Source organism: Peromyscus maniculatus, chromosome X (genome assembly GCF_049852395.1).
Source record: "Peromyscus maniculatus bairdii isolate BWxNUB_F1_BW_parent chromosome X, HU_Pman_BW_mat_3.1, whole genome shotgun sequence".
Taxonomy (NCBI): domain Eukaryota; kingdom Metazoa; phylum Chordata; class Mammalia; order Rodentia; family Cricetidae; genus Peromyscus; species Peromyscus maniculatus.
Window position 1 is genome coordinate 144,753,345 of NC_134875.1, and position 72,089 is coordinate 144,825,433.

General features: G+C 40.6%; 2 protein-coding genes across 2 annotated transcripts; one reads left to right on the plus strand and one right to left on the minus strand.

Annotated features, from left to right (window-relative positions):
* Positions 1 to 12,281: 12,281 nt before the first annotated feature.
* LOC143271102 (uncharacterized) lies at positions 12,282 to 13,129 on the minus strand. Its single transcript, XM_076562970.1, has one exon. It carries the CDS (start codon positions 13,127 to 13,129, stop codon positions 12,386 to 12,388), a length of 744 nt encoding a protein of 247 aa, XP_076419085.1. The 3' UTR covers positions 12,282 to 12,385.
* Positions 13,130 to 30,358: 17,229 nt separating this feature from the next.
* LOC102913701 (uncharacterized) lies at positions 30,359 to 45,296 on the plus strand. Its single transcript, XM_076562295.1, has 2 exons — positions 30,359 to 30,470; positions 44,512 to 45,296. The coding sequence occupies exons 1-2, from the start codon at positions 30,442 to 30,444 to the stop codon at positions 45,182 to 45,184; spliced, it is 702 nt and encodes a 233-aa protein (XP_076418410.1). The 5' UTR covers positions 30,359 to 30,441; the 3' UTR covers positions 45,185 to 45,296.
* The last annotated feature ends 26,793 nt before the right edge of the window (positions 45,297 to 72,089 follow it).

Sequence of the window (72,089 nt, forward strand, 5' to 3'; positions counted from 1 at the left end):
CTATGGTGAACTTAGAATTTGATGCTGAAAAGGTGTTCAGTGCTAAGAGTTCAGTGTGCTGTTTTATGGGATCTTGGAAGACTATCATGGTAAGAGCAACACAGATAATGGAGACCTGGCCTTTGAAGTTTAGTCAGGAAGGAAAGATTCTAACAGGACAATTTGAAGAATTTTTGAGTTAACATTTTGTTTCTGCATGGCTGGGGTGGAGTAAACATCTGCTATTGAAAGAGATCAGCATTTCTGAAGGAAAATCTCGTGGGAAATGTTTTCTGAGGATAATCACACATGTGCTATGTTCAAGAGGGGGGCAATACTATACCTTGTGCTGACAAACAAACCTAAAAATATATACTATCCTCCTAGAATGTACTGGTTTTGAAAGCATGAATGGGACATGTATAGCATCAGAGGCTTAGGACTGTAAGGAGCATAAGAATCCTTTGTTGACAAAGGAATGGAAGCACAGGATCTATGAACCAAAGGCTGAGGGGCCCCCAACTGGATCAGGCCCTCTGAATAGGTGAGAGAGTTGATTGCCTTGATCTGTTTGGGAGACATCTAGGCAGTGGTACCAGGTCCTGGGCTCGTTGCATGAGTTAGCTGTTTGAAACCTGGGACTTATGCAGGGACGCTTGGCTCAATCTGGGAGGAGGGGACTGGTCCTGCCTGGAATGAGTCTATCAGGTCAATCCCAGTCCTGGGAGAGACCTGAATCTGGAGGAGGTGGGAATGGGGGGTGGCCTGGGGGGGGAGGGCAGGAGGCACGAAGGGAGAGAACAAGGGAATCTGTGGCTATTATGTAGTACTTAATAGTATTGTAAAATAAATAAAAGAAAAAAAAAGAATCCTTTGTTGAATGTGCAGCTTTAGTGGAGGTAAAAACTCCAGGATTCAACGGGTAACAAAAAGATTGCATCTAGACACAATCTGGCAGCATGAAAGTCTCTGAAAAGGGCACAAGAGAGGCTACTGGCAAAAGTGTAGCCCACTTGCATTGGAGACCTCAAATTATTGGACATGCCACTACCATGGTATGACCACCAAATATAAAAAAAGGTGTGCAGTAGAGCCACCTAAGCCTACGAGATATAAGGTGTATGTTATGGATTGCAAATCTGGAGAACAGGGAGTTACTAGGTCCTTTGGAGCCCAGGAGTTCCTGGAGGAATACCAGATGCAGGGCAATCAGCTATTTGTTTTGCTTTGATTTAATTGTAACTGTATCCTAATGCCCTCCATTTGGGAAAAGAATGTATTCAACTTGCTTTTATTTTTTTTAATTTTACAGAAACCCATAATTATCAGATACTGAATATTTTATAAAGATTTTGAACAAAGATTTTCATTGTTTTCTAGAGCCTTCTGATACTTAGAGCGAATCTGGTCTTTCCATATCAAGTGTCAACAATCATGAAATTCTAGCCTATCAGTGTCCATTGGAGGATCTTTATTATAGCCCTGACTTGCTTCCTGGGAACTTCAGTTCCAATTCTTCCACATGGTCAGCTTCTACGTGTATTATTTCACATGGATATTTTTCTCTCAGTGTATCTTGCTCTTCCACCCTCATAAGCAAGATCCACCATTTTAGATACTTGACTCATCTCTGGGACAAAAGTCATGACATAAGCAACTCAGCAAAGAAAGGTTTATTTTGGCTGTCAGTGTGAGGGAACATGCCATCATGCCCAAGAAGTCATGAGCATAAGAACACTAAGTTGCTTGTAGTAAGTAGTATATCAGTAGTTAGGAAGCAGTGAGCAATGACTGCTGGTGCTCAGCTTTCTTCTTTATATGCAGCCTGGGTTCATAGTCCATGGATTGATGACATCTACATTTAGGGCTGAGCTTCTCACACTGAATCTAGAAAATCTTTGACAATAACCAGAAGCTCTTATCCTCTTCTTGACTCTAGCTCTTGTCTTTTCATCATTCAGTATTAACCGTCTTAAACCCACTTCTTGCCAATTTCACTTCATAATATTACATTACTGCATTCATTTACTTGTGTGCAAGTGTTTGGAGTGTTTATGTGTTATTTTCTAACATGAAACCATGTGAAACTGCATACCTATGGAGGTCAAGAGTCAACTTTTAGGTGTGTTATATGGGTCTTGAATGAGGGCTCAAAGCTTGAAGGTATCATCCACTTTCATTGGGGTTAAGAACTTAGGTCCTGGAAAGAAAACTCAGAAAGTCAGGAAAGGGAAATAACAACTGAGTAGAGAAGGGTACTAGACCAAGCAGGACGATTCCAGACCTAAGGTAGGAAAAGCATGCAGTAGCTGCCTGCCGAAAGTGACACTGACAGAGATGTGAAGGCTTCTGATGGAAAATAAAAGGTATGGATCTGAGAAAGACACAAAAACAACTCCCCACAGGAGTGAACAATTGTGAGAGTCCCTAACAGTTGCAAATTGACAGAGAAACAGATAGTCTCTGGGCATAGGGAACGAAAAAGAAGCAATACTGCACAAACTTTATTAACACTGTCAAACAGTATCCTCTAGACTAGTGGTTCTCAACCTTTCTAATGCTGCACCCCTCTAATAGAGTTCCTCCTGTTGTAGTTACTCCTAACCATTTTTTATGGCTACTTCATCACTGTAATATTGTTAATTTAAAGAATTGTATTGTCAATATTTTTGGAGATAGAGGGTTGTCAAAGGGGTCTCAAACCACAGGTTGTGAACTAGTGCACAAGGCAATGGGAGGTGCACTCTAGTTGGGAATCTGCTCTGAAGCTGAAGCCAGATTGTTTTGATAGGCAATGCCACCTCCAGAGTCCCTCTCCTTCATGATTGGTCCTAAGCAAGTGTTCCTTGAAAAGTTTCTGTTGCCTCTGCTTCCTGCCTGTTAGCAGATTTTATCAGTTCCAATCTCCTAGTTGATGTTAGAAATGAGCATCCTTTCTTAAAGGAGACAGGCATAATTTTTTAGAATAAACAATTTCCCTCAAATTCCCTCCATTGCCCTTTCTCAGAGATTAACATTGGATGGCACCAGACTGTGTGCAAATGGAGTTCTGGCTAATTCTTGCTGAGAAGACATGATGTTTCCCGTTATTGACCAGAAAGAAGGGAGCCCTTGGTTGGAAAGCAGATTCTTCATGCCAGTCAAGAAGGCTGCATTAGGACACATTTGTCTGTGTATATATAGGATCTGGAACAGCCAATTGATAACTGTGTCGTGATGGTGAGGTACCATCTACCATAGAGTGAATCTTTGAAAACAATTACAACCCCAAGTGATCATGTGATTTAGGAAAAGTCACAAAATGCCACATTGTGACAGTTTTGATCTTTGTACTTATGAGAGGAGGAATACAGGCAAGAAACACCCCAAACCCCTCTGCAGGCCTTAGAGTAGCCATAAGTGAGGGTAAGGAGTACCTTACAGCTTTTCTCTAGGGCAGCCTCCGTGTGCTGACCACAGAGAGGTACATCCCCAGGTGGGTGAATCTCAGGTGTGTGGCTAGAGTTTTCCTGCCTTGCCAACTGTGAGGACAAAATTTTGTCACCTGCCAGTCCCACAGCTGCTCAGACCCAACCAAGTAAACACAGAGACTTATTTTGCTTACAAACTTTATGGCCATGGCAGGCTTCTTGCTAACTGTTCTTATAGCTTAAACTAATCCATTTCCATAAATCTATACCTTGCCACATGGCTCATAGCTTACTGGCATCTTCACATGCAGCTTGTCATCATGACTCCTGGCAGTGTATCTGACTCAGCCTTCCACTTCCCAGAATTCTTCTCCTCCTTGTCCCGCCTTTATACCTCCTCCTGCCTGACTACTGGGCCATCAGTGTTTTATTTGCTAACCAATCGGAGCAACACATTTGCAATACAGAACATCCCACAGCACAGCTGCCAAGGACTTTTCAAACAGGTTTCAATTAGGGCTCTCTGTTTTCAAATGACTGTGGTTTTAGTCCAAATTGTTGATTTTCTTTGTATTATAAACCTATGTAAGAGTCCTTATCATTTCCTGTGCCACAACCTGAAGGTGATCCTGCTTTGTAATGTCCTCCACAAGACAAATTATTCTACAAATTTAAGTTCAGCCATATTCAGGCTTTCAGGACACAGATACAATGCAGCCAGCTCTGTGCCAGCAGAGAACATGAATGACCACTGGCCCCTTTCACCTTACAGTCCTTGATCCTCTTTGAATACTCATAGCAGCTCCCACCTCTCCACATCCTTCTAGAATTGCACATTCCCCGTGTAATGGCCAATTAAACACTTTTTTTAGAACATTTGAGTGCATTTCTAAGGCATAGGTCCAAATATTTCCACATTACACAAGTACTGATTTCAAAAGTTTAATTAGTTCATGGTTAGGTTAATAACATTAACTTGATAGCCTGCCCCCGACTTCCCTTCTGGACCAGAGGTGAGTACCTGGGTCCAATCCGGACCCCATCCCTGGGCACCAACCACTGGGGAAGACCTGCCCAACTTGGCACCAGGTTCTGGCCACTGGGCAGCTCCCCTTCTAGCCCCACCGGGAGGGATCCCCTTTTCCAAGCTCCCCGGCAGCCCCTGCAATCTCCGCGCCCTGCCCCCAAGCCCATCTGCCCGAGACCCCAGCTACTTCCTGAGACTTAGAGACTGGTCCCCAGGTCCCAGCCTGCCCCCGACTTCCCTTCTGGACCAGAGGCGAGTACCTGGGTCCAACCCAGACCCCATCCCTGGGCACCAGCCACTCCGGGAAGACCTGCCCAACTTGGCGCCAGGTTCTGGCCACGGCCAGCTCCCCTTCTAGCCCCACCGGGAGGGATCCCCTTTTCCAACCCCCCCGGCAGCCCCTGCAATCTCCGCTCCCTGCCCCCATGCCCATCTGCCCGAGAACCAAGCCACTTCCTGAGACTTAGAGACTGGCCCCCAGCTCCCAGGGTGTCCCTGACTGCCATTCTGGACCAGAGCCTGCCCCTGACTTCCCTTCTGGACCAGAGAGTTGGACAAGAGAACTCCCTTTTGGACAAGAGAGAGAGTCTTCCTGAATCTGTCAGCTCTTTCTGAAACAAGTACACTGATAAGACCAAGAAGGAACCACAAGGAGATGGGCAGACGTCAAGGCAGAAGTACATACAACAAAATGAAGAGCAATACAGCATCACCAGAACCTAGCCTGCCTCCAACATCTAGACCTGAACACCAAAAATTGGAAGAAGCAGAAGAACGTAGCCTTATGAGTAACTTCATGAAGAAGGTAAAGGCTTGTGTAGAGGAAAAGACAAGAAAATTGGAAGAACGCTGTAAACAACTAGAGGAAAGGGCAAACAAATTAGAAGAAAACAATAAAGTCCTGGAAGAAAACAATAAAGCACTGAAAGAAAATCATGAAAAAGCAATGAAACAAACAATGGAAACAGTCCAAGAACTGAAAAGGGAAATTGAAAAAATAAAGAAGACACAAACAGAGGGAATGCTGGAAATAGAAAACCTGAGTAAAAGATCAGGAATTTCAGATGCAAGTACAACCAACAGAATGCAAGAGGTGGAAGAGAGGATCTCAGGCATTGAAGATACAGTCGAAGAAATAGTTTCATCAGTCGAAGGAAACACTAAAGCCAACAAAGTCATGAACCAAAATGTCCAAGAAATCTGGGACACCATGAAAAGACCAAACCTACGAGTTATAGGGATAGAAGAAGGTGAAGAATACCAACTCAAAGGCACAGAAAATATATTCAACAAAATTATAGAAGAAAACTTTCCCAACTTAAAGAAGGAAATGCCTATGAAGATACAAGAAACCTATAGAACACCAAACAGACTAGACCCCCAAAAAAAGTCCCCTCGACACATAATAATTAAACAACTAAATGTACAAAATAAAGAAAGAATATTAAGAGCAGCCAAGGAAAAAGGCAAAGTGACCTATAAAGGTAAGCCCATCAGAATAACACCCGATTTCTCAATGGAGACTTTGAAAGCTAGAGGGACCTGGTCAGATGTAGTGCAGACACTAAGAGACCATGGATGTCAGCCCAGACTAATATACCCAGCAAAATTTTCAATCATCATAGACGGAAGGAACAAGACATTCGAAGACAAAGCCAGATTTAAACAATACCTATCCACAAACCCAGCCCTACAGAAAGCACTAGAAGGAAAATTCCAACTGAAGGAAGTCAGATACACACTTGAAAACACAGGCAATAGATAAAGCCACAACAGTAAACCCCAAAGAAGGGAAGTACACACACACTACCACCAAAAATAACAGGGATGAACAATCACTGGTCATTAATATCCCTTAATATCAACGGACTTAATTCACCTATAAAAAGACATAGACTTACAGAATGGATACGAAAGCAGAACCCAACTTTCTGCTGCATACAAGAAACACGTCTCAAATTCAAAGACAGACACTACCTAAGAATAAAAGGCTGGGAAAAGACTTTCCAATCAAATGGTCTTAAGAAACAAGGGGGGTAGCCATCCTGATATCCAACAAAATAGACTTCAAACTAAAATCAATCAAAAGAGATAAAGAAGGACATTACATACTCATCACAGGAAAGATCCACCAAGATGAAGTTTCAATTCTGAACATTTATGCCCCAAACACAAGGGCACCCACATATGGAATAGAAACATTACTAAAGCTTAAACCACATATAAAACCCCACACATTAATAGTGGGAGATCTCAACACCCGACTTTCACCACTGGACAGATCTCCCAAATCGAAACTTAACAGAGGAATAAAGGACTTAACTGATGTCATGACCCAATTGGAACTAATAGATATCTACAGAACATTCCATCCTAACAAGAAAGAATATACATTCTTCTCAGCACCCCATGGAACTTTCTCTAAAATCGACCACATACTTGGCCACAAAGCAAATCTCAACAGATACAAAACAATTAGAATAACCTCCTGTGTTCTATCAGACCACCATGGTTTAAAGTTAGATTTCAACAACAACAAAAACTACAGAAAACCTACAATCTCATAAAAAATGAATAATGCTCAACTGAATCACCAAAGGGTTAAGGAAGAAATAAAGAAAGAAATTAAAGACTTCCTAGAGGTCAATGAAAATGAAGACACCACATACCCAAACTTATGGGACACTATGAAAGCAGTGCTAAGAGGGACATTCAAAGCACTAAATGCCCACATAAAGATGTTGGAGAAATCTCACACTAGTGACTTAACAGCACACCTGAAACCTCTAGAACAAGAAGAAGCAAAGTCCCCCAGGAAGAATAGACGCCAGGAAATTATCAAAGTGAGAGGTGAAATTAATAAATCAGAAACTAAGAGAATAATACAAAAAATTAATGAAACAAAGAGTTGGTTCTTTGAGAAAATCAACAAGATAGACAAGCCCTTATCCAAACTAACCAAAATACAGAGAGGGAGAATCCAAATCAACAAAATCAGAAATGAAAAGGGGGACATAACAACAGACATTGAGGAAATCCAGAGAATTATAAGGTCATATTTTGAAAACCTCTACTCCACAAAACTGGAAAACCTAAAAGGAATGGACATTTTTCTGGATAATTACCACATACCTAACTTAAATCAAGACGAGATAAACTATTTAAATAGCCCAATAACCCCTAAGGAAATAGAAACAGTCATTAAAATCTCCCAAGCAAGAAAAGCCCAGGAACAGACGTTTTCGGTGCAGAATTCTGCCAGATCTTCAAAGAAGAGTTAATTCTAATACTCCCTAAATTGTTCCACATAATAGAAAAAGAAGGAACATTACCAAACTCCTCTATAAGGCTACAATTACCCTGATTTCTAAACGAAACAAGGATACAACAAAGAAAGAGAATTAGAGACCAATCTCCCTCGTGAACATTGATGCAAGAATACTCAATAAAATACTGGCAAACAGATTCCAAGAACATATCAAAACATTTATCTAACATGATCAATTAGGCTTCATCCCAATGATGCAAGGGTGGATCAACATATGAAAGTCCATCAATGTAATACAACATATAAACAAACTGAAAGAAAAAAAAACACATGATCATCTCACTTAATGCAGAAATGGCATTTGACAAAAACCAACACCCCTTCATGATAAAGGTCTTGGAGCGATCAGGAATACAGGGAACATACCTAAATATAATAAAGGCAATTTATCGCAAGCCAACAGCCAACATCAAATTAAATGGAGAGAAACTCAGAGCAATTCCACTAAAATTAGGAACAAGGCAAAGCTGTGTGCTCGCCCTATTTTTATTCAATATAGTTACTTGAAGTTCTAGCCAGAACAATAAGAAAATATAAGGAAATTAAGGACATACAAATTGGAAAGGAAGAAGTCAATCTTTCCCTATTTGCAGATGACATGATAGTATACTTGAGTGCCCAAAGGTTCATCCAAGAAAATGAGACAGCTTATAAACACCATCAGGAATGTAGCAGGATACAAGATCAACTCAAAAATATCAGTAGCCCTCCTATATACAATTGACAAACAGGCTGAGAACGAAATGAGAGATACCTCACCTTTTAAAATAGTCACAAATGTTATAAAATACCTTGGGGGTAAGACTAACCAAGCAAGTGAAGGTCCTATATGACAAGAATTTTAAGTCCTGGAAAAAGAAATTGAAGAAGATGTCAGAAAATGGAGAGATCTCCCATGCTCATGGATAGGCAGGACTAACAGAGTAAAAATGGCAATTTTACCAAAGGAAATCTACAGATTCAATGCAATCCCCATCAAAATACTAACACAATTCTTCACAGACCTGGAAAGACTACTACTCAACTTCATATGGAAAAACAAAAAACCAAGGAGAGCGAAAAGAATCCTGTACAATAAAACAATCTCTGGAGGCATCACGATCCCTGAATTCAAGCTCTACTATAGAGCTACAGTAATAAAAACAGCTTGGCACTGGCATAAATACCAACATGTGCACCAAAGGAATAAAACTGAAGACTCTGGCATTAATCTGCACACCTATGAACATATAAATTTTGACAAAGAAGCCAAGAGTGTCCAATGGAAAAAAGAAAGCATCTTCAACAAATGGTGCTGGCATAACTGGATATCAATGTGTAGAAGGCTGCAAATAGATCCATATCTATCATTGTGCACAAAATCTAAGTTCAAGTGGATCAAAGACCTCAACATAAATCCAGCTACTCTGAACCTGCTAGAAGAGAAAGTAGGAAGTAGTCTTGAACACATTGGCACCAGAGATCACTTCCTAAATATAATAACAGTAGCTCAGACACTGAGAGAAACAATCAATGAATGGGACCTCTTGAAACTGAGAAGCTTTTGTAGAGCAAAGGATATGGTCAACAAGGCAAAGCAACAGCCTACAGAATGGGAAAAGATCTTCACCAACTCCACATCTGACAGAGGACTGATATCCAGAATATATAAGGAACTCAAGAAATTAAACATCAAAATGCCCAACAGTCCAATTAAAAAATGGGCTATAGAACTAAATAGAGAATTCTCAACAGAGGAAACTCAAATGGCTGAAAAACATTTAAGTAATTGCTCAACATCCCTAATCATCAGGGAAGTGCTAATCCAAACAACTCTGAGATATCACCTTATGCCTGTCAGAATGTCTAAGATCAAAAACACTGAACATACCTTATGATGGAGAGGATGTGGAGCTAGGGGAACACTACTCCACTGCTGGTGGGAATGCAAACTTGTACACCCACTTTTGAAATCAATATGGCACTTTCTTAGAAAATTGGGAATTAATCTCCCCCAAGATCCAGCTATACAACTCTGAGGCATATTCCCAAGAAATGCTCAATCATACCACAAGGGCACTTGCTCAGCAATGTTCATATCAGCATTGTTTGTGATAGCCAGAAACAGAAAACAACCTAGATGCCCTTAAACTGAAGAATGGATAAATAAAATGTGGTATATATACACAATGTAATACTACTCAGCATAGAAAAAACAATCACATCCTAAGGTGTGCAGGCAAATGAATTGATCTAGAAAAAATCATCCTGGGTGAGGTAACCCAAACTCACAAAGACAACCATGATATGCACTCACTCATAGGAGGATATTAGATGTGGAACAAGGATGACTGGCCTGCTACTCACAACACTAGGGAGAGTACCTGGAAAACAGAAGCCCAAGAAAGACACGGGAATTGCCCAATGTCAGGGAAATGGATGAGATCTACATGAACAGCTTGGACATGAGTGGGGGTAAAGAAGGGCGAGGGTCGAGGGAAAGAGAGCTTGGGGGAGCAGGAGATACCAGCTGGATCAGGAACAGAGAGGGATAACAAGGAATAGAAGACCATGGTGAATGAAGACCACATGAGAATAGGAAGAAGCAAAGTGCTAGAGAGGCCCACAGAAATCGACAAAGAAGCCCCAACAATAGACTGCTGGCAATGGTCAGAAGATAGCCCGAACTGACCTACTCTGGTGATAGGATGGCCAAACACACTAATTTTTGTGCTAGAAACCCCATCCAATGACTGAGGGAACTGGATGCAGAGATCCATGGCTAGGCCCTGGGTGGAGCTCTGGGATTCCAATAGCCAAGAAAGAGGAGGGATGATATGAGACAGAATTGTTGAAACCAAGGTTGAATAAAGCACAGGGACAAATAGCCAAACGAATGGAAACACATGAATTATGAACCAATGGCTCAGGGGCTCCCAACTGGCTCAGGCCCTCTGAAGAGTTGAGACAGTTGATTGGCTTGATCTGTTTGGGAGGCATCCAGGCAGTGGGACTGGGTCCTGTGCTCAGTGCATTAGTTGGCTGTGTGAAACCTGGGGCTTATAAAGGGATACTTTGCTCAGCCTGGGAGGAGAAGACTGGACCTGCCTGGACTGAGTCTACCAGGTCGATCCTGGTCCTTGGTGGAGGAACGGGAGCCGGGCAGGAGAAGGGAGAACATGGGAATCTGAGTCTGATATGTAGAATTAAATAATATTGTAAAATAAAATTAAATTAAATCTAAAAAATTGATATATTTGGACCATAAATTTTCAAGAAGAAAATTGGGAATGGTTAATATTGAATGTTGAGTGAACAGGATCTAAAATCAAGAAATACAGAAGCCTAAGGAAATGTCTCAAAGTGGTTAAGATGAGGTTAATTGGGCTGGGAAGAACCATCTGAAAGAGAGTAGCATCATTCCTTGGACTGAGGTTCCGGGCTGCTTAACCAGGAGAGAACTAGGTGAGCATCTGCAGTGCTCTAACTACTCTCCCTGCTCCCTAACTACCAATGCAATGTAGTAAGCAACTTGGGACTCTTGCCCCCATGATCTCTCAGTCATGATGTGTATTTCCTCAAATTAAGAGCCAGTATCAACTTTCCTTCCTTTACTTGTTCATGTTATATACTTTGTCAGAGAAATGAATCAGGTATGTGATATGGTGGGTGGTGGTGATGGAGATGGAAGATCTAGGTCAGTTATTCTCAAAATTCCTAATGCTGTGACACTCTAATACACTTCTCCCTGTTGCAGTGACCCCCTGCTATAAAGTTATTTTCATTACTACTACATAACTGCAATTTTCTATTGTTATTAATCATAATGTAAATATCAGTGTTTTGCAATGATCTTAGGCAATCCCTGTGAAAGGGTCATTCAACCCCGAAAAGGGGCCACAAACCACAGGTTTGAGAACCACTGATTTAGATTCACTCAGGGAAAGTATTCAGTCAGTGTAACACACACTCAGAAAGCTGACCTGATAAAGAATAGGGACTAAGGTTCCAGGGAGAAAAACAGGATTTTTTAGGGTCCTAAAGGATGGCTGATAGATTAGAATGGTCCTATGCTACCAACCACATGGACTATCAGAACACACTGGAAATGCCTGGGCATTTGTGGCATTTATTCATGACTGGGGAAATAGGAAATGGCTACTGCCTTCTAAGAGAGAGAAGACAGATGGCAATAGCATACTCAGTGAACAGCATTGCCTTCTTTCTCCAAGAGAGCATCCCACACTCCCAGCAGTGCCAAGGCTAAAACATCCTGTTCTACCTTTCAGAGATTTGAATACTTAAGTGTCTCCACACAAGAATGTGGTTTCTTTTATTGTGTTGAGGTGTCTGTTTACTTGCAAACCGTATTTCTCATGGGATTCACTAGGTTTACTTAGGAAACATGCCTTTATACTGTACTCTTTCTTGCTATTGCTTGTTCGCACTGTCGAATGGGATCACGACCTGCAGTTTAGTATGTGAAATCATTTAAAGAATGGAATGCGTTTGACAGCAAGGAAGGAATAAAAATTAGACACAATCCCAGAAATCAAGTTGATATTTTATATAGAATGAATTGGTGATTACACAGTACTGTGTACAAAGGGCAATTTCTTCAAGGATTCTCCTGGCAGATGTTAAAATGCTAGAGCCCTCAGTTCAGACCTTTTGCCCAGCCAGGTTGGAAGCGCACCGGGCCTTCACCTGACTCTGTACTGTCAAGGAGATCATCTCACAGAGAAACAAAATCACGCCAAAGAGTGACATCGTGGCTGTCAGGACACCCATTGGGAACACCTTTGTGCAGTGTTTCTTTATAATGTCTTCTTTCTTTACGGGAAAGTCGGGTGGAAAGTCAAGTGTGGTTTGCCCATAGATGTCTACTAGGTGGTTCAAGGTCACAGTAACAAGTGTGAAAAGGCTGCTCACAGCCAAAATTATGGCAGACATCTTGTAGCAAAACAGCTGGATATCAATGAATTGGTCTTCCATGCAGCTGATCTTAATGGCCACTGAAGTGAAAATCAGGACTAGGATTTTCATCAAAATGGCCCATGCTATCAGGACTTGTAAATACTGAAATTCTGATGACTCGTTCCAGGTTTCATTGATAGGGGTGTGAACCAACATCCTGGTCATAGACCCAGAGATGTTAAAGTCCTGAGTGTAATAAGCTTCCCAGAGTCCAATTGACACAAATTGCACAAGCTTGTTGTTAAATTCCCACAGGCGCCAGCATTGGCTGTCTGCAAGGATGATTTCAAATACCAAAGCTGATGTACTACAAATCAGGCCACTGAACTTGAAGATGTACTCCTTCATGTTGGCAAATCTGAAGAAGGCATCAAAGAAGAATAGAGTCAGTGAGAATACAAGGGAAGGCAGGAAAACAGAAGGAGTCATGGCTTAGAGAACACTGAGCTCTCATAACTTGTTCCTGTTGTCACATAAAGATGTTTCAGTGGTCCATGTACAGATTATTATTCTTCACAGAGTAGATAATAATATTTGTTGACTAGGAATTTCAATGCTTAGAACCGACAATGAGAAGAGAGTTTGCAATATCATATGCAATTCAATGCTTATTTTACCTGTATTTGCAATTTCTAAATATTTTAGTACCATAAAGTGAGGAAAAAGCAGAGAAATGCTCAAACTAATTGTCATTTCTAAAATGTAGTACTATATAATATTACATGACTACTACAAACTAAAGACATTAATGAAAGAACCAAAGATAAAGAAAAAAATCACATAGTAAACTCATTTATGTAAAAGTAATAACACACTTGATATAATTTGTGTATACATATATGTGTATACAAATTGATCTGTACATGATACACCTCATAAATGATAGTGTACAATGCTATTCCACCTTGTGAATTTTACAGAAATGTACCCTGCTCTAAAGAAAGCTATATGTATTTTATTGAAACCAGAAAGTGTATGCCCATCAACATCTATCTGTAATATAGCTGGGGATAGAGTTCAGTGGTAAAGTGATTATCTAACACACACAAAACCCTCAATTCTTCTTTAGTATCTGTAAACCAAATTCTATATGTAAAATTGTCCAGAGAGTGAGTCAGAGGAATAAGGAAATGGATAATTAACACATAAAATCATATAAATCCATAAAAGTGGATATTTCCAATTATAACACATCTCTTACTTGAAATTTCATCTTTAGATAATTAGTTTCATTTCAGTGAAACAAAAAGAATCCTGACATATTTTTGTGTGCATATATCTTCTTTCACAGACAATTTACACTCTGTATTGTAACTTTGAACTAACTTCTTTGCATCTTTTCTCAATTCCAGTCTTAGGATGAAGGAAGGAGGTGAGTCATTTACTCACTACGCATGGGGATAACATCACTGTCAACTGTGTATGCAGAAGGTTGAAGGGGCCTACACACTGGATCTCCTTGCCTGGAAACCTTCCCTAAACAGCTACCCCCTGCTCTAAAGTCTCTGTAGAATGTGTTTCCTGACTGAGTGAAGGCACTAGCTGTTCTACTCGGGAAGTTTCATCAGCAGGATGAGTTCACAATTCATGGTGGCTTGGATAACACCCTGCCCACATCATCATCCTTTCCAAGGCAGCCCCGATTCAATGGACTACAAGAATGGTGTGCTTTGATTAGTACTGAAAACACAATGAACATTGCTGTTATTCCAGAAAAAAAAATGAGCTAGTGTGGGAGTATCTGTTTCTTCTGGTGTTTGAAACACATGGAGTAGATGCATGTGATTCATAAAGACCATATTTGAAAGATGCCATATATAACATAAAGATTTTATACCTTTGTGTATTATGAATAAGAAGATTCATTTAGAAGGTGGCAGGATCACAGTCGTTCTTCTCAGTAACAATAAATACCCATATATGCAGTCAGAGAAAGAGTGGAAAAACCTTCAAAAAAAGAAATTCTATTAGACAGACATTTCAGCTCAGAGCAATGACTCCCCAACCCCTTGATTCCACAATCCTTACCATTCATTCCTGTCCTTGGCTTAAGAAGAACTTCATTTGAACACTTTGGGAGTATTCATACATCTGACTCTAAGGACACCCATCTAAACATTTCCCCCATTTTGTAAATAAGGAAACAACAGAGAGAGGTTAATTCATAAACTCAACATCAGGGACCTACACAACTAAAACCTGCAGGGCAGCTCAATGACTACCTGCAGTCTCACATGGGGCTTCTAGACACTTACGACATTCAACAGCATTTACACACACTTACCCACATGTCAATGGCCCTCTCTGGCATTCTTTGTCCTGTGAAATTGAATGTGATTAATAAAACCACCTGGGAATGTAAAATACTTGCCTCTTTTTCTCTTCTAGTAAGACCAAATGATAGTGACTGCCAGTTGACAGAGAATTAACTCACTTTAAAAATTCTTGTTTCCATGGCTACTAGAGCTGAATGGTGGATTATGAGCAAAGAAGACAACTTCATAGCCATATTTGGCCATAAAGGACGGACCAGTGTGCTTAATTTCCCTTTGTATGTGAATAGTCTTTAAAAGAGTAATTTCCATTTTGAAATTATGCATCAAATAAGTACTACAATGCCTAATGGGTATACCAGAGATAGTTATTTGAAAAAAAGAAAAAAATAAGCCTTCATCCCCCATTCCTTGCCCTCCAGTGCCTGTGTGGTGGAAGGATAGAAGTTTCACTTTAGGCAAAGTGTCTTTATTGGAGACTTTGAGACCAACTTACCTTGTAGAAACATCTTAGATAGAGACACAATGTATATATTGTCAGTAATAACAGATTATATGTATATAAATTCATGAGGTATTTTGTTTTGAATAGAAAAATATCCTCCTTTTTTCTTTCTGTGTTTTACTTCAAACTGTTACTTTGATGATACTAGTTAGGGTTTCTATTGCTGTGGTAAAAGCACCATTACCAAATTCAATTTGGAGAGGAAATGCTTCATGTAGCTCACATTGCCACATCATAGTGCATCATCTCAACAGATTAGGGCAGGCAGTCAAGGTAGAAACCAGACAGAAAATGAAACAAGCAGGAGCCATGGAAAAACACTGCTTACTGAGTTGCCCCCCATAGCTTCCTCAATGTGCATTTTTATATCATCTATTACCAAAGGCCCAGGTTTTCTACTGCTCACCTTCTGCCAGGAAATCCTACATAAGATACTAATCAAAAAAATTACTAACCAAGAAAATGTCCTATAGACTTGACTATAGGCAATTTGATCAATCTGATGGAGAGAATCCCTTAATTAAGCGTCTTCTTTCCAGGTAACTCTTAAGTTCTTACAAACTGATAAAAGCTATGTAAATTTACACAATGTTATTTCTTACTATGGTCACATCTTGAGAACATACCATACTGTAAGCATATACCTAAAAATATCCAAAGTATGTAAATGAATGGTAAAAAGAGAAGGAAATTTTGACTTCCTTTTAAACCTTATCTCTTTGTACTCCATAATGTATCTGTGGTATATTAAGCAATGAAGAAAACCTACACTTTCTGCTACAAGGCAGCTTCCAGAGCACACTGATATCAAAATCAGGGTGGATTTATTAGAGTGAGCTGTGGAGATCAATGGGAGGTGCATAAACAACTTGTTACAGAACCAAGTCTGCCAGAAGCACCTGCATGCTCCCAAACCTAGTTCTGGGTGTGCAGATAGCACACAGGTATTGACTGTTGAGCTCCCCAGAAACACACCCAGAAGAACTACCCCCTTATTCTAGTCCTAGTTAAAGACTTGGGTTACTTGCCTCCTGCTTGGGTTACCTTTGTGAGTTTCTCTGGAACCTGTAGAATCATGGACCCACATTCTTAGCTCTGTATGTCCTGGCTAGTCTGAAGAAACACCACAGAACATTGCAAGGCCTCCACATCAACACACTTCTAAGTCAAGCTTCTTCTGTCTCACAGTCATTGCAATGGATTTCCCTGAAAAGGATTCTGAGAATCAAGGCTGCCTGTGCCATTGTCACAGCATCTCCTGAAGTCCTGATTGCAGTTTTGCCTGGTATGCTCCTCACAGGTTTCATGCCAGTGCCTTATGCACACTCGGAGGCTTAGTACCCATAGCTGAGCTCCTGCATTAGCATTCCCTGGTCACTCGTGGAACCAAACCTGTCTATGCTATTAACACACCCCCAAGTTCTAGATGCACCAAACTTGCACTGATTTACATAGTGATGTTCTACAGAACCTTTCCTGCCTGGGCTATGCATATACACATTGGCCTTGTTCTGAAGGCCAGTTAAGACTGTTACTTCACTTGCTTTCTCTGCTGAGTACCCTGAGAACTGATCTGGTGCCTTGACCTCCATACTCTACACCATGCATAGGAGACTTGCCTGGTGAGATGCTCTGCTGTCAGCATATAAACTCCACTCTGGAATCAAGCTGTGTTCAAGTAGTATGTGCACTAACTTTACCTGGCAAGTGCCCCCAGAGAACCACCTATAGCTGTGCCCCTTTCAGCCCCAGGCCTTGTTCTGAATGCAGAGACCACACACTGGCTTTCCTACGAAATTCCAATGAAACTTGAAATCTGTCACAATTCTCTTCTCCCAGCCATTGCTCCCTTTCAAGGAGCCAATGGAGGAATTCTGAGGTGAGTTTTCCAAGAAGCAAAGCAATCTGCCCCATTCTACCTCATATGGCCTGGCTCTAGACATATACCTCTTGGACTGGGTTTTCCTAGTGAAATCTTCTAGACCCTGTTTTCCCTGTACCATCTTACACACTATCCAGCCCTGTTTTGAGTGTACAGAACATATACTGTAGTAGGCTTTTTTGCAATGCCAGCCCCAAATCATAACATAGAGACTTATTATTTTTTAATTATGAATGAGCAGTCAAAGCTTAGGCCTATTTAAAGCTAGCTTGTTTTCAAACTTAAATTACCATATTTCTATTAATCTATGTGCCACCCTGAGGCTCATTTATCTCATCTGTGTACTTTGAATCCTGGTTTCCTGCTTCTTCTGTATCTGATTGGCTGGGCACTGGCTGGCCCTGGTGTCTCATTTTCTTTCTTTCAACCAGCCCTGCCTATCCCTCCTCTGCTTAGCTAATGGCCATTAAGTTTTTTCTTTTTCTATTTTATATTTTATGTATTAATGTTTTTCAATTTTAATTTTTCTTTATCAAGAAATATTCTACTCACTCTACATAACACCCAGAGACCTCATCTCCTCCCTCCTCCAACCCCCCAGCCCTTCCTCACAAGCCACCCCATATCCCCACAACCCCCAAATCAAGGTCTCCCATGCAGAGTCAGCAGAGCCTGGCATACTGAGCCTAGGTAGGTCCAAGCCCCGCCCCACTGCATCAAGGCTGTGCAAGGAGTCACACCACAGACACTGGGCTCCCAGAAGCTTGCCCATGCACCAGGGACATTTCCCAATCCCCCCCTATGGGTAAACCCCAAACAGTTTGAGCCGAACATCTTCCATCTGTATCCAGAGGGCCTAGTTCCGTCCCATACGGGCTCCACAGCCACCAGTCTACAGTTCTTGGGCTTCCCCCAGTGTGGACATTCATCTTTGCATGTCTTCCCCTCATGATCTCAATGTCCTCTGCATGTAGAATCCCTCCTCTCTTATTGATTAGATTCCCAGGGCTTATCCATGTGCCTGTGCATGGATATCTGCATCTGCCTCCACCAGTCACTGGACAAATGCTCTATGATGACTGTTGGGGTATTCTCCAGAATGGACCAGTCCAGGCACCATCTAGACCACTGCCAGCCTGCCAGTAGGGTCATCCTTGTGGAATCCTCAGAGCCTCCTCAGCACACTGCCTCTTCCTATTACCATGATGTCCTCATCTATCATGGTATCTTCCTCCCTGCCCTCCCATTCTCTCCCTGTTTCAGCTTGACCCTCCCATTTCCCTATGTTCTCTTCCCCCACATCTTGACCTCTGGCACCCTCCCACCATCCAGTTCACTCATGTAGATCTCATCCACTTCTCCTTCACAGAATCATTGATGTGTCCCTCCTAGGGTCTTTTCCTGTTAGCTAGCCTCTCTGGATTTGTGGGTTGCAATCCCTTCTCTCCCATTTAGTATCTACTTATGAGTGAGTACATACTATGTTTGTCCTTCTGAGTCTGGGTTACCACACTCAAGGTGAAGTTTTCTAGATCTATCCATTTGCCTGCAAATTTCATGATATCATTGTTATTTACTGCTGAGTAGTACTACATTGTGTATATGTGCCATATTTTCTTTATTCATTCTTCAGTTGAAGGGCATCTAGGTTGTTTCTAGGTTCTTGCTGTTACGAATAATGCTGATAATGAACATAGTTGAGCATGTGTTCTTGTGGTAAGAGTGAGCATTTCTTGGATATATGACCAAGAGTGGTATATCTGGGTCTTTAGGAAGACTTATTCCCAATTTTCTGAGAAACCACCATACTGATGTCCAGAGTGGTTGTATAACCTAGCTGTCATCATAGAGTCTTTCTCTAGTGAATGATGGAGGCAGATACAGAGATCCACCTCCAGGCAACAGGCTGAGCCCCGAGAATCCAATTGTTGAGAGAGAGGAGAGATATTGAATGTGAGGGACATAGAGATCATGATGGGAGGATGTGCAGAGATGACTGGCCACACTTGTGGAAGCCCATGAACTGTGGACTGGTGTCTGTGGAGCACCCATGGCACTGGAAATGGAAGATGGTTGTTTGGTCAAACTGTCTGTGGGGCACCCAGGCAGGGGGATCACAATCTGTCCCTGGTCTATAGGCAGGCTTCTGGAACCAGGTCCTGTGGTGTGACACCTTGCACAGCCTTGGTGCAGTGGGAAGGGCCTGGACCTGCCTAGGCTCAGTGTGCTGGGCTATGCTGACTCCACAAGGGAGACCGCAATTTTGGGGATGTAGGGAAGCCAGTTGGCTTGGGCAAGAGGGCTGGGTGTGTGAGGAGAGAAGAGGAGGAATCTGTGGATAACATGTGGAGTGAGTAGAAAATTTCTTAATAAAGAAAAATGAAAGAAAAAAGACCATTTAATTGGAAAGACTTTTTCCACCCTTTTATTCTGAGGTAGTGTCTAAATTTGAAATTGAGGTGTGTTTCTTGTATGTAGCAGAAAGATGAGTCCTGCTTTCATATCAATTCTGTCAGCCTGTGTCTTTTTAGAGGTGAATTAAGTCCATTGATATTAAGGGATATTAATGACCAATGATTGTTAGTTCCTGTTATCTTTTGGTGGTAGTATGAGTGTGTACTTCTCTTCTTTGGGATTTACTACAGTGGCGTTATCTATTGCCTGTTTTTCATGGATGTATCTGACTTCCTTAGGTTGGAATTTTCCTTCTAGTGCTGTCTGTAGGGCTAGATTTGTAGATAGGTATGGTTTACATCTGGTTTTGTCTTGGAATATCTTGTTCACTCTGTCTATGATGATTGCAAGTTTTGCTGCGAATTTCAGTCTAGGCTGGCATCCATGGTCTCTTAGTGTCTGCATTACATCTGTCCAGGTCCTTCTGGCTTTCAATGTCTCCATTGAGAAAGTGGGTGTTATTCTGATGGGTTTGCCTTTATAAGTCACTTGGCTTTTTTCCTTTGCTGCTCTTATTCTTTCTTTATTCTGTAGGTTTAGTTGTTTAATTATTATATTGCCAGGGCATTTTTTTGGGGGTGGGCTATTCGGTTTGCTGTTCTATAGGCTTCTTGTATCTTCATATGTATTTCTTTCTTTAAGTTGGGAAAGTTTTGTTCTGTGATCTTGTTCAATATGTTTTCCGTGCCTTTGAGTTGGTATTCTTCTCCTTCCTCTGTCATTATTCTTAGGTTTGGTCTTTTCATTGTATCCCAGATTTCTTGGACATTTTGTGTTATGTGTTTTTGGCTTTGATATTTTCTTTGACTGACTAATCCATTTCCTCTATTCTATCTTTTACACCAGAGATCCTTGCTTCCATCTCTTGTATTCTGTTGGTTATGCTTGTGTCTGTGTTGCCTGTTTGTTTACTCAGATTTTCTATTTCCAGCTTTCCCTCTGTTTGTGTCTTCTTCTTTGTTTCTATTTCCCTTTTCTAGTCTTGAACTGTTTCCCTCACCTGTTTCATTGCCTCTTCAAAAACCTCTTCATGGTTTTTTAAAAGGGATTTATTGCTTTCTTCCAATTTTTATTTGTCTTTTCCTTTTATTCTTTATAGATTTCTTCCAATGTTTTTGTCTTTTTCTCAATTCCTTTATTGATTTCTTTCACTTTTTTGTATGCCTTTTCTCCAGTTACATTTTTTTCTTCAAATGCCCTTAGCATCTTCATGATGTTATTCTTAAGGTTGCTCTCTTCTGCTTCTTTTACATTGTGATATTCAGGTCCGGCTGTTGGAGGATGGCTAGGTTCTGGTGATGCTGTATTTTTCTTTATGTTGTTTTATGTACTTCTGCTTTGACGTCCGTCCTTCTCCTCCTCTAAAAGCTATAAGAGGTGCCTGTGTCGGAGCGAGTTGCTGTTGGTCCCCTCTGAGTTTGTTGTGTCTGTTTCTCAGGGGCCAATTCAGGGTCTAACCTTAGCTCTTGGTCTAATTGGAACAGGCAGATTCTGTGTGTTAGGGAACTGCTCTTGGCTTGACCCAACCTACTTGATTCTGTGACTCCTGGAACCATTCTTGGTCTTATCAGGGCTCTTGGTCCAATCAGAGCCAATAGATTCTGTCTTTTTGGAAGCCTCTTTTGGTCCAATGAGAGGTGGCAGATACTACTTCTCAGAAAGCCACTCTTGGTCTCATGAGGGCTAGCAGATTCCCTCTCTCCTGAGGTTACTCTTGGTCCAATGACAGCTCTTTGACTTTTGAGAGCTCTCTCCCTAAACTTGATGAGAGCTGGGGGTTGGTTTCTAAGGCTCAGGAAGTGGCTTGGATCCTGGGCAGATGGGTATGAGGGCAGAGTATTAGATTGCAGGGTCTGCTGATGGGTCTTGGTGAATTGGGAGCTTTCCCTCAGGAGCCCCTGGCTGTTAAAAGACCTTCACTAATCCTATGTAACACAAAATTGTGGGAGGGGCACTAGCACATTTGAAGTTTGTTATCTTTATTTTTCTATGCCAGACAGTTAGGATTGGAGACTCTGCTGCTCAGTTGGATGAATTAAATGTAATGGGTTTTGGACGCCAGAGTGGGACTAGGCAGCAGTACTGAATTGCCAAAGCAAAGTCATTATACATATTTTATTGGGCAGTATAGCCAAAGCAATGTTTTTAACGGCCTGAACCATAATTGTCAGGAAAGGAAAGGTATAGAATCAGAGGCTCAGGACTATGAGGAGCATAAGAATCCTTTGTTGAATGTGCAGCCTTGATGAAGGTTCAAACTCCAGGATTAAATGGGAATCAAGAAGATTGCATTCTAGGCACAATCTGGAAGCATACAAGTCTCTGAAAAGGTCACAAGACTGGCTATTGATAAAATACAGCCCACTTGTATTGGAGACCTCAAATTAGTGGACATGCCACTATCATGGTATGACCACCAAATACAAAAACAGGTGTGCAGTAGAACCAGCCTGAGCCTATGAGATATAATGGGCATGCTATGGATTGCAAATCTGGAGAACAGGAACTTACTATGTCCTTTGGAGCCCAGGAGATCCTGGATGAATACCAGATGCAGGGCAATCAGCTATTTGTTTTGCTTTGATTTAATTGTAACTGTATCTTAATCCCCTCCATTGGGAAAAGAATGTATTCAACTTGCTTTTATTCTTTTTAATTTTACAGAAACCCATATTTATGAGACATCGAATATTTTATAAAGATTTTGAACAAAGATTTTGGATGTTTTATAGAGCCTTTAATACTGTAATTCACTTTCTTTGTTGCATCTTTGTGTTTGGGTATCCTGGTAACTGTAGCCTCATAAAAAGAGTTTGATAATATTCCTTCTGTATCTATTGTGTGGGACAATTTGAAGAGTGTTGGAATTAGCTCTTCTTTGAAATTCTGGTAGATTTCTGCCCTGAAGCCATCTGTTCTTGGATTTTTCTGGTTGGGACACTTTTAGTGACTGTTTCTATTTCCTTAAGGGTTATTGGCCTATTTAAATAGTTTATGTGGTCTTGATTTAAATTTGGTATGTGGTACCTATCCAGAAAACTTTCCTTTTCTTTTAGAGTTTTCAATTTTGTGTAGTACAGGTTTTTTAGTAAGACCTGATGATTCTCTGGATTTCCTCATTGTCTGTTGTTATGTCTCCATTTTCATTTCTAATTCTGTTGATTTGGATGCTCTCTCACTCTCTCTACTTTTTGGTTACTGTGAATAAGGGATTGTCTATCCTGTTGATTTTTTCAAAGAACCAACTCTTTGTTTATTGATTATCTGTATTGTTCTCTTTGTTTCTATTTCATTGATTTCAGCCCTCACTTTGATCATTTCCTGGTATCAATTTCTCCTGGGTGAGTTTGATTCTTTTTGTTCTAGAGCTTTTAGGTGTACTATTAAGTCATTAGTGTGAGATTTCTTCATCTTCTCCATGTGGGCATTTAGTGGTATGAATTTTCCTCTTATCACTGCTTTATTAATGTCCCATAAGTTTGGGTATGTTGTACTTTCATTTTCATTGATCTCTAGGAAATCTTTAATTTCTTTCTTTATTTCTTTCTTGACCCATTGGTGATTCATTTCTGCATTGTTCAATTTCTTTGAGACTGCTGGATTTCTATAAATTTTTTTGTTGTTGAAATCTAACTTTAAGCCATTAGCATATACCCAAGGAATGCCCAATCATACCACAAGGACACATGCTCAACTATGTTAATAGCAGCATTATTTGTAATAGCCAGAACATGGAAACAAGCAAGATGCCCCTCAACTTAAGAATGGATAAAGAGAATGTGATATATATATATATATATATATATATATATATATATATATATATACATACAGTGGTGTACTACTCAGCAGAAAAAAACAATGACATCATGAGGTTTGCAGGCAAATGGATGGAACTAGAAAATATCATCCTGAGTGAGGTATACCCAGAAGGACTCAGAAGGACAAACATGGTATGTACTCAATCATAGGTGGATACTAGATATAAAGCAAATGATAACCAGACTACAATCCACAGCTCCAGAGAGGCTATCTAGTAAGGAAGAACTTAGCAAGGGTGCATTGATTGCCCAACAATGGAGAAATGGATGAGATCTACATGAGCAAACTGGGGGTGGGGGGCGGGGAATGGAGGGCAAGAGACAGGGAATGAGAAATTAGAGGAGTGGAAGGTTCAAGCTGAAAAGGGAACAGGATGAGAGAGCTGGGAAAGACATACCATGAAAAATTTAGACACCATGGGAATAGGGAGAAAAAGAATATTAAAAAGATTCCCAGGAAACCACAAGGATGACTCTACCATAGACAACTGGCAATAGTTGAGAGGGTCACTGGTCATTAATATCCATTAATATCAATGGACTTCATTCACCTGTAAAAAGACTCAGGCTAACAGAATGGATACGAAAACAGGACCCACATTTATGTTGCATAAAAGAAACACACCTCAATTTCAATGATAGATACTACCTCAGTATAAAAGGCTCAGAAAAGGCTTTCCAATCAAATGGTCTTAAAAAGCAAACTGGTGTAGCCATCCTAATATCTAACAAAATAGACTTCAAACTAAAATCAATCAAAAGAGATGAAAAAGGACCTTACATACTCATCACAGGAAAGATCCATGAAATTGAAGTTTCAATTCTGAACATTTATGCTCCAAAGAAAAGGAAACCAACATATATAAAAGAAACATTAGGAAAGCTTAAATACACATAGAACCCCACACAATAATAGTGGGAGACTTCAACACCCCACACTCATCAATGGACAGATCTGCAAAATTGAAAGTTAACAGAGAAACAAGGGGCTTAACTGATGTTATGACTCAAATGGACTTAATAGATATCTACAGAACATTCCATCCTAACAAAAAAGTATATACCTTCTTCTCAGGACCCCCATGGAACTTTCTCTAAAATCTAACACATACTCAGTCAAAAAGCAAATCTCAACAGATAAAAAAAAAACTGGATTAACCTCCTGTGTTCTATCAGACTACCATGTTTTAAAGTTAGATTTCAACAACAACAAAAACTGAAGAAACCTAAAATCTCATGGAAACTTAATAATGCTCAACGAAATCATCAATGGGTCAAGGAAGAAACAAAGAAAGAAACTAAAGACTTCCTAGAGATCAATGAAAATAAATACACCATATACCCAAAACTATGGGACGCTATGAGTGCAGTGCTAAGAGGAAAATTCATAGCACTAAATTCCCACATAAAGAAGTTGGAGAAATCTCACAATATCAACTTAACAGCACAACTGAAAGCTCTAGAACAAGAAGAAGCAAAGTCACCCAGGAAGAATAGGTGCCAGGAAATAATCAAATTGAGGGCTGAAATCAATACAATAGGAAAATCAATACAATAGAAACAAAGAGAACAATACAAAGAATTAATGAATCAAAGAGTTGGTTCTTTTAGAAAATCAACAAGATACACAAACCCTTATGCAAACTAACCAAAAGAAGAGAGAGAGCATTCAAATTATCAAAATCCAAAATAAAAAGGGAGACATAATATATGACACTGAGGGAATCAGAGAAACATCAGCTCATACTTCAGAAACCTGTACTCCACCAAACTAGAAAACTGAAAAGAAGTGGATAATTTTCTGGATAGGCACCACATACCAAAGTTAAATCAAGACCAGATAAACTATTTAAATAGACCAATATCCCTTAAGGAACTAGAAACTGTCATTAAAAATCTCCCAACCATAAAAAAAGCCCAGGACCAGATGGTTTCAGTGCAGAATTCTATCAGATCTTCAAAGAGATACTACCAATTCTCCTTAAATTGATCCATACAAGAGAAACAGAAGGAACATTACCACACACCTTCTATGAGGCTAAAATTACCCTGATTCCCAAACCAAACAAAGATACAACAAAAAAGAGGACTACACACCAATCTCACTCATGAACATTGATGCAATGTTCTAGCTAGAACAATAAGACAAAATAAGGAGATCACGGGGATATAAATTGGAAAGGCAAAGTCAATTTTCACTATTTCCAGATGACATGATAGTATACATAAGTGACCATAAATTCAACCAAGGAACTCATACAGCTCAAAAACAGCTTCAGCAGTGTAGCAGGATACAAGATTAACTCAAAAAATCAGTACTCTTCCTATATATAAAGGACAAATGGGCTGAGAAAGAATCAGAGAAATATCACCCTTTACAATAGCCACAAATAAGGTAAAATACCTTGGGGTAACTCTAACTAAACAAGCGAATGACCTGTGTGACAAGAACTTTATCCCTGAAGAAAGAAATTGAAGTAGATATCAGAAAATGGAAAGATCTCCATGATCACGAATAGGTAGGATTAACATAGTAAAAATGGCAATCTTACCAAAAGCAATGTACAGATTCAATGCAATCCCCATCAAAATACCAACACAATTCTTCACAGACCTGGAAAGAACAACACTCAACTTCATATGGAAAAACAAAAAACCCAGGATAGCTAAAAGAATCCTGCACAATAATACAACCTGTGGAGGTATCATAATCCCTGACTACAAGCTCTACTATAGAGCAACAGTAATAAAAAACAGCTTGGTACTGCCATAAAAACCGACATGTGGACCAATGGAACCGATCTGAAGACCCTGACATTAATCTGCACAAGTATGAACAAATGATTTTCGACATAGAAGCCAAACCTGTACATTAGAACAAAGAAAGCATCTTCAACAAATGGTGCTGGCATAACTGGATGTCAACATGTAGGAGACTGCAAATAGATCCATATCTGTCACCATGCACAAAACTTAAGTCCATGTGGGTCAAAGACCTCAACATAAATCCAGTTACTCTGAATCTGATTGAAGAAAAAGTAGGAAGTAGTCTAGAACACATTGACACCAGAGATCACTTCCTAAATATAACAACAGTAGTTCAGACACTGAGAACAACAATTAATACATGGGACCTCTTGAAACTTAGAAGCTATTGTAGGGCAAAGGACATGGTCAATAAGTCAAAATGACAGCTTGCAGAAAAGATGAGCAAAGCTCTTCACCAACCCCACATCTGACAGAAGGTTGATATCCAGAATGTATAAAGAACACAAGACACTAGACATCAAAATACCTAACAGTTCAATTAAAAAGTGGGATATTCAGCTAAACAGAGAATTGTCAACAGAAGCTCAAATGGCTGAAAGACATTTAAAGAATTTAAAGAATTGCTCAACATCCTTAGACATTAGGGAAATGCGAATCAAGAAAACTCTGAGATACCATCTTACACCTGTCAGAATGACTAAGATAAAAAACCCTGAAGACAGCTTATGTTAGAGAGGATGTGGAACAAGGGGAACACTCCTTCACTGTTGGAATGAAAACTTGTATAGCCACTTTGCATATCAATATGGTGCTTTCTTAGAAAATTGGGAATCAACCTCCCTCAAGACCCAGCTATACCACTCTTGGGCATATATCCAAGGAATTCTCAATCATACCACAACTACACATGCTCAACTATGTTCATATGTTCATAGCAGCATTATTTTTAATATCCAGAACCTGGAAACAATCTAGATGCCCCTCAACTGAAGAATGGATAAAGAAAATGTTATATATATTCACAATGGAGTACTAGTCAGCAGAGAAAAAACAATGACATCATGAGGTTTGCAGGCAAATGGATGGAATTAGAAAATATTATCCTGAGTGAGGTAACCCAGAATCAGAAAGACAAACATGATATGTACTCCCTCATAAGTGGATACTTGATGTAAAGCAAAGGAAAACCAGATTGCACCCTGCAGCTCCAGGGAGGCTAGCTAGTAAGGAGGACCCTAGAAAAGACACAAGGATTGCCAACAACAGAGAAATTGAATGAGATCTACATGAGCAAACTGGGTGTTAAAGGGGTAATGGAGGGCAAAGGATGGGGAAATGAGAATTTGTGGGAGTGGGAGGTTCAGTCTGGATCAGGAACAGAGTGGGAGAACAAGGAAAGAGATACCATGATAAATGAAGACACCATGGGAATAGGGAAAGCAGAGAGCTAGGGAGGTCCCTAGGAATCCACAAAAATGACTCCACCATAGACTACTGGAAGTGGTTGAGAGGGTGCCTGAGCTGACATACTCTGGTGTTTAGATGGCTGAATACCCTAACTCTCATCATAGAAACCTCGTCCAGTGACTGATCAAAGCTGATGCAGTGATCCACAACCAGGTCTCAGGCAGAGCTAGAGGAGTCCAATGGAAGAGAAAAATGAGGGATTCTATGAGCAAGAGATATGGAGACCGTGACTGGAAAAAGAACATAGACAACCAGTCAAACTAGTGGAGACACATAAACTGTTCACCAATAGCTGAGGAGTCCCCATGGTACTGTACTGGGCCATCTGGATAAGTGAGACAGTTGTTTGGCTTAAACTGTTTGGAGGTCCCCCAAGCCATGGGACTGGGACCTGTTGCTTATGCATGAGCCGGCTTTGGAGCCTATGCCTATGTTGGGACACTTTGTGCAGCCTTGATGCAGGGAGGAGGGGCGTGAACCTTCCTCAATGTAGTGTACTGGGCTCTGCTCACTCGCTATGGGAGACCTTGGCTTGGAAGATATGGGAATGGGGCGTGTGTTGGGTGGGAAGCCTGGGAGGGTGGGAGGCGGGAAGACAGGAAATCTGTGGTTGACAGGTAAAATGAACAGAAAGTCTCTTTTTTTTAAATGCAGGAAACTAGTTCCAAAAAAATAAGGAGAGCCATTTTCACTTTTTTCTCTTCTCCACTCTTTTCTTCTGCTTCATTTTGAGTATGTATCTAGAGTATGAGAGGTTCTCAAACTTTAACTGTACTAAGAATGATTACTGGATATATATTTATAATCACCTGCATAACAAGGTGACAGCCATTTCTGGGGAAACTTTTGATTTTTCTTTGGTTTTGTTTGTAAATTGATACAAGTTAATCTGGCAGGAGGAACCCCAGTTAATAAAATGCCTACTTCTGATTGCCTACAGGCAACCCTATAGGGAATTTCTTGATTAATGATTGACATAGTAGGACCTAACTCACTGGGCAATGTCACCTCTGGGTGTCTGGGCCTGGAAGGCATGAAAAAGCAAAATGAGCAAGCTGAATCATCTGTGGGAAGGAACCAGTATGCAGTGGCTTCTTCATTTAGTTCCTGCCTCTAGTTTCCTCCCTGTAGTTCCTGTCCTGACCTCTTTTGATGATGGACTATGATGTGGAAATATAAGCCACATAAACCATTGCCTCTCCAAGTTGCTTTTTTTTTTTTTTTTTTTTTTTTTTGGTTTTTCGAGACAGGGTTTCTCTGTGTAGCTTTGCGCCTTTCCTGGGACTCACTTGGTAGCCCAGGCTGGCCTCGAACTCACAGAGATCCGCCTGCCTCTGCCTCCCAAGTGCTGGGATTAAAGGCGTGCGCCACCACCGCCCGGCAAAGGTATGAGTCACCATGCCTGGCTGTTTCCAGTGTGGCTTTCTTTTTTTCTTTTCTTTTTTTTTTTTTTTTTTTTTTGGTTTTTCGAGACAGGGTTTCTCTGTGTAGCTTTGCGCCTTTCCTGGAACTCACTTGGTAGCCCAGGCTGGCCTTGAACTCACAGAGATCCGCCTGGCTTTGCCTCCTGAGTGCTGGGATTAAAGGCGTGCGCCACCACCGCCCGGCCCTCATCCAAGTTGCTTTTGGGAAACAAAAGTTCCCAAGATTTAATAACTATGGACATCCCATATCTAATCTGTTTCTGTATCTAAGAGGTTTATGGAAGTAAGGTGCCACCATACTCTCCAGTGAAGACATTTTGCATTTATAATTGAACGTCTTTCTTCCCTTCCACTATGGCAGTATTTTTTCTTTTGTTTTCATCAGTTTTTTTTTTTTGGAAAAGCCACCAGGAATTATAATGACTAATTCATGCATAAATTCAAAAGTAAATTACTTTTTAAAAAAGCTATTAACACATCAGAGGGCTGTTTAAAATGTTGGTCCATTATGACTGTATATTCAGTGGTCATAGTGCACCATTCAGGCTTAGTAGCCATGGAAACATAAGAATTTTTAAAGTGAGTTACTTCTCTGACAACTAGCAGTCACTTACCTTCGTAGAAGAAAAAAAGAGGCAAGTATTTTACATTTCCAGGTGGTTTTATTAATCACATTCAATTTCAAAGGGCACAGAATGCCAGAAAGGGTCATTGACATGCGATTAAGTATGTGTAAATCTTGCTGAATATCATAAGTGCCTGGGATACGTGTGTGTGACTACAGGAAGCCAGGGAGCTGCACTGCTGTCTGTGTAGCTTCCTGAAGTTGAGTGTATGAATTAGCTTTCCTGTGTTGTTTCCTTAACTACAAAATGGGGATAATGATTGGGTGGGTAACATTGCAGGGCCAGTAATAACAGATGTACCAATACTCCTGAAGTGTTAAAATGAGACTCCAACTAAGCCAAGATCAGGAGGGGAATGGAAGGATTGTGGCATCCAGGGGTTGGGGAGAATACTGGTCTGAGCTGAAATGTCTGCCTAACAGAACTTCTTTTTCTGAAGGTGTTTCTGTTCTTCCTGTGACTCTATTTATGGTCATTTGCTATTACTGAGAAGACCATCTGTGGTCTTGCTACCTTCCAAATGGATCTACTTATCATGAATACACAAAGGTAAAAATTTTACATTACATGGAAGCTTTCACATACAGTCTTTATGAAACACAGGAATCCACTCCATGGCTTTCAAACATAGGCAGAAACAGATCCTGACAAGCTAGCTCAGTGTTTTGGAACAACAGCAACCTTCATCCTGTTTCCACTATTTCTGTAAAACTCCACATTCCTGTAGTCCACTGCCTCAAACATGCCTTGGCAAGGAAGAGGATGTGGGCAGAGCTACTATCAATTGAAGACCCATCTTGCTGATGGAACTTCCTTAGTAGAACAGCTACTGCCTCCACTAAGTTAGAAAGTACATCTCATAGAGAATATGAAGCCAAGCATAGCAGCTAGGGAAGGTTTCCTGGCAAGAGATCCCATTTGTAAGTCTCTCAATCCTCCTACAGGGACAGTGGTAATGACGTTATCCACATGCCTAGTGAGTTATCCACTTTGCCTCCTTCCTTTCTGATAAATTATCATCCCTCAGGTTATAGTTTTTTTCCATGAGTGACAGCACATTTGAGGGTTTAAATTGATGATTGATTTAAATAAGTTTGTGCAGAGAGTTAATGTGGAGTCAGTTTTTTTTAAGAAAATTTTTCATTCATTTCACACACCAATCAAAGATCCCCCTCTTTCCTTCTCCTGCCCCCTAGCCTCCCCTTCCAACCCATCCCTCACTCCCTCCCACAAGGAGGTAAGGCCTCCCATGTGGAGGTACATTCAGTAGAGGCAAGTCCAAGCTTTTCCCCCTGCCTCAAGACTGCACCATCATAGATAGTGGACTACCATTCAAACAACAGAGATGGATTCTCATCCTACTGCCAGGGGGCCTCACAGGCAGATCAAGCTACACAACTGTCTCACTATGCAAAGGGTGTCCATCCATGTAGGCTCCACAGCCATTGATCCAACTTTCATGAGTTCCCTCTAGTGTGGTTTTGGTTGTCCTTGCATGTTTCCCCATCATGATCCTGATGTACTTGCTCATAGAATCCCTCTTCTCTCTCTTTGACTGGACTCCTGGAGCTCGGTCTAGTGATTGGCTGTGGATCTCTGCATCTGCTTCCATCAATCATTGGAGAAAAGTTCTGTGATAATAGTTGGGATATTCCCCGGTCTGATCTCTGGGGCAAGCCAGTTCAGTTCAGGAACCCTCTACACTACTGCTAGTAGCCCAGGCTGGAGTCATCCATGGGAATACCTAGCAACTTTCCTAGCACCAGGCTTTTTTTATCCCCATGATCTCTCTCTCTCTCTCTCTCTCTCTCTCTCTCTCTCTCTCTCTCTCTCTCTCTCTCTCTCTCTCTCTCTTATTTATTTCATTTCATTTCCCCTCCATCCCTTTTCCAGTTCAATCATCCCATTCCCTTATGCTCTCATCCCCTATACCCTACCCTCCATGGCTCACCCTTCATTCCCAGTTTACTGATGAAGATCTCATCTATTTCCCCTTCCCAGGGCAGTCCATGCTTCCCTCTTTGATTCTGCCCTTTTAGTTAGCTTCTGTGGAGTTGTTGGTTGTTGCCTTTATATCTAGTATCCACTTATGAGGGAGTACATGCCATGTTTGTCCTTTTGAATCCTTCTGGGTTACCTCACTCAGGATGATATTTTCTAGTTCCATCCATTTGCCTGCAAACCTCATGATGTCATTATTTTTTTCTGCTGATTAGTACCCCATTGTGTATATATATACCACATTCTCTTTATCCATTCTTATGTTGAGGGGCATCTAGGTTGTTTCCAGGTTCTGGCTATAACGAATAATGCGGATATGAACATAGTTGAGCATGTGTCCTTGTTGTATGAATGAGTATTCCTTGGGTATTTGCACAAGAGGAAGATTGATTCCCCATTTTCTGAGAAACCACCATACTGATTTTCAAAGTAGCTGTACCAGTTTGCACTCCAACCAACAGTGGAGGAGTTTCCCACTTGATCCACATCCTCTCTAACATAACCTGTCTTCAGGATTTTTGGTCTTAGCCACTCTGATGGATGTAAGATGGTATCTCAGAGTCGTTTTGATTTACATCTCCCTGATAATTAAGGATGCTGAGCATTTCCTTAAATGTCTTTTGGCCATTTGAAATTCTTCCTTTGAGAATTCACTCTTTAGCTCTAGACAATTTTTAATTGGATTTTTTGTTATTTTGTTGTCTAGCTTCTTGAGTTCTCGATATAATTTGGAGATCTGCCCTCTGTCAGATGTGGCTTGATGAAAATATTTTCCCATTCTGTAGGCTGTTGTTTTGTCTTATTTACTGTATACTAAGCCTTACAGAAGCTTCTCAGTTTCATGAAGTCCCACTTATTAATTGTTGTTCTCAGTGTCTGTGCTGCTGGTGTTATATTTAGGAAGTGGTCTCCTGTGCCAATGCATTCAAGATTATTTTCTGCTCTCTCTTCTATCAGGTTCAGTGTAACTGGTTTTATATTGAGGCCTACGATCCACTTGGACTTAAGTTTTGGGCATTGTGATAGATATGAATCTATTTGCAATTTTCATGTTGACATCCAGTTATGCCAGCACCATTTGTTGAAGATGCTTTCTTTTTTCCATTGTACAGTTTTGGCTTCTTTGTCAAAAATCAGGTGCTCATAGTAGTGTAGGTTAATGTCAGTGTCTTCAGTTCAACTTCATTCGTCCACATGTTGGTTTTCATGCCAACACCAATCTCTTTTTATTACTATAGCTCTATAGTAGCACTTGAAGTCAGGGTGAAGTCAGGGACGGTGATACCTCCAGAGGTGGCTTTATTATATGGGATTCTTTTTTTTTCAGTGATATGTGTGTTTGAGAACTTTTTTAAATAAATATTTTTATTTTATAATTAACTTAATTTTACATATCACCCACGGATAAACCTGTCCTCCCTCCTCGGACCCGCCTTCATTCCACCCCAACCACCCACCAATTCCCACATCCTCCAAGGCAAGGTCTTCCATGGTGATTCATCCCAGCCTGGTAGATCCAGCTGAGGCAAGTCCAGTCCCCTGCACCAAGGCTGAGCAAAGTGTCTCAGAATAGGCCCTAGTTTCCAAAAAGCCAACTCATGCACCAAGGACAGGTCCCAGTTCCACTGCCTAGGGGCCTCCTAAACAGTTCAAGCTCATCAATTGTCTCACTTATCCAGAGGGCCTTCTCCAGTTCCATGGAGGCTCCTCAGCTATTGGTTCACAGTTCATGTGTTTCTGTTAGTTTGTGTATTTGTCCCTGTGCTTTTTCCTATCATGGTCTCAATATCACTTGCTCATATAATCCCTCCTCTTCCTCGCTGGTTGGACTCCCGGAGCTCCACTTGGGGTTTGGCCATGGATCTCTGTATCTGCTTCCATCAGTCACTGGAAGAGAGTTCTATCATGACAGTTAGGGTATTCAGCCATTCCATCACAATGGAGGTCATCTAACTCTCCCTGTTATTGCCAGTAGTTTATAGTGGAGGTATATTTGTGGATTTCTAGGGACTTCCCTAGCACTCTGTTGCTTCCTATTCCCATGGGGGTCTTCATTTATCATGGTATCTCTTTGCTTGTTCTCCCAATCTGTTCCTGATCCAGCTAGGAACTCCCATTCCCCTAAGCGCACTTTCCTACGACCCTTGCCCTTCATTACCCCCACCCCCACCCCAGTTTGCTCAGTAGATATGATCCATTTTTCTGTCACTTGGCAATACCTGTGTCTTTCTTAAAGTCCTCTTTACTAGGTAGCCTCTATAGAGTTGTGAGTTGTAGTTTGTTTATCCTTTGCTTTACATCTAGTATCCACTTTTGAGGGAGTACATACCATGTTTGTCTTTCTGAGTCTGGGTTACTTCACTCAGATTTTTATTCTAGTTCCATCCATTTGCCTGCAAACCTCATGATGCCATTGTTTTTCTCTGCTGACTAGTACTCCATTGTGTATATATACAACATTTTCTTTATCCATTCTTCAGTTGAGGGGCATCTAGAGTGTTTCCAGGTTCTGGATATTAAAAATAATGCTGCTATGAACATATGAACATAGTTGAGCATGTGTAGTTGTGGTATGATTGAGAATTCCTTGGGTATATGCCCAAGAGTGGTATAGCTGGGTCTTGAGGGAGGTTAATTCCCAATTTTCTGAGAAACTACCATATTAATTTCCAAAGTGGTTGTACAAGTTTTCATTCCCACCAACAGTGTAGGAGTGTTCACCTTGATCCACATCCTCTCCGACATAATCTGTATTCAGGGATTTTGATCTTAGCCATTCTGATGGGTATAAGATGGCATCTCATGATCGTTTTGATTTGCAATTCCTTAAATGTCTTTCAGTCATTTGAGAATCTTCTGTTGAGAATTCTCTGTTTAGCTGTATAGCCCACTTTTTAATTGGGACTGTTGGGTATTTGAATGTCTAGTGTCTTGAGTTCTTTATACATTCTGGATATCAACCTTGTGTCAGATTTGGGGTTGGTGAAGAGCTTTTCCCATTCTGTAGGCTGTCGTTTTGTCTTGTTGACTGTGTCCTTTGCCCTACAATAGCTTCTAAGTTTCAAGAGGTCCCATGTATTAATTGTTGTTCTCAGTGTCTGTGCTACTGTTGTTATATTTAGGAAGTAATCTCTGGTGTCAATGTTTTCAAGACTACTTCCTACTTTTTCTTCAATCAGATTCAGAGTAACTGGATTTATGTTGAGGTCTTTGATCCACATGGACTTAAGTTTTGTGCATAGTGACAGATATGGATCTATTTGCAGTCTCCTACATGTTGACATCCAGTTATGCCAGCACCATTTGTTGAAGATAGTTTCTATTTTCCATTGTATAGTTTTGGCTCCTTTGTCAAAAACAACCTTCTGTTTCTATTGTGTGGAACAATTTGAAGAGTATTGGTAGTAATGCCTGTTTGAAGAGATGGTAGAATTCTAAATTGAAACCATCTGGTCCTGGGCTTTTTTTGGTTGGGAGCCTTTTAATGATTGTTTGTAATTCTTTAGGGGTTATTGGTCTATTTAAATAGTTCATCTGGTCTTGATTTAACTTCGGTATGTGGTCCCTATCCAGAAAATTGTCTGTTTCATTTAGATTTTCCAATTTTGTACAGTATAGGTTTTTGAAGTATGTCCTGATGATTTTCTGGATTTCCTCATTGTCAGTTGTTACATCTCCCTTTTCATTTCTGATTTTATTAATTTGGATGCTCTCTCTCTCTCTGCCTTTGGGTTAGTCTGGAAAAGGGCTTGTCTATCTTGTTGGTTTTCTCAAAGAACAACTCTTTGTTTCATTTATTCTTTATATTGTTCTCTTTGTTTCAATTTTATTGATTTCAGCTCTTAATTTGATAATTTCCTCGCATCTATTCCTCCTGTGTGACTTTGCTTTTTCTTATTCTAGAGCTTTCAGGTGTGCTGTTAAGTCACTAATGTGAGATTTCTCCAACTTCTTCATGTGGGCATTTAGAGCTATGAATTTTCCCTTTAGCACTGCTTTCATAGTGTCCCATAAGTCTGGGTATGTAGTACATTAATTTTCATTGAATTCTAGGATCTCTTTAATTTCTTTTTTATTTCTTCTTTAACCCATTGGTGATTCGTTTGAGCATTATTCAGATTCCAAGAGATTGTAGGATTTTTGTAATGTTTGTTGTTGTTGAAATTTAACTGTAAACCCTGGTGGTCTGATAGAATATAGGAGGTTATTCCAATTTTTTTGTATCTGTTGAGATTTGCTTTGTGACCAAGTATGTGGTTGATTTAGAGAAGTTTCCATCAGGTGCTGAGAAGAAGGTATTTTGTGTTAGGGTGGAATTTTCTGTAGATATCAATTAAGTCTATTTGAGTCATAAAATCAGTTAATCCCCTTATTTCTCTGTTAAGTTTCGATTTTGCAGATCTAACCAGTGGTGAGTGTAGGGTGGTGAAGTCTCTCACTATTAATGTGTTTGGTTTGATGTATGATTTAAGCCTTAATAATTTTTTTTCATATATGGGTGCCCTTGTATTTGTGGTATAAATGTTCAGAATTGAAACTTCATCTTGGTGGATTCCTGTGATGAGTATGTAATGCCCTTCTCAATCACTCTTGTTTGATTTTAGTTTGAATTCTATTTTGTGAGATAATAGGATAGCTATACCAGCTTGTTTCTTAAGTCCATTTGATTGGAAAGACTTCCCATCCTTTTACGCTGAGGTAATGTCTATCTTTGAAATTGAGGTGTGTTTCTTGTATGGAGCAGAAAGATGGGTCTGCTTTCATATCCATTCTACTAGCCTGTGTCTTTTTATAGGTGAATTAAGACCATTGATATTAAGGGATATTGATGACCAGGGATTATTAATTCCTGTTATCTTTTGGTGGTAGTGTGTGTATATTTCTCTTCTTTGGGATTTACTGCTGTGGGATTATCTATTGCCTGTGTTTCGTGGGTGTATCTGATTTCCTTAGGTTGGTATTTTCCTTTTAGTGCTTTTAGTAGGGCTGGATTTGTGGATAGGTATTGTTTAAATCTGGTTTTTTCTTAGAATGTCTTATTCACTCTGTTTATGGTTATTTTAAAGTTTTGTTGGTTATGTTAGTCTAGGCTGGCATCCATGGTCTCTTAGTGTCTGCATTACATCTGTCCAGGTCCTTCTGGCTTTCAAAGTCTCCATTGAGAAGTAGGGTTTTATTCTGATGGTTCTGCCTTCATAGGTCTCTTGGCCTTTTATCTTAGCTGCTCTTAATATTCTTTATTATGTATGTTTAGTGGTTTAATTATTATGTGGTGAGGGGACATTTTGGGGGTGCGCAGTCTGTTTGGTGTTCTATAAGCTTATTGTATCTTCATAGGTATTTCCTTCTTTAAGTTGGGAAAGTTTTCTTCCATGATTTTGTTGAATATATTTTCTGTGCCTTTGATTTGGTATTCTTCTCTTGCTTCTATCCCTATTATTCTTAGGTTTGGTCTTTCCATGGTGTCCAAGATTTCCTGGACATTTTGTGTTATTCCTTTTTTGGTTTTGGTATTTTCTTTTTTTGTTGTTGTTGTTGTGTTTTAAATTTTAGTTCCATCATGTTTATTGTTAGTATAGAGAAAAAACTGTGGTTTGTATTTTTTGTTTGTTTGTTTGTTTGTTTGTTTTTGTATCTATGACTTAGTCATAGGACGGTTGGTATTTTTTTTGAGATTCCTTACATTCTGTTTTGATAATAAAATGATCTTCAATTAAAGACAATTTCTTTCTTACTACTTGTTGTGGCTTTTATTTGTTCTCCTTGCGTGTTGTAGTTTCCAGAATGTCTATTAATGTGTCCAATATGACTGGGAACATTCCACCTTCCCAGTCATGTTCCTGACCTCCAAAGGAAACCACTTCCTCTTGCAGCACTGTGATGTCACCTGTAACCATTCTGCACATGTTCTTTACGAAGTTGTTCAAGTTCCCTCTGGTTACATTTTTCCTAGGGAGTTTTATCATGAAAGGGATATTGAATAGGTCAAAGCCTTTTTTTTTTTTTTTGGTTTTTCGAGACAGAGTTTCTCTGTGTAGCTTTGTGCCTTTTCTGGGACTCACTTGGTACCCCAGGCTTGCCTCGAACTCACAGAGATCCGCCTGGCTCTGCCTCCCGAGTGCTGGGATTAAAGGTGTCTGCCACCACAGCCCGGCTTAAGACTTTTTATAGTCCCATTACTTCTCTGGAGAGCTGCTTGATATTTAACCTCTGGTCTCTCTGCCTCTTATAATTTTTCCACCTCCTTCTTCCATGATTTTTCCTGAGCTTTAGGTATAAAAATTGTGTCATAGATGTATCAATCATAGTCGGGTACCCTACGGTCACTTACCCTCTGATTTCAACAAATTCTCTGATTTGTGGATCTCTGTAATAGCCCTATCTGTTTTAAGAAGCTTCTTTGTCAGGGGTCAGAGATACTCTTCTGTAGATACAAGGGTAAGTGTTCAGAATGAAGTTAGGAATCATACTGTATTAGGAGATAGCAGTAGTAGAGTCTATGGCCTCTCTAACCATTTGTGATTGGCTAGGTTTACACTTTTAGGCATGAATGCCCCAATACCAAGGAGGCCTTGGACTCAATTAAAAAGCTGTTGGTTACTCTCAAGATAAAAGTGTCACTATTGTGCCATTGAGGGTACCTTGTCTGGCTGGTCATTGTTGTGGTTCATAGGCTTTACAGCTTGGTGGGACTATTGATTGCTTTTTTCCCCTGGCAGCTTTCATAGCACAGTATAAATACATTTCTTCTATGAACTTAACATAAACCAATAACTTTACCTTGGGTTAAGCAGATTGATCTTCATAATGTGGATGGACCTCATTCAGTGAAGGCTTTACTCTCAAGAGACTAGTGTCTTCAGCAAGAGAATTCTCTCTGTGGGTTACTTTCTCACTCAAATAGCAAATTTTTCCTGATTTTTCGGGCCAATTCTTACCCTGAAGAATTTGGAATTGCCAATTTTTACAGTCCCATGAGCCACACACTTAAGATCAGTCTGCTAACATAAGCACACACACCATTAGCTCCATTTCTCTGAAGATCCCTGAATAACATAGTAACTCATGTAGTGCTGCCAAGATCAGTGAATAATTCTTTACTTTTCATCTCACGTGAAATTCAAGAAACCTCCTTGTAATATTGTGCAAATTACTTTTGAAAGAGATTCTTTCTTAGACTTTTCTCTCATTTTACTGGTCGTTGTCCAAATTCCTTTCATAAATTTCTTTTTTTTTGTAAAACCAAAATTTATTATAAGCCACAGTCATCCTAGGGACCTCCATGCTGTATATCTAGCCTCCATGATTCTATGTGTTGTAGTCTGATTGTTCTTTATTTTATATCTAGAATCCACTTATGAGTGACTACTTACCATGACTGTCTTTCTGGGTTTGGATTACCTCACCCAGGATGATTTTTTCTAGTTCCATCCATTTGCCTGCCAATTTCATGCTTTCATTGTTTTTCTCTGCTGAGTAGTACTCCATTGTGTATATGTACCACATTTTTTTCATCCATTCTTCTGTTGACAGGCATCTAGGTTGTTTCCAGGTTCTGGCTATTACAAATAGTGCTGCTATGAACATAGCTGAGAATGTATCTTTATGGTATGAATCAGCATTCCTTGGGTATATGCCCAAGAGTGGGATGGCTGGGTCTTGAGGTAGTTCGATTCCTAATTTTCTGAGAAACCGTCATACTGATTTCCACAGTGGTTGTACAAGTTTGCATTCCCACCAACAGTGGAGGAGTGTTCCCTTTGCTCCACATCCTCTCCATCATTGACTGTCATTGGTGTTTTTGACCGTAGCCATTCTGACAGGTGTAAGGTGCTATCTCAGAGTCATTTTGATTTGCATTTGTCTGATGATTAAGGATGTTGAGCATTTCTTTAAATGTCTTTCAGCCATTTGTGATTCTTTTTTGTGAATTCTCTGTTTAGCCCTTTAGCCCATTTTTTAATAGGACTGTTTAGTATTTTGATGTCTAATTTCTTGAGTTCTATATATACTGTGGAGATCAATCCTCTGTCAGATGTGGGGTTGGTGAAGATCTTTTCCCATTCTGTTGGCTGTCTTTTTGTCTTATTGACTGTGTCTTTTGCCCTGCAAAAGCTTCTCAATTTTGAGAGGTCCCATTTATTAATTATTGTGCTCAGGGTCTGTGCTGTTGGTGTTTTATTTAGGAAATGGTCTCTGGTGCCAATGCATTCAAGAGTGCTTCCTACTTTCTTTTCTATTAAGTTTAGTGTAACTGGATCTATGTTTAGGTCTTTGATCCACTTGGACTTGAGTTTTGTGCATGGTGACAGATATGGATCTATTTGTAATATTTCTCTATATGTAATATATGTAATAATTCTATATGTAATATTTCTCTTAGTGTCTGCATAAGATTTGTACATGATCTTCTAGTTTCATAGTCTCTATTGAGAAGTCTGGTTTTATTCTGATGGGTTTGCCTTTATATGTTACTTGGTCTATTTCCTTTGTGGCTCTTAATATTTTTTCTTTGTTCTGTGTGTTTAGTGTTTTGATTATTGTGTGGTGAGGGGACTTTTTTTTCCTTTGGAGCCATCCTATTCGGTGTTCTGTGAGCTTCTTGTATCTTCATAGGTATTTCTTTCTTTAGGTTAGGAAAGTTTTCTTCTATGATTTTGTTGATTATATTTTCTGTGCCTTTGAGTTGGTATTCCTCTCCTTCTTCTATCCCTATTATTTTTAGGTTTGGTTTTTTCATGGTGTCCCAAATTTCTTGGATGTTTTCTGTTACGACTATTTTGTCTTTAGTGTTTTCTTTGACTGATGAATCTATTTTCTCTATTGTGTCTTCAGTGTCAGAGATTCTCTGTTCCATCTCTTGCAATCGGTTGGCTATGCTTGTTTCTGTAGCTCCTGTTCATTTAGTCAGGATTTCTATTTCCAGCATTCCCTCAGCATGTGTTTTCTTTATTGACTCAAATTGATTTTTCAGATCTTGGAATGTTTCTTTCATCTGTTTAATTGTTGGAATGTTTCTTTCATCTGTTTAATTGTTTTTTCTTGGATTTTTTTGATTTCTTCCCAATTTTTGTTCATTTTTTCTTCCATTTCTTTAAGGGAGTTTTTCATTTCCTCTTTAAGGGAAGTTTGTATTTCCTCTTTAATGGAGTTTTCATTTCCTCTTTAAGGGAAATTTTATTTCCTCTTTAATGGAGTTTTTCATTTCATCTTTAAGTGAATTTTTTATTTCCTCTTTAAGGGAATTTTTTTCTTCTTTAAGGGCCTCTATCATCTTCTTAAAGTCATTTGAGGATTGATTTCTTCTGTTTTTTCTGTCTTGGTATGTTCAGTACTTGCAGGTGTAGAATCACTAGGTTCTGATGTTGCCATATAGGTTTTAAAGTTGTTGCCTGCATTTTTACACTGGTATCTACTCATCTCTTCCTCTGCTTAGTGCAGGTGGTATCTATGTCTGAGAGTGCCTCTCGTTCTAATTTTTAGTCTTGGTTCACTAGGATTTCTTGGTTAAATTGGTGCTATTGGGCTGTTTCTTCAGGAGCAGCTGATCTCAGTTGGTGAAGTATATACTTATGATTCTGGTGATCTGGTTTGGTGGCTGGGCAGCGCCTTCTTCTGTGTTCCCAGGTCATGTTTTGTTCATTCGTCAACTCGTCAGCTGATCTTGTTTCTTCAGACTTCAAACTGTAGGGATCTGAATCCTCTCCCAGATGGATTTCAGCTGAGTAGGGTAGTCTTACAAACACCTCCAAGTTGTTGGGTTTCGCAGGATCAGCAGCTGGGCCCTGAGTTGGCCTCAGATGGAGTGTTGAGATTTGTTCTGGTTCCATCCCACAGAGATAGCTTCTTCCCCAGGTGTTGGGTTTAGAAGCGTCCCTGTTTCAAGGTCTTGATTAAGAGCTTGTTTTCACTAGCTCTTCAGCGGGTAATAGCTCAGTTTCTGGTCTTTATTGCAAATGTGTTTTGGCTGACACGTGCTTGGCCTGCCTGCCTCCCCACTGGGCTGCCGTCTGCCTCTGCTGTGCCTGCCTGCCTCTGCCAGGCCTGTCTACCTCTGCTGGCCACCACTGCAGGTCTACTTGCCTCTCCTTGTCACTGCTTCTGTTACTGTGTACCTGTGCAGGCTGCCGCCAGGCCTGTATGTCTCTGCTGGCTGCCACCACTGGGCCTGTATGTCTCTGCCAGCCGAGGCAGGGCCTGTCTATCTCTGTGGGCCACCACAGGGCCTGTCAGTATTTGCCGGCTGCCACCAGCCTGTCTGTCTCTGTGGGCCGCCTCCAGGCCTGTATGTCTCTGCCAGCCTGCTGAGCCTGTCTGTCTCTGCCAGCCGCCGCCACTGAGGCTCTGGTATTTTCTTTGACTGATTAATTCATTTCCTCCATTGTATCCTCTACACCAGAGACTCTCTCTTCCATCTCTTGTATTCTGCTCGTTATTTGCATCTGTGTTTTCTGTTTGTTTACTCATATTTTCTATATCCAGCATTCCCTCTGTTTGTGTCTTCTTCATTGTTTCTATTTCCCTTTTCAGGTTTTGAACTGTTTCCTTCACATGTTTAATTGCTTTTTCATGCGTTTCTTGGCTTTCTTTAAGGGATTTATTGATTTCCTCCTATTTTTCAGTTGCCTTTTCCTCTATTTCTTTGTTGATTTCTTCCAATTTTTTTGTTTGTCTTTTCCTCAATTCCTTTAAGGGAATTTTTCATTTTTTTTCTTGAAAGGCCTCTATCATCTTCATGAAGCTATTTTTAAGGTCATTTTCTTCTGATTGTTCTACATTGTTATGTTAGGTCTTACTGTTAGAAGAGGGCTAGGTTCTGTTGATGGTATATTGTTCTTTATGTTTTTGTATGTATTTTGCATTGAAATCTGCCCATCTCATCCTCTAATAGGTGCAAGAGGTGCCTGAGTCTGAGCAAACTGGTAGTGGTCCACTCTGTGCATTTTGTGTCTGTGACTCAGGGGGTCCCTTTGTGTCCAGTCTTAGCTCTTTGTCTAAGTGGAGCTGGCAGATTCTAAATATCAGGGAGTACACTTGGACCAATGCAAGCTAGCTGATTCTGTGACTCACCTAGTTGCTCTTGGTCTTCTCAGGGCTGTTGGTATAGTCAGAGCTGGTGGAATCTGTGTCTTAGGAAGCCTCTCTTGGTTCAGTGAGAACTGGCAGATTATGTGTCTCAGGAAGCCACCATTGAACCAATGAGAGCTGGTGGATTCCTTGTCTCAGCAAGTTGCTGGGGTTGTAGGCAGATGGGTATTGGGTAGTGCTTGGGGTGTAGACTGTAGGGTCCGATGGGGGGGGTTAGTGGAGAAGCCTGGCCCAAGGAAATTTTCCCTGCTAGCCAGCATCTGGGAAAGAGTTGTCTAGGGGTTCTTGGGGACTGTTTTTTTCCCAGGGCCTGGTTCCCAGAGGCAGGACTCTCTGGGAGGGAGGGGAGTCACTCACATCTTGGTCCAATGAGAGCTGGAAGATTCCTTGTCTCAGGAAGTTACTGGAATCCCAGGCACTTGGGTATTGGAGTAGGACTTGGGTCTTGTAGATTGCAGGGTCTGATAGGGGGTTGGGGAGCCTTGCCATGGGGAGTTTTCCATAATGGCCAGCAACCCATGGAGGCTTAGTTTTATGTTCAAAGAAGGTATTTGAATATGTGAAGAGAAAATAATGGAAATATCCATGAAACCTCATATTTTACACAGAGATTTTAGTTTTCTTATACTGAGGAATGAGTTCAGAGTCTTATTCATCTTAGGTGATCACTATAACTCTAAGCCATATCCCTATCCCAAATACCTTCATGTCTTGAAAGTCATTCTCAATCTAGCTTTAATTATGAGATATATGTAGTTCATGGTTTTTTAGTAATAATTACAATTCAGAAAATACTAATAAGAAGTACAGTGTACACTACTCCTTTGATCTACCTAGAGTTCTTTATTTGGTGTGTGTCTTTTGGGATAATATACATTTGTGAATAAATATATGCATATGTGTACACATATGTGTACATACTTGTATACACATGTAAGCAGTATGAATGACATTCACACATGATTGGATATACCATGTGAATTATAGTTTTCATTTTTTGATTTCAGCAGGACATGTAGGTTACTTCCTTTTTTAATAGTCATGAGAAGTTTCATCACATTATTTTAGAAGTGATAATTTATTTGAGCATTCCTTTGTTTATTACCCTCATTTACATTATTCATAATATTTCTATATTACAAACAAAGGTGAATAAACATGATCTTAGTGTGATATTGCCAACCCCAATCTCACTGTCAATTCCAAGCACTGAAACACCTGGTCAACAAATATGCACATTTCAGCATTTGATGGATATTATGAAATTGTTGTCCAAATTATCATAAAGTAGCTATTGCCACTAAACTCATGGATCTCCAAGCTTCTCTTACTATTATTTACAGTGTTTGGAATAGTAATCTGTACATAGACCACTGAAATATCTCCATGTGACAACAGGGAAAAAGGTATGAGAGCTCAGTGCTTTTAAAGCCATGACTCCTGTTTTCCTGTCTTCCCTTGTATTCTCACTGACTCTATTCTTCTTTCATGCCTTGTTCAGATTTGCCAACATGAAGGAGTACATCTTCAAGTTCAGTGGCCTGATTTGTAGTACATCAGCTTTGGTATTTGAAATCATCCTTGCAAACAGCCAATGCTGGTGCCTGTGGGAGTTTAACAACAAGCTTGTGCAATTTGTGTCAATTGGACTCTGGGAAACTTATTACACTCAGGACTTTAACATCTCTGGGTCTATGACCAGGATGTTGGTTCATACCCCTATCAATGAAACCTGGTACAAGTCATCAGAATTTCAGTATTTACAAGTCCTGATAGTGTGGGCCATTTTGATGAAAATCCTAGTCCTGATTTTCACTTCAGTGGCCATTAAGATCAGCTACATGGAAGAACCATTCATTGAGATCCAGCTGTTTTGCTACAAGGTGTCTGCCATAATTTTGGCTGTGAGCAGCCTTTTCACACTTGTTACTGTGACCTTGATCCACCTTGTAGACATGTATGAGCAAACCACACTTGAATTTCCACCCGACTTTCCTGTAAAGAAAGAAGACATTATAAAGAAACACTGCACAAAGGTGTTCCCAATGGGTGTCCTGACAGCCACAATGTCGCTCTTTGGTGTCATTTTGTTCCTCTATAAGATGATCTCCTTGACAATACACAGTCGGGTGAGGGCACCATGTGCTTCCAAACTGGCTGAGCAAAAGGCCTGAATTGAGGGCTTTGGCATTTGTAACATCTGCCAGGAGAATCTCTGAAGAAATTGCCCATTTTCACACAGTACTATGCAATCACCAACTCATTCCAAATAAAATATCAACTTGGTTTCTGGGGTGTGTCTAAATTGTATATCTTCCCTTCCTGTCAAATATACTCCTTTCTTTAACTGTTTTCTCATTTTATCCTCTGTGGGTGATGATCATGTCTTTGGATGTTGCCAACAAGCAGTAGCAGGCAAGAGTACTGGTGAAATGTAAGTTGCTTAAATAAACATGACATACACAAGGTGAAAGAGGTTTGTAAGTAAACTGACACCTCAACACACATACACAAGAACCCCACATTCCTGTGTGGAAACACTTAAGTACTCAGATCTCTGGAGGGGAGAGCTGGATGTCTCAGCCTTGGCACTACTGGCATTATGGAATGCTCTCTTGAAGTAAGAAGGCAATGCTGTACACTGAAGATGTCTTTGCCATCTGCAGCCTGTCTCTACTAGAAAGCAGTAGCCATATCCTAATTCCCTGGTTGTGACGATCACAAAAGGCCAGGCATCTCCAATGTGTTCTGATGGGCCATGTGGTGTGCAGAAGACAGGACAGCTTGTCAGGGTTGGTTTTCTTGTTTTAATATCTCCACCACTGTGTTCAATCTCACATTATAAGGCTTGATGGCACACACTCTTACACAGTCAGCAATCTCACCCACCTCAGGTTTATTGCTTTTAAGATACAATATTCTCCCCCTTGTTGCTATAAGTTGAAGTTCATTTCATTATGCAAAATACATTTATTCCATCTTTAAAACAGTCCCATGTTTCTTTGGGAATCTAGTGTCTTTTTTGGGACTTGGCAGGTTTTCAACAGTGAGACCCTGGACAATCATAAATTGACTCCCAGACTTCTAACATAAAATGGTACAGAGTAAATATTACCATTATAAAGGGGAGGAGTGCGGACATGGTAAGGGAAGAGTGTCTTGAATGAAGACCTAAACCGAAGAGAGAAAACTCTGAATCCCGAAGCTCTATATTATACCTGTCATCTAGTGATATGATGGTATGTATCATGTTGGAGTCAAGGGGCTGAAGGAACCCTGGCCTTCCAGTTTTACTGGCTGTAGCACTATAACCTATCCTTCTTTCTCTCTTTCCTTTTTTCTTTCTCTCTTTCCTTTTCTTTCTTTCTTTTCTTTCTTTCTTTCTTTCTTTCTTTCTTTCTTTCTTTCTTTCTTTCTTTCTTTCTTTCTTTCTTTCTTTCTTTCTTTCCTACTTTCTTTCTGTCTGTCTTTCTTTTCTTTCTTTCTTGCCTCAAACTTATAAAGATCGACCTGCCTGTGCCTCCTGAGAGCTGGGACTAAAGGTGTGTGTCACCATTGCCCGGCTTGTAGCCTCTTTCTTGAGCTCTCTACAATATATACATGTAGCTTTCTAGGCCAAGCACATCAAGGGCCTGTCTTCCAACATTCTACTGTCTCCGTTGAAGCATCAAGTTCATATTCAGTTTCATGAAGGGGTCTTCTAGACTTCCTGGATGGCCTTCATGGGTCTCAAGCCATGATATACACTACATGACCTTAGGGGTTCTTAAACTATGAATCAAGATTCTATTTACCATATAATCTTGAGTTTGTGCTTACTGAAAATTCAGTACCACATGGAATATTCTCCCCAATTCTTTTGCAGGTTGTGATGGAATGGGATGGAACCTGGCTATGCTGGATAGGGTTTTTTGTTTTGTTTTTTGTTTTTTGGGTTTTTTGTCACCTTGATGCAATCTTGATTCATCTGAAAGAGTAAACTTTAGTTGAGTGAATGCCTTCAGGAAACTGGCCTTTAAGAGAGTGTGTGGAAGGTGGGTGTGGTGGTTCATGCCATTGATCTCAGCACTTAGAAGGCAGAGGCAGTGGTTCTCTATGGATTCGAGGCCAGCCTATTCTACAGAGCAAGTTCCAGTACAGGCAAGGTACACAGAGAAACCCTGTCTCAAAAAAGCAAAACTAAGCAAAAGAGAAAGTGTGTGGATCATTCTCTTGAGTAATGACTTACCTGGGAGGATCTAGTCCACTGTGTGTGATACATGTGTTTGAGAGTTGAATAAGGAAGCAAGCTGAGGTAGCCATGGAGAGCAAGCAGTGTTCCTTCATGGTCTGTGCTTCAGTTCCTGTCTCCAAGTTTCTGCCTTGGTTCCTTACCTATGTGTTCTGTCAGTGATGGACTGTGAAACTCTTGCTCTGGCTTTCTCTAAGATGAACTTCCCCAGAATCAAACCCAACTGCAATATCTCTGCCCTCAAAGGCCTACCTTGAGATGCTTAGTTCAAGCATGGTCTTTACCTGGTGAGATTTCCAGAATCTGTCTTGCCAGCCCAATCCACACTGTACCAGGCCCAGAGCTGGTCACATGGATCCTTCATTTAATTGTAGCTGGTGAATTCCCTAAGAGCCAGTGCCAACCCCCACTCTAGATGAAACAAATACATCAGGTTTATTCATAGAATTTCCCTGAACTTCTCCTGCCAGCACCATCTATGAACTCGCAGGCCTAAGTCCCATAATGCAGCTCCTGCACTTTCTATTTCTGTGTAGTTCCTCTACATCCCAGCCTGCCTATTTCATCTGTACACACCAGGCCTATATCCTATGCACAGATCTTGTACCAACTTTGCTTGAATGGTCCATAGATATTCCCCTGCTTGTGCAATGTTTACCCTATCAAGCCTGGTCCTAATCAGACAGCTCTTTCACCAAATTTCCTGATGAGTTCTAACCAGCAGTAAGCCCAGATGTGCAATATGCCTACTAAGAGGCCTAGATAGCTAAGTATGTGTAAATCAAGCAAAGTGTTTACTTTTGGGGGAAGTCAGTGCCTCCCCTGTCAGCACTATACCCAACTCCCCAGACCTTGAACAGGTCACCCTGCATTTCCCTATTGTACTCCCAGAACCAAGCTCACTCCTGTTGTATGCATCTCCTAGGCCTAACTCTGCATGTTGACATTGTGCACCCCCTTTTTCTGGTCATGTCCCCATAGCCTTTCCTGCAATCAACATCACTTCATATCCCTGTCCAGCTCTGGCCAAAAAAAAATGCCACACCAGATTTCACTGGTGAGTTCTCTCTTGAGCAAGCCCATCTGTGAATTCTTGATTTGAATTTACAGTTCTTGCACTGACCTTACTTGGTAAAGTTGCTGGAAACTTGGCCACCAATGACATCAACACACTCCCATGGCTATCTCTGGTGGTATAGCTCCTTAACCATCTTTTCCTAGTTAGTTCTTCAAGAAGCCTTCCAAACTGGGTGATGACCATACTCCATTCCAAGGTCTGTATGCACCCAGATTTGGCTTGTTGAGTTCTCCAATATATCACCTTCAGAGACATCTACTTTCTCCAATATCTACCTTGTGTCATGAAGCTCTGGGAATAGATTTCCCTGATAGTTATTCCACAACCAACACCCATGCACCATCTTCAGAGTCTTAAGACATAAAACTGGTTGCATAGATCAAAGATTGGGTGTGCTTGCTGGCATTCCCTGGAAGCTTGATTAACAGAGTCATCTGGTCTCTCAGCCCTAGCTCAGGTCATGCAGCTCTTACAACAGCTTTTTGTGGTGATGTTTTTTTTTATTTATTTTACTATACTATTCAGTTCTACATAATAGCCACAGATTCCCTTGTTCTTTCCCTTCCTGCCCCCCTCCCCTTCCCCCCAGGACACCCTCCATTCCCACCTCCTCCAGATCAAGGTCTCCCCTGAAGACTGGGATCGACCTGATAGACTCAGTCCAGGCAGGTCCAGTCCTCTCCTCCCAGATTGAGCCAAGCATCCCTGCATAAGTCTCATGTTTCAAACAGCTAACTAATGCAATGAGCCCAGGACCTGGTCCCACTGCCTAGATGCCTCCCAAACAGATCAAGCCAATCAACTGTCTCATCTATTCAGAGGGCCTGATCCAGTTGGGGGCCCCTCAGCCTTTGGTTCATAGTTCATGTGTTTCCATTTGTTTGGTTATTTGTCCCTGTGCTTTATCCAACCTTGGTTTCAACAATTCTCGCTCATATAAACCCTCCTCTTTCTCACTAATTAGACTCCCAGAGCTCCACCCAGGGCCTAGCCGTGGATGTCTGCATCCAGTTTCCTCAGTCTAAGGATGGGGTTTATGACACAACAATTAGGGTGTTTGGCCCTCCCATCACTAGAGTAGGTTAGTCCCAGCTGTCTCTCGACAATTGCCAGCAGTCTTTTGGGGGTATCTCTTTGGATTTCTGTGGGCCTCTTTAGAGCTTTGTTTCTTCCTTTTCTCATGTGGTCTTCATTTACCATGGTCTCCTATGCCTTGTTCTCCCTCTTTTTTCTTGATCCAGCTAGGATCTCCTGCTCTCTTTCCCTCGACCCTCGCCATTCATTGCTCCGAATCATGTCCAGGCTGTTCATGTAGATCTCATCCATTTCTCCAAGTCTTTCATGGGGTCCTGTTTTCCAGGTAGCCTCACTGGTGATGTGAGTAGCAGTCCAGTCATCCTTGTTCTACATCTAACATCCTCCTATGAGTGAGTACGTACCATATTTGTCTTTCTGAGTCTGGGTTACCTCACTTAGGATGATTTTTTCTAGATCCATTCATTTGCCTGCAAACCTCATGATGTCATTGTTTTTCTCTGCTGAGTAGTATTCCATTGTGTATATGTGCCACAATTTATTTATCCATTCTTCAGCTGAAGGGCATCTAGGTTGTTTCCAGGTTTGGGCTATTACAAACAATGCTGATATGAACATAGCTGAGCAAGTGCTCTTGTGGTATGATTGAGCATTTCTTGCGTATATGCCCAAGAGTGGTATAGCTGGAACTTGGGGAAGATTGATTCCCAATTTTCTAAGAAAGCACCATATTGATTTCCAAAGTGGTTGAACAAGCTTGCATTCCAACCAGCAGTGGAGGAGAGTTTTCGTCATTCCACATTCTCTCCAACACACGGTATGTTCAGTGTTTTTGAACTTAGCCATTCTGACGGGCATAATGTGGTATCTGGGAGTTGATTTGATTTGCATTTCCCTGATGATTAGGGATGTTGAGCAATTCCTTAAAGGTCTTTCAGTAATTTGAGTTACCTCTGTTGAGAATTCTCTGTTTAGTTCTAAAGACCATTTCTCAATTGGACTGTTGGTCGTTTTGATATCTAATTTCTTGAGTTCCTTATATATTCTGGATATCTGTCCTCTATCACATGTGGAGTTGGTGAAGATCTTTTCCCATTCTGTAGGCTGTCACTTTGCCTTGTTGACCATATACTTTGCTCTACAAAAGCTTCTCAGTTTTAAGAGGTCCCATTGATTGATTGTTTCTCTCAGTGTCTGTGCTACTGGTGTTATATTTAGGAAGTGATCTCCTATGCCAATGCATTCAAGACTCCTTCCTACTTTTTCTTCTAGCAGGTTCAGAGTAGCTGGATTTATGTTGAGGTCCTTGATCCACTTGGACTTAAGTTTTGTGCATGGTGATAGACATGAATCTACTTGCAGCCTTTTACACGTTGATATCCAGTTATGCCAACACCATTTGTTGAAAATGCTTTCTTTTTTCCATTGGACACTCTTGGCTTCTTTGTCAAAAATTATATGTCCATAGGTGTGTGAGTTAATGTCAGGGTCTTCAATTCGATTCCATTGGTCCACATGTTGGTTTTTATGCCAATACCAAGCTGTATGTTTTACTGTAGCTCTATAGTAGAGCTTAAAGTCAGGGATTGTGATGCCTCCAGAGGTTGCTTTATTGTACAAGATTCTTTTGGCTATCCTGGATTATTTGTTTTTCCATATGAAGTTGAGTATTTTTCTTTCCAGGTCTGTGAAAAATTGTGTTGGTATTTTGATGGGGATTGCATTGAATCTGTAGATTGTTTTAGGTAAGATTGCCATTTTTAATATGTTAACCCTGCCTATCCATGAGCATGGGAGATCTTTCCATTTTCTGACATCTTCTTCCATTTCTTTTTTCAGGGACTTAAAGTTCTTGTCATATAGGTCCTTCACTTGCTTGGTTAGTCTTACCCAAAGGTATTTTATGTCATTTGTGGCTATTGCAAAGGGTGATGTATCACTAATTGCCTTCTCAGCTTCTTTGTCCATTGTATATAGGAGGGCTACTGATTTTTTTGAATTGATATTGTATCCTGCTATGTTGCTGAAGGTGTTTATAAGCTTTACCAGTTCCTGGGTGGTATCTTTGGGGTCACTCAAGTAAACTATCATGTCATCTGCAAAGAGGGACAGCTTGACTTCTTCCTTTCCAATTTGTATGCCCTTAATCTCCTTATGTTGTCTTATTGCTCTGGCTAGAACTTCAAGTAATATATTGAAAAAGTTTGGGGAGAGTGGATAGCCTTGCCTCATTCCTGATTTTATTGGAATTGCTTTGAGTTTCTCTCCATTTAAGTTGATGTTGGCTGTTGGCTTGCTGTAAATTACCTTTATTATGTTTAGGTATGTTCCCTGTATTCCTGATCGCTGCAAGACTTTCATCATGAAGGGGTGTTGGGTTTTGTCAAATGCCTTTTCTGCATCTAGTGAGATGATCATGTGGTTTTTTTTTCTTTGAGTTTGTTTATATGGTGTATTGCATTGATGTACTTTCGTATGTTGAAACACCCTTGCATCCCTGGGATGAAGCCTACTTGATCCTGGTGGATAATTGTTCTGATGTGTTCTTGGAGTTTTTTTGCCAGTATTTTATTGAGTATTTTTGCATCAATGTTCATGAGGGAAATCGGTTTGTAGTTCGCTTTCTTTGTTGCATCCTTGTTTGGTTTAGGAATCAGGGTAATTGTAGCCTCATAGAAGGAGTTTGGTAATGTTCCTTCTGTTTCTATTATGTGGAAGAATTTAGAGAGTATTGGTATTGACTCTTCTTTTTTTTGGTTGGGAGACTTTTAATGACTGTTTCTATTTCCTTAGGGGTTATTGGACTATTTAAATAGTTTATCTGTTCTTGATTTATCTTAGGTAGGTGGTACCTATCTAGAAAAATTTCCATTTCTTTAAGGTTTTCCAGTTATGTGGATTAGAGGTTTTTGAAATACGACCTTATAATTCTCTGGATTTCCTCAATGTCTGTTGTTATGTCACCCTTTCCATTTCTTATTTTGTTGATTTGGATTCTCTCTCCCTGTCTTTTGGTTAGGTTGGATAATGGCTTGTCTATCTTGTTGATTTTCTCAAAGAACCAACTCTTTGTTTCATTGAATTTTGTATTATTCTCTTAGTTTCTAATTTATTAATTTCACCTCTCACTCTGATAACTTCCTGGCATCTATTCTTCCTGGGTGGGAGACTTTGCTTGTTCTCATTCTAGAGCTTTCAGGTGTGCTGTGAAGTCACTAATGTGAGATTTCTCCAACTTCTTTATGTGGGCATTTAGTGCTATGAATTTCCCTCTTAGCACTGCTTTCATAGTGTCCCATAAGTTTCAGTATGTGGTGTCTTCATTTTTGTTGATCTCTAGGAGGACATTAATTTCTTTCTGTATTTCTTCCTTAACCCATTGGTGATTCATTTGAGCATTATTCAGTTTCCATGAGATTGTAGTTTTTCTGTAGTTTTTGTTGTTGTTGAAATCTAACTTTAAACCATACTGGTCTGATAGAACACAGGAGGTTATTCCAATTGTTTTGTATCTGTTGAGATTTCCTTATTTCCCAAGTATGTGGTTGATTTTAGAGAAAGTTCCATGGGGTGCTGAGAGGAAGGCATATTCTTTCTTGTTAGGATGGAATGTTCTGTAGATATCTATTAGGTCCAATTGGGTCATGACATCAGTTAAGTCCTTTATTTCTCTGTTAAGTTTCAATTTGGGAGATCTGTCCAGTGGTGAAAGTGGGGTGTTGAGATCTCCTACTATTAATGTGTGGGGTTTTATATGTGGTTTAAACTTTAGTAATGTTTCTTTTACATATATGGGTGCCCTTGTGTTTGTGGCCTAAATGTTCATAATTGAAACTTCATCTTGGCGGATCTTTCCTGTGATGAGTATTTAATGCCCTTCTTGATCTCATTTGATTGATTTTAGTTTGAAGTCTATTTTGTTGGATATTAGGATGGCTACCCCTGCTTGTTTCTTAAGACAATTTGATTGGAAAGTCTTTTCCCAGCCTTTTATTCTTAGGTGGTGTCTGTCTTTGAATTTGAGATGTGTTTCTTTAATGCAGCAGAAAGATAGGTCCTGTTTTCGTATCCATTCTGTAAGCCTATGTCTTTTTATAGGTGAATTAAGTCCGTTGATATTAAGGGATATTAATGACCAGTGATTGTTCATCCCTGTTATTTTGGGTGGTAGTGTGTGTGTACTTCTATTCTTTGGGCTTTACTGGTGTGGCTTTATCTATTGCCTGTGTTTTCGAGGGTGTATCTGACTTACTTCGGTTGTATTTTCCTTCTAGTGCTTTCTGTAGGGCTGGGTTTGTGGATAGGTATTGTTTAAATCTGGCTTTGTTGCCGGGCGGTGGTGGCGCACGCCTTTAATCCCAGCACTCGGGAGGCAGAGGCAGGCGGATCTCTGTGAGTTCGAGGCCAGCCAGGACTACCAAGTGAGTTCCAGGAAAAGGCGCAAAGCTACACAGAGAAACCCTGTCTCAAAAAACCAAAAAAAAAAAAAAATCTGGCTTTGTTTTGGAATGTCTTGTTCCTTCTGTCTATGATGACTGAAAGTTTTGCTGGGTATATTAGTCTGGGCTGACATCCATGGTCTCTTAGTGTCTGCATTACATCTGTCCAGGTCCTTCTGGCTTTCAAAGTCTCCATTGAGAAACTGGGTGTTATACTGATAGGTTTACCTTTATAGGTCACTTGGCCTTTTTCCTTTGCTGCTCTTAATATTCTTTCTTTATTCTATACATTTAGATGTTTATTATGTGTCGAGGGGATTTTTTTGGGCATCTATTCTGTTTGGTGTTCTATAGGTTTCTTGTATCTTCATAGGCATTTCATTCTTTAAGGTGGGAAAGTTTTCTTCTATGATTTTGTTGAATATATTTTTTCTGTGCCTTTGCGTTGGTATTCTTCACCTTCTTCTATCCCTATAATTCATAGGTTTGGTCTTTTCATGGTGTCCCAAATTTCTTGGACATTTTGGTTCATGACTTTGTTGTCTTTAGTGTTTCCTTCGACTGGTGAAACTATTTCTTCTACTGTATCTTCAATGCCAGAGATCCTCTCTTCCATCTCTTGCATTCTTTTGGTTATACCTGCATCTGAATTTCCTGATCTTTTACTCAGATTTTCTATTTCCAGCATTCCCTCTGTTTGTGTCTTCTATATTTTTTCAATTTCCTTTTCAGGTCTTGGACTGTTTCCTTTATTTGTTTCATTGCTTTTTTATGATTTTCTTTCAGTACTTTATTGTTTTCTTCCAGCACTTTATTGTTTTCTTCCAGGACTTTATTGTTTTCTTCCAGGACTTTATTGTTTTCTTCTAATTTGTTTGCCCTTTCCTCTAGTTGTTTACAGCGTTCTTCCCATTTTTTTGTCTTTTCCTCTACACAAGCCTCTACCTTCTTCATGATGTTACTTATAAGGCTATTTTCTTCTGCTTCTTCCAATTTTTGATGTTCAGGTCTAGAGTTTGGAGGCAGACTAGGTTCTGGTGATGCTGTATTGCTCTTCATTTTGTTGTATGTACTTCTGCCTTGACGTCTGCCCATGTCCTTGTGGTTTGTTCTTAGTCTTATCAGTGTACTTGGTTCAGAAAGAGCTGACAGATTCAGGAAGTCTCTCTCTCTTGTCCAGATGGGAGTTCTCTTTTCCAAATGGGAACTCTGGGCCAGAATGGAAAATCTTATCTGGACTGGAAGTCTGGTGCAGGATGGGAGCTTTTGTCTAGACAGGAAGTCCGGGATAGGCTGTGCACTCTTGTCCAGAAGGGAAGTCCAGGTCAGGATGTGAGCTCTTGTCCAGGAGGGAAGGCCAGGGCAAGATGGGAGCCCACTCTGGTCCAGAAGGGAAGTAAGGGGAAGGATGGGAGCTGGGTGCCGGTCTCTATGTCTCAGGAAGTGGCTGGGGTATCAGGCAGAAGGGTGTGGGGGCAGGGCATGGAGATTGCAGGGGCTGTCTGGGGGCTTGGAGAAGGAGAACCTTCCTGGTGGGGCTAGAAGAGGAACTGCCCAGTGGCCAGAACCTGGGGCCAAGTTGGGCAGGTCTGCCTGGAGTGGCTGGTGCCCAGGGATAGGGTCTGAGTTGGGCCCGGATTTCCACCTATGGTCCAGAAGGGAAGTCAGGGGCAGGATCCTGTGGTGATGTTTTATTTGTGCTCTAATAAATAAAGCTTACATGATGTTCAGAGGAAAAAGCCAGCCACTATATTAAACATAGAAGTCAGGCCTTTTATCCCAGCATCTGGAAGGCAGAGATTCATCCAGATCTCTGGGAGTTCAAGCCCACACTAGGAACAGAGCCAGGCATGGTGGCACACACCTTTAAATTCCAAAACTATTTAGCTATAAAGGTGTGGAGGTCTATACAGACAGGAAGTGAAAAAGCTGGACAGAAAGAGAAAGTGATGTAGCATGGTGGAGAGAGGCAGTAAGATGGCAGGGACAGAAAGGATATAGGCATGAATAAAAAGGAAGTAGCTCTCCCTGGAAGTTGGTGAGATGAGGTTGGCTGTGGCTTGTACTATTCCTCTGATCTCAGTTTTCACCCCAGTATCTGGCTCTAGGCTTTTTTATTACTAAGACCATTTAGCAATTCATGTTAACCATCTTTCCCAAGTGAGTACTCCCAGGACCAAGAACACTGGCACTATCTCTACCATCCAAGGCCAAGAACTGGATTCACAGATTGCACAGAAGTGTGGCCTGATGATGCTACCTGAACTTTTTCCTCCAGCTTCACCCTGGTACTCCCAGGTTTAGAGGTCTAGTTATAGATGGGCAGACTCATATCAGCTTTGCCTTGGTAGGTTCAAAGAACCTCTCCAATCAGCACCACCTACCCAGTTCCTGGCCTAGCTGTTTTTGTAGATTTCCCTCACTTCTCTGTTCTGTTTAATACCAACTAAACTGAGCAGGCCTGTATCATTTCTTTATTCCCTAGACCTATTTCTGGATGTTCATCTTGCTTGCCAGATTTGCCCCATGAATTAAAAGCACATAGCCAGAGCCTTCTCAACACTCACATTCGTAGTCCAGGTCACATTCAAACTGTTAATGAAGCTTCATTTCCTGGAGAGTTCACACAGAACCAAAAATGCCTGCACAATTTCCACAGTTCAATGTTAACTCTGGATGCACACATGTACATCAGATTTTCCCCGATGACCACAAACTTGCCCACTACTTCCATTTCCACTTATCCAGCAAATAGCTCCTATAAAAGAATTTCCTGGTAAGTTCCACAGAACTAAGCCTGCCAGAAGCACCTGCACACTCCCAAACCTAGTTCTGGGTGTGCAGGTAGCACACAGGTCTTGAATGATGAGCTCCCCAGAAACACACCCACAAGAACTACCCCCTCATTCTAGTCCTAGTTAAAGACTTGGGTTACTTGCCTCCTGCTTGGGTTACCTTCGTGAGTTTCTCTGGAAACTGTGGAATCATGAACCCACATTCTTATCTCTGTATGTACTGGCCAGTCTGATGAAACAGCACAGGACATTGCAAGGCCTCTACATCAACACACTTCTAAGACAAGCTTCTTCTGTCTCACAGTCATTGCACTGGATTTCCCTGAAAAGGATTCTGAGAATCAAGGCTGCCTGTGCCATTGTCACAGCATCTCCTGAGGTCCTGATTGCAGTTTTGCCTGGTGTGATCCTCATAGGTTTCATGCCAGTGCCTTATGCACACTCGGAGGCTTAGCACCCATAACTGAGCTCCTGCAATAGCATTCCCTGGTCACTCCTGGAGCCAAGCATGTCTATGCTATGAACACACTCCCAAGTTCTAGACACACCAATCCTGCACTGATTTACATGGTTATGTTCTACAGAACCTTTCCTGCCTGGGCTATGCATATACACATTGGCCTTGCTCTGAATGCCAGTTAAGACTCAGTTACTTCACTTGATTTCTCTGCTGAGTACCCTGAGAACTGATCTGGTGCCTTTCCCTCCATACTCTACACCTTGCATAACAGACTTGCCTGGTGAGCTAAAAAGATGCTCAACTGTCAGCATATAAACTCCACTCTGGAATCAAGCTGTGTTCAAGCAGTATGTGCCCCCAGAACCACCTATAGCTGTGCCCCCTTCAGCCCCAGGCCTTGTTCTGAATGCAGAGACCACACACTGGCTTTCCCTACGATATTCCAATGAAACTTGAAATCTGTCACAATTCTCTTCTCCCAGCCATTGCTCCCTTTCAAGGAGCCAATGGAGGATTTCTGAGGTGAGTTCTCCAAGAAGCAAAGCAATCTGTGCCATCCTACTTCACATGAACTGGATCTAGACATATACCTCCTGGACTGGGTTTTCCTAGTGAGATCCTCTAGAACCAGTTATGCCTATACCATCTTGCACACTATCCAGCCCTGTTTTGAGTGTACAGAACATATACTGTAGGAGGCTTTCTTGCAACGCCAGCCCCAAATCATAACACAGAGACTTTTTATTTATTACTTATGAATATGCAGCCTTACCTTAGCCCTATTTCTGGCCAGCTGGTATTCAAACTAAAATTAACCCATGTCTATTAATCTATGTACTGCCCTGAGGCTCATTTACCTCATCTGTGTACTGTCCATCCTGTTTTTCTGCTTCCACTGTATCTGATTGGCTGGGCACTGGCTTGTCCTGGAGTTTCTTTGCCTTTCTTTCCACCAGCCCTGCCTATCCCTCCTCTGCTTAGCTATTGGCCATTCAGTTTTGTTTTTCTATTTTACATTTTATGTATTAATTAAAGTATTCAATTTTCATTTTTCTTTATTAAGAAATATTCTACTCACTCTACATACCACCTACAGACTTCATCTCCTCCCTCCTCCAACCCCCCAGCCCTTCCTCACAAGCCACCCCATATCCCCAAAACCCCCAAATCAAGGTCTCCCATGCAGAGTCAGCAGAGCCTGGCATACTGAGCCTAGGTAGGTCCAAGCCCCGCCCCACTGCATCAAGGCTGTGCAAGGAGTCACACCACAGACACTGGGCTCCCAGAAGCTTGCCCATTCACCAGGGACAGATCCCAATCCGCCCTTATGTGTAACTACCAAACTGTTGGAGTCGAAAAGCTTCCTTCTGTATTCAGAGGGCCTGGTCCAGTCCCATGGGGACTCCACAGCCACCAGTCTACAGTTCTTGTGCTTCTACCTGTGTGGCCAGTCATTTCTGCATGTCCTCCCATCATGATCTCAACGTCCCCTGCATGCAGAATCCCTCCTCTCTCTTCTTGATTAGATTCCCAGAGCTTAGCCATGTGCCTGTGCATGGATATCTGCATCTGCTTCCACCAGTCACTGAAAAAAATGCTCTAAGACGACTGTTGAAGTATTCACCAGAATAGACCAGTCTAGGCACCATCTTGACCACTGCCAGCCTGCCAGTGGGGTCATCCTTGTGGAATCCTCAGAGCCTCCTCAGCACCCTGCCTCTTCCTATTCCCATGATGACCTCATCTATCATGGTATCTTCCTCCCTGCCCTCCCACTCTGTCCCTGTTCCAGCTTGACCTTCCCATTTCCCTATGTTCTCTTCCCCCACATCTTGACCTCTGGCACCCTCCCATCATCCAGTTCACTCATGTAGATCTCATCCACTTCTCTTTCACAGAATCATCGATGTGTCCCTCCTAGGGTCTTTTCCTATTAGCTAGCCTCTCTGGATTTGTGGGTTGCAATCCCTTCTCTCCCATTTAGTATCTACTTATGAGTGAGTACATACTATGTTTGTCCTTCTGAGTCTGGGTTACCTCACTCAAGGTGATGTTTTCTAGATCTATCCATTTGCCTGCAAATTTCATGATATCATTGTTATTTACTGCTGAGTAGTACTCCATTGTGTATATGTGCCATATTTTCTTTATTCATTCTTAAATTGAAGGGCATCTGGGATGTTTTTAGGTTCCTGCTATTACGAATAATGCTGATAATGAACATAGTTGAGCATGTGTTCTTGTGGTAAGATTGAGCATTTCTTGGATATATGACCAAGAGTGGTATATCTGGGTCTTTAGGAAGACTTATTCCCAATTTTCTGAGAAACCACCATAATGATTTCCAGAGTGGTTGCATAACCTAGTTGTCATCATAGAGTCTTTCTCTAGTGAATGATGGAGGCAGATACAGAGATCCACATCCAGGCAACAGGCTGAGCACCGGGAATCCAATTGGTGAGAGAGAGGAGAGATATTGAATGTGAGGGACATAGAGATCATGATGGGAGGATGTGCAGAAATGACTGCCCAAACAATTGGAAACCCATGAACTGTGGACTGGTGTCTGTGGAGCACCCATGGCACTGGAAATGGAAGATGGTTGTTTGGCTCAAACTGTCTGTGGGGCACCCAGGCAGCGGGATCAGGATCTGTCCCTGGTCTATGGGCAGGCTCTGGAACCAGGCCCTGTGGAATGACACCTTGCACAGCCTTGGTGCAGTGGGAAGGGCCTGGACCAGCCTAGGCTCAGTGTGCTGGGCTCTGCTGACTCCCCATAGGAAACCTCGATTTTGGGGATGTGGGGAAGACAGGTGGCTTGGGCATGAGGGCTGGGGGTGTAGGAGAGAAGAGGAGGAGTCTGTGGATAATATGTGGAGTGAGTAGAAAATTTCTTAATAAAGAAAAATGAAAGAAAAAAAGACCATTTAATTGGAAAGACTTATTCCACCCTTTTATTCTGAGGTAGTGTCTTAATTTGAAATTGAGGTGTGTTTCTTGTATGCAGCAGAAAGATGAGTCCTGCTTTCATATCCATTCTGTCAGCCTGTGTCTTTTTATAGGTGAATTAATTCCATTTATATTAAGGGATATTAATGACCAATGATTGTTAGTTCCTGTTATCTTTTGGTGGTAGTGTGAGTGTGTACTTCTCCTCTTTGGGATTCACTAATGTGGTGTTATCTATTGCCTGTTTTTTCATGGATCTATCTGACTTCCTTAGGTTGGAATTTTCCTTCTAGTGCTTTCTGTAGGGCTAAATTTGTAGATAGGTATGGTTTAAATCTGGTTTTCTCTTGGAATGTCTTGTTCACTCTGTCTATAGTGATTTCAAGTTTTGCTGGGTATATCAGTCTAGGCTGGCATCCATGGTCTTTTAGTGTCTGCATTACATCTGTCCAGGTCCTTCTGGCTGTCAAAGTCCATTGAGAAACTGGGTGTTATTCTGATGGGTTTGCCTTTATAAGTCACTTGGCTTTGTTCCTTTGCTGCTCTTATTATTCTTTCTTTATTCTGTAGGTTTAGTTGTTTAATTATTATGTGGCCAGGGCATTTTTTTTGGGGGGTGGGGTCTATTTGGTTTGCTGTTCTATAGCCTTCTTGTATCTTCATATATATTTTTTTCTTTAAGTTGGAAAAGTTTTCTTCTGTGATCTTGTTCAATATGTTTTCCATGCCTTTGAGTTGGTATTCTTCTCCTTCCTCTGTCATTATTCTTAGGTTTGGTCTTTTCATTGTATCCCAGATTTCTTGGACATTTTGTGTTATGTGTTTTTGGCTTTGATATTTTCTTTGACTGACTAATCCATTTCCTCTATTCTATCTTTTACACCAGAGATCCTTGCTTCCATCTCTTGTATTCTGTTGGTTATGCTTGTGTCTGTGTTTCCTGTTTGTTTACTCAGATTTTCTATTTCCAGCTTTCCCTCTGCTTGTATCTTCTTCTTTGTTTCTATTTCCCTTTTCTAGTCTTGAACTGTTTCCCTCACCTGTTTCATTGCCTCTTCAAAAACCTCTTCATGGTTTTTAAAAGGGATTTATTGCTTTCTTCCAATTTTTATTCATCTTTTCCACTTAGTCTTTTTAGATTTCTTCCACTTTTTGTTTGTCTTATTCTCAATTACATTTTTCATTTTTTTTCTTGAAATGCCTTTAGCATCTTCATGATGCTATTCTTAAGTTTGCTTTCTTCTGCTTCTTCTACCTTGTGATATTCAGGTCCTGCTGTTGGAGGAGGGCTAGGATCTGGTGATGTTGTATTGCTCTTTGTGTTGTTTTATGTACTTCGGCTTTGACATCTGTCCTTCTCCTCTTCTAATAGGTATAAGAGGTGCCTGTGTCTGAGCAAGTTGCTGTTGGTCCCCTCTCTGCTTGTTGTGTCTGTTTCTCAGGGGTCCTTTCTGAGTCTAACTTTAGCTCTTGGTATAATTGGAACAGGCAGATTGTCTTAGGGAGCTGCTGCTCTTGGCTTGACCCAACCTAGTTGAATCTGTGACTCATGGATACATTCTTGATCTTATCAGGGCTTTTGGTCCAGTCAGAACCAATAGATTCTGTCATTTTGGAAGCCTATCTTGGTCCAATGAGAGGTGGCAGGTACTACTTCTCAGAAAGCCAGTCTTGGACTAATGAGGGCTGGCAGATTCCCTGTCTCCTGAGGTTACTCTTGGTTCAATGACAGCTCTTTGAATAATGAGAGCTCTCTCACTAAGCCTGATGAGACCTGGGGGTTGGTTTCTAAGGCTCAGGAAGTGGCTAGGATCTTGGGCAGATGGGTATGAGGGCAGAGTGTTAGATTGCATGTTCTGCTGATGGATCTTGGTGAATTGGGAGCTTTCCCACAGGAGCCCTGCCTGCTGGCTGTTAAACGCCCTTCATTAATCCCATGTAACACAAAATTGCGATAGGGGCACTAACACATTTGAAGTTTGTTGTTTTTATTTTTCTTATGTCAGACAGTTAGGGTTGGAGACTCTGCTCCTCAGTTGGATGATTTAAATGTAATGGGTTTTGGGCACCAGAGTGGGACCAGGCAGCAGTACTGAATGTCCAAAGGCAAAGTGATTGTACATATTATATTGGGCAGTATAGCCAAAACAATGTTCTTAACTGCCTGAACCATAATTGTCAGAAAAGGAAAGGTATAGAATCAGAGGCTCAGGAGTGTGTGAAGCATAAGAATCCTTTGTTGAATGTGTAGCCTTGATGGAGCTTCAAACTCCAGGATTAAATGGGTATCAGGAAGATTGCATTCTAGGCACAATCTGACAACGTGAAAGTCTCTGAAAAGGGCACAAGACTGGCTATTGGTAAAAATGCAGCCCACTTGCATTGGATACCTCAAATTAGTGGACATGCCACTACCATGGTATGACCACCAAATATAAAAACAGGTGTGCAGTAGAGCCACCTAACCCTATGAGATATAAGGTGCATGCTATCAATTGCAAATCTGGAGAACAGGAGCTTACTATGTCCTTTGGAGCCCAGCAGTTCCTGGATGAATACCAGATGCAGGGCAATCATCTATTTGTTTTGCTTTGATGTAATTGTAACAGAATCCTAATGCCCTCCATTGGGAAAGGAATGTGTTCAACTTGCTTTTATTCTTTTTAATTTTACAGAAACCCATAGTTATGAGATATTGATAATTTTATAAAGATTTTGAACAAAGATTTTGGATGTTTTCTACAGCCTTTTGATACTGTAATTCACTTTTTTGTTGCATCTTTGTGTTTGGGTATCATGGTAACTGTAGCCTCATAAAAAGAGTTTGATAATATTCCTTCTGTATCTATTGTGTGGGACAATTTGAAGAGTGTTGGAATTAGCTCTTCTTTGAAATTCTGGTAGATTTCTACCCTGAAGCCATCTGTTCTTGGATTTTTCTGGTTGGGACACTTTTAGTGACTGTTTCTATTTCCTTAAGGGTTATTGGCCTATTTAAATAGTTTATGTGGTCTTGATTTAAATTTGGTATGTGGTATCTATCTAGAAAAATTTCCTTTTCTTTCAGAGTTTTCAATTTTGTGTAGTTCAGTTTTTTTAGTAAGACCTGATGATTCTCTGGATTTCCTCATTGTCTGTTGTTATGTCTCCATTTTCATTTCTAATTCTGTTGATTTGGATGCTCTCTCACTCTCTCTACTTTTTGGTTGCTGTGGATAAGGGCTTGTCTATTCTGTTGATTTTCTCAATGAACCAACTCTTTGTTTATTGATTATTTGTATTGTTCTCTTTGTTTCTATTTCATTGATTTCAGCACTCAATTTGATTATTTCCTGGTATCAATTTCTCCTGGGTGAGTTTGATTCTTTTTGTTCTAGAGCTTTCAGGTGTGCTATTAAGTCACTAGTGTGAGATTTCTTCTTCTTCTCCATGTGGGCATTTAGTGGTATGAATTTTCCTCTTATCACTGCTTTATTAATGTCCCATAAGTTTGGGTATGTTGTACTTTCATTTTCATTGATCTCTAGGAAATCTTTAATTTCTTTCTTTATTTCTTTCTTGAACCATTGGTGATTCGTTTGGGCATTGATCAATTTCTTTGAGACTGTAGGATTTCTGTAAATTTTGTTGTTGAAATCTAACTTTAAGCCATTGACATATACCCAAGGAATACCCAATCATACCACAAAGACACATGCTCAACTATGTTAATAGCAGCATTATTTGTAATAGCCAGACCCTGGAAACAATCTAGATGCTCCTCAACTTAAGAATGGATAAAGAGAATGTGGTGTATATATATACACAGTGGGGTACTACACAGCAGAAAAAAAAACAATGACATCATGTGGTTTGCAGGCAAATGGATGGAACTAGAAAATATCATCCTGAGTGAGCTATACCCAGAAGGACTCAGAAGGACAAACATGGTATATACTCAGTCATAAGTGGATACTAGATATAAAGCAAAGGATAACCAGACTACAATCCACAGCTCCAGAGAGGCTATCTAGTAAGGAAGAACTTAGCAAGGGTGCATTGATTGCCCAACAATGGAGAAATGGATGAGAACTACATGAGCAAACTGGGGGCGGGGGGGGGGGGGAGATGGAGGGCAAGAGACAGGGAATGAGAAAATAGAGGAGTGGAAGGTTCAAGCTGAAAAGGGAACAGGGTGGGAGAGCTGGGAAAACCATACCATGAAAAATTAACACACCATGGGAATAGGGAGAAAAAGAATATTAAGGAGATTCCCAGGAAACCACAAGGATGACTCTACCATAGACAACTGGCAATAGTTGAGAGGGTCACTGGTCATTAATATCCATTAATATCAATGGACTTCATTCACCTGTAAAAAGACTCAGGCTAACAGAATGGATATGAAAACAGGACCCACATTTATGTTGTATAAAAGAAACACACCTCAATTTCAAAGATAGATACTACCTCAGTATAAAAGGCTCAGAAAAGGCTTTCCAATCAAATGGTCTTAAGAAGCAAACTGGTATAGCCATCCTAATATCTAACAAAATAGACTTCAAATTAAAATCAATCAAAAGAGATGAAGAAGGACCTTACACACTCATCACAGGAAAGATCCACCAAAATGAAGTTTCAATTCTGAACATTTATGCCCCAAAGACAAGGAAACGCACATATATAAAAGAAACATTAGGAAAGCTTAAATACACATAGAACCCCACACATTAATAGTGGGAGACTTCAACACCCCACACTCATCAATGGACAGATCTGCAAAATTGAATGTTAACAGAGAAACAAGGGGCTTAACTGATGTTATGATTCAAATGGACTTAATAGATATCTACAGAACATTCCATCCTAACAAAAAAGAATATACTTTCTTCTCAGGACCCCCATGGAACGTTCTCTAAAATCTAACACATACTCAGTCAAAAAGCAAATCTCAACCTATACAACAAAAACTGGATTAACCTCCTGTGTTCTATCAGACCACCATGGTTTAAAGTTAGATTTCAACAAAAAAAAAAATACAGAAAACATACAATCTCATGGAAACTTAATAATGCTCAACTAATCATCAATGGGTCAAGGAAGAAACAAAGAAAGAAACTAAAGACTTCCTGGAGAACAAGGAAAATGAATATACAATATACCCAAAATTATGGGACGTTATGAGTGCAGTGCTAAGAGGAAAATTCATAGCACTAAATGCCCACATAAAGAAGTTGGAGAAATCTCACACTATCAATTTCACAGCACAACTGAAAGCTCTAGAACAAGAAGAAGCAAAGTCACCCAGGAAGAATAGGTGCCATTAAATAATCAAATTGAGGGCTGAATTCAAAAAAATAGAAACAAAGAGAATAACACAAACATTCAATGAAGCAAAGAGTTTGTTCTTTTAGAAAATCAACAAGATACACAAACCCTTATGCAAACTAACCAAAAGACAGTGAGAGAGCTTCCAAATTATTAAAATCCAAAATAAAAAGGGAGACATAATATATGACACAGAGGAAATCCAGAGAACCATCAGCTCATACTTCAAAAAACTGTACTCCACCAAACTAGAAAACTGAAAAGAAGTGGATAATTTTCTGGATAGGCACCACATACCAAAGTTAAATCAAGACCAGATAAACTATTTAAATAGACCAATAGCTCTTAAGGAAATAGAAACAGTCATTAAAGTCTCCCAACCATAAAAAAAGCCCAGGACCAGATGGTTTCAGTGCAGAATTCTATCAGATCTTCAAAGAGATACTACCCATTCTCCTTAAATTGATCCATACAAGAGAAACAGAAGGAATGTTACCACACACCTTCTATGAGGCTAAAATTACCCTGATTCCCAAACCAAACAAAGATACAACAAAAAAGAGGACTACACACCAATCTCACTCATGAACATTGATGCAAAAATACTTAATAAAATATTGGCAAACAGACTCCAAGTACACATCAAAACAATTATCCACTATGATTAAGGAGGATTCATCCCAGAGATGCAAGGGTGATTCAACATATGAAAGTCTGTCAAGATAATACACCATATAAACAATCTGAAAGACAAAATCCACATAATCATCTCACAAGATGCTGAAAAGGTCTTTCACAAAATCCAACACCCCTTCATGATAAAGGTCTTGGAGATATCAGGAATACAGGAAACACCCCTAAGCATAGTAAAGGCAATTTACAGCAAGGCAACAGCTAACTTCAAAGTAAATGAAGAGAAACTCAAAGAGATTCCACTAAAATCAGGAACAAGACAAGGCTGTCCTCTCTCACCATACTTATTCAATATAGTACTTGAAGTTCTAGCTAGAACAATAAGACAACATAAGAAGATCAGGAGGATATAAATTGGAAAAGAAAAGTAAATCTTTCACTATTTCCAGATGACATAATAGTATACATAAGTGACCACAAAAATTCAACCAAGGAACTCATACACCTCAAAAACACCTTCAGCAGTGTAGCATGATACAAGATTAACTCAAAAAATTAGTAGTCGTCCTATATATAAATGACAAATGGGCTGAGAAAGAATCAGACATATATCACCCTTGAAAAAGCCAGAAATAATGTAAAATACCTTGGGGTAACTCTAATTAAACAAGTGAATGACCTGTGTGACAAGACCTTTACCCCTGAAGAAAGAAATTGAAGAAGATAACAGAAAATGGAAAGATCTCCTATGATCACGAATAGGTAGGATTAACATAGTAAAAATGGAAATCTTACCAATAGCAATGTACAGATTCAATGTAATCCCCATCAAAATACCAACACAATTCTTCACAGACCTGGAAAGAATAACAATCAACTTCATATGGAAAGACAAAAAACCCAGGATAGCCAAAAGAATCCTGCACAATAATACAACATGTGGAGGTATCATGATCCCTGACTTCAAGCTCTACTATAGAGCAACAGTAATAAAAAACAGCTCTGCTCACTCGCTATGGGAGACCTTGGCTTGGAAGATATGGGAATGGGGCGTGTGTTTGGTGGGAAGCCTGGGAGGGTGGGAGGAGGGAAGATGGGAAATCTGTGGTTGACATGTAAAATGAATAGAAAATCTCTTTTTTTAAAAATGCAGGAAACTAGTTCCAAGAAAAGGAAATCCATTTTCACTTTTTTCTCTTCTCTCTTCACTCTTTTCTTCTACTTCATTTTGAGTATGTATCTAGAGTATGCGAGGTTCTCAAACTTTAACTGTACCAAGAAGGATTACTAGATATATATTTATAATCACCTGCATAATAGGTGACAGCCATCTCTGGGGAAACTTTTGATTTTTCTTTGGTATTGTTTGTAAATTGATACAAGTTAATCTGGCAGGAGGAACCCCAGTTAATAAAATGCCTACTTCTGATTGCCTACAGGCAACCCTATAGGGAATGTCTTGATTAATGATTGACATAGGAGGACCTAACTCACTGGGCAATGTCACCTCTGGGTGTCTGGGCCTGGAAGGCGTGAAAAAGCAAAATGAGAAAGCTGAACCACCTGTGGGAAGGAACCAGTATGCAGTGGCTTCTTCATTTAGTTCCTGCCTCTAGTTTCCTCCCTGGAGTTCCTGTCCTGACCTCTGACTATGATGTGGAAATATAAGTCACATAAACCATTGCCTCTCCAAGTTGCTTTTGGGAAACAAAATTTCCCAAGATCATAGTAACTATGGACTTCTTATATCTAATCTGTTTCTGTATCTAAGAGGTTTATGGAAGAAAGGTGGCACCATACTCTCCAGTGAAGACATTTTGCTTTTATCATTGAACGTCTTTCTTCCCTTCCACTATGGCAGTATTTTTTCTTTTGTTTTCATCAGTTTTTTTTGTAAAGCCACTTGGAATTATAATGACAAATTCATGCATAAATTCAAAAGTAAACTACTTTTTAAAAAGGCTATTAAAACATCAGAGGGCTGTTTAAAATGTTGGTCCATTATGACTGTATATTCAGTGGTCATAGTCCACCATTCAGGCTTAGTAGCCATGGAAACATAAGAATTTTTAAAGTGAGTTACTTCTCTGACAACTAGCAGTCACTTACCTTCGTAGAAGAAAAAAAGAGGCAAGTATTTTACATTTCCAGGTGGTTTTATTAATCACATTCAATTTCACAGGGCACAGAATGCCAGAGAGGGTCATTGACATGCGATTAAGTATGTGTAAGTCTTGCTGAATATCATAAGTGCCTGGGATACGTGTGTGTGACTACAGGAAGCCAGAGAGCTGCACTGCTGTCTTTGTAGCTTCCTGAAGTTGAGTGTATGAATTAGCTTTCCTGTGTTGTTTCCTTAACTACAAAATGGGGATAATGATTGGGTGGGTAACATTGCAGGGCCAGTAATAACAGATATACCAATACTCCTGACGTGTTAAAATGAGACTCCAACTAAGCCAAGATCAGGAGGGGAATGGAAGGATTGTGGCATCCAGGGGTTGGGGAGAATACTGGTCTGAGGTGAAATGTCTGCCTAACAGAACTTCTTTTTCTGAAGGTGTTTCTGTTCTTCCTGTGACTCTATTTATGGGCATTTGCTATTACTGAGAAGACCATCTGTGGTCTTGCTACCTTCCAAATGGATCTACTTATCCAGAATACACAAAGGTAAAAATTTTACATTACATGGAAGCTTTCACATACAGTCTTTATGAAACATAGGAATCCACTCCATGGCTTTCAAACATAGGCAGAAACAGATCCTGAAAAAGTTAGCTCAGTGTTTTGGAACAACAGCAACCTTCATCCTGTTTCCACTATTTCTGTAAAACTCCACATTCCTGTAGTCCACTGCCTCAAATGTGCCTTGGCAAGGAAGAGAATGTGGGCAGAGTGTTACCCAAGCTACTATCAATTGAAGACCCATCTTGCTGATGGAACTTCCTTAGTAGAACAGCTACTGCCTCCACTAAGTTAGAAAGTACATCTCATAGAGAATATGAAGCCAAGCATAGCAGCTAGGGAAGGTTTCCTGGCAAGAGATCCCATTTGTAAGTCCCTCAAACCTCCTTCAGGGACAGTGGTAATGACATTATCCACATGCCTAGTGAGTTAATGATTTTGCCTCCATCCTTTCTGATAAATTATCATCCCTCAGGTAAATTTTTTTCCATGATGACAGTACATCTGAGGATTTGAATTGATGATTGATTTAAATAAGTTTGTGCAGAGAGTTAATGTGGAGTCTTAGTTATTTTATTAAGAAAATTTTTCATTTCACACACCAATCAAAGATCCCCCTCTTTCCTTCTTCTGCCCCTCAGCCTCCCCTTCCAACCCATCCCCCACTCCCTCCCACAAGAAGGTAAGGCCTCCCATGTGGAGGTACATTCAGTAGAGGCAAGTCCAAGCTTTTCCTCCTGCCTCAAGACTGCACCATCATAGGTAGTGGACTACTGTTCAAGCAACAGAGATGGATTCTGATCCTACTGCCAGGGGGGCCTCCCAGGCAGATCAAGCTACACAACCGTCTCACTATGCAAAGGGTGTCCATCCCATGTAGGCTCCACAGCCATTGATCCAACTTTCATGAGTTCCCTCTAGTGTGGTTTTGGTTGTCCCTGAATGTTTCCCCATCATGATCCTGATATACTTGCTCATTGAATCCCTCTTCTCTCTCTCTTTGACTGGACTCCTGGAGCTCTGTCTAGTGATTGGCTGTGGATCTCTGCATCTGCTTCCAACAATCATTGGAGAAAAGTTCTGTGATAACAGGGTATTCAGCGGTCTGATCTCTGGGGCAAGCCAGGTCAGTTCAGGCACCCTCTCCAATACTGCTAGTATCCCAGACTGGGGTCATCCATGGGAATTCCTAGCAACTTCCCTAGCACCAGGCTTTTTCTATCCCCATGATCTCTCTCTCTCTCTCTCTCTCTCTCTCTCTCTCTCTCTCTCTCTCTCTCTCTCTCTCTCTCTCTCGTATTTATTTCATTTCATTTCCCCTCCACCCCTTTTCCAGTTCAATCATCCCATTCCCTTATGCTCTCATCCCCTATACCCTACCCTCCATGGCCCACCCTTCATTCCCAGTTTACTGATGAAGATCTCATCTATTTCCCCTTCCCAGGGCAGTCCATGCTTCCTTCTTTGATTCTGCCCTTTTAGTTAGCTTCTGTGGAATTGTGGGTTGTTGCCTCATTACACTTTGCTTTATATCTAGTATCCACTTATGAGGGGGTACATGCCATGTTTGTCCTTCTGAATCCTTCTGGGTTACCTCACTCAGAATGATATTTTCGAGTTCCATCCATTTGCCTGCAAACCTCATGATCCAACATTTTATTGGGACTTATGCAGGGACGCTTGTCTCGGTCTGGGGCGGGGGGGACTGGACCTGCCTGGACAGAGGTGGTTTTATTGTACAGGATTTTTTTTTGCAGTGATGTGTGTGTTTGAGAACTTTTTTAAATAAATATTTTTTATAATTAACATAATTTTACATATGAACCACGGATTAACCTGTCCTCCCTCCTCCAACTCCCCTTCATTCCAACCCAACCACCCACCAATTCCCACATCCTCCAAGGCAAGGTCTCCCATGGGGATTCAGCCCAGCCTGGTAGATCCAGTTGAGGCAGGTCCAGTTCCCTGCACCAAGGCTGAGCAAAGTGTCTCCGAATAGGCCCTAGTTTCCAAAAAGCCAACTCATGCACCAAGGATAGGTCCCAGTTCCACTGCCTAGGGGCCTCCTAAACAGTTCAAGCTCATCAATTGTCTCACTTATCCAGAGGGCCTTCTCCAGTTCCATTTGAGCTCCTCATCTATTGGTTTACAGTTCATGTGGTTCTGTTAGTTTGTCTATTTGTCCCTGTGCTTTTTCCAATCATGGTCTCAATATCACTTGCTCATATAATCCCTCCTCTTCCTCACTGGTTGGTCTCCCGGAGCTCCACCTGGAGTTTGGCCATGGATCTCTGCATCTGCTTCCATCAGTCACTGGAAGAGAGTTCTATCATTACAGTTAGGGTATTCGGCCATCCGATCACAAGTGGAGGTCATCTAACTCTCTTTACTATTGCCAGTAGTTTATAGTGGAGGTATATTTGTGGATTTCTAGGGACCTTCCTAGCACTCTGTTTCTTCCTATTCCCATGGGGGTCTTCATTTATCATGGTATCTCTTTGCTTGTTCTCCCACTCTGTTCCTGATCCAGCTAGGACCTCCCATTCCCCTAGGTGCACTTTCCCATGACCCTTGCCCTCCATTACCCCCACCCCCCACCCCCAATTTGCTCAGTAGATCTCATCCATTTTTCTGTCACTTGGCAATACCTGTGTCTTTCTTAAAGTCCTCTTTACTAGGTGGCCTGTATAGAGTTGTCGGTTGCAGCCTGGTTATCCTTTGCTTTACATCTAGTATCAACTTCTGAGGGAGTACATACCATGTTTGTCTTTCTGAGTCTGGGTTACTTCACTCAGATTTTTTTCTAGTGCCATCCATTTGCCTGCAAACCTCATGATGTCATTGTTTTTTCTCTGCTGACTAGTACTCCATTGTGTTTATATACAACATTTTCTTTATCCATTCTTCAGTTAAAGGGCATCTAGATTGTTTCCAGGTTCTGGATATTAGAAATAAAGCTACTATGAACATAGTTGAGCATGCATAGTTGTGGTATGATTGAGAATTCCTTGGGTATATGCCCAAGAGTGGTATAGATGAGTCTTGAGGGAGGTTGATTCACAATTTTCTAAGAAAGTGCCATATTGATTTGCAAAGTGGTTGTACAAGTTTTCATTCCCACCAACAGTAGGAGTGTTCCCCTTGATCCACATCCACTCCGACATAATCTGTATTCAGGGATTTTGATCTTAGCCATTCTGATGGGTGTAAGATGGTATCTCAGAATCATTTTGAATTGCATTTCCCTGATGACTAAGGATATTGAGCAATTCCTTAAATGTTTTTCAGCCATTTGAGAATCTTCTGATGAGAATTTTCTGTTTAGCTGTATAGTCCACTTTTTAATTGGGACTGTTTGGTATTTGGATGTCTAGTGTCTTGAGTTCTTTATACATTCTGGAGGGATATCAGCCTTCTGTCAGATGTGGGGTTAGTGAAGAGCTTTTCCCATTCTGTAGGCTGTCGTT

Coding starts and splice junctions, on each gene's coding strand:
- LOC143271102 (XM_076562970.1), bottom strand. CDS start 13,129: ATGACTCCTTCTGTTTTCCTGCCTTCCCTTGTATTCTCACTGACTCTA.
- LOC102913701 (XM_076562295.1), top strand. CDS start 30,442: ATGGATCTACTTATCATGAATACACAAAG. Junction 30,471..44,511: donor CTTATCATGAATACACAAAG/GTAAAAATTTTA, acceptor TGCCTTGTTCAG/ATTTGCCAACATGAAGGAGT.